At 38.7% G+C, this 72089-nt stretch overlaps 1 protein-coding gene across 1 annotated transcript; it reads right to left on the bottom strand.

Annotated features, from left to right (window-relative positions):
• Window positions 1-5625: 5625 nt before the first annotated feature.
• On the bottom strand, window positions 5626-45922 carry LRIG3 (leucine rich repeats and immunoglobulin like domains 3). The gene is made up of 13 exons (XM_032221742.1): window positions 45794-45922; window positions 44637-44780; window positions 33865-34008; window positions 33514-33657; window positions 32999-33142; window positions 29512-29583; window positions 29087-29158; window positions 28136-28299; window positions 11896-12216; window positions 10687-10968; window positions 10029-10481; window positions 9664-9825; window positions 5626-6220 (listed from the first exon to the last, which is right to left on the bottom strand). Exons 1-13 carry the CDS (start codon window positions 45910-45912, stop codon window positions 6021-6023), a joined length of 2421 nt encoding a protein of 806 aa, XP_032077633.1. The 5' UTR covers window positions 45913-45922; the 3' UTR covers window positions 5626-6020.
• Window positions 45923-72089: the final 26167 nt, after the last annotated feature.

A 72089-nucleotide genomic window follows, 5' to 3' on the forward strand; every position in this document is an offset into this window, starting at 1 on the left:
AACAACTGGTTTATTCATTAACAAACTTTCATGTGTAATAGTACTCTTGCAAAAGTGACATTGTGTACTGTTTTATGATATAATGATTATATACAATTTTGAAAGCAGTTAACTATAGTGACTTCACATAAAGCACCTATATGGAGGAAAACCTATGTCACTCTTTGGCATGCTTACAAAATTAATTTATTATTATTCACAGGAATAATAATAATAATTCACAGGAACATACTTATTCCCTTAAAATAAATATTTAAAACTGATTGCTTTAATCAACCATATACTGGTTAAAGTATCCTGGCATTAATGTACAGATTTCACCAGACAAATTTGAAATCTTCCTGATTTTTTTTAAACCGTTGTATTTGTCTAAACTAAATGCTTCATCACAAACATGGTAATTCATGGGACTTCCCAGCTCAGAACATGTTTTCCAAACAGGAGGCAGTTGTATGGAAAGTTGTGCATACAACAGCGGTGGGTTGCAGGGAGTACGCCCCAGTATGGGCCTACCAGTGCCTGCCGGGAGCACTGGGTACTGTTCCGGTACAGTGCTCCTGAGGGTTCACCTGCCTGCCCACCATCCTTACTTGTATTTGAGCTCTTCAGTGCTTCCGTGCACAGGCATGGACTGTACGGCGCCTGTGCGATGCTCCACCGAGCAGCAGGAACATCATGGAGGTGTCACAGAGTGTTGTAGGAGGTAAGGATGCATGCGCACACTGCACATGTTCATGTGACCACCAGGCCCCATTGCAACTGGATGCAGAACCCACCACTGGCATACAAGTTTCATCCTTGGAATCTGTCAGAGTTTTGGCAGCGTGACTAGTATTATAAGATAAACCCAGGAGCATAACACAGCACAAAGGCACACAGAACATTAAGACATTTAATAGTGGTTTATGTACAAAATATATACAAACATATACATATAGAGATAAATCCCTTACAAACACAAAGAGAGAAATGAAATACACAATGAAAGAGAGAAACACATTCTAATATAAGGTGTCGTAGAAGGGAAAAAATAATTTAAAAATCTACTAAAAAAATGGAACAATGAAAGGCCACTCTGTTTTGCGTCTGTCCATGCTACTTATCCACAGTGGCTCTGAAAAGTTGTAGGATGTTTATATAGCAGTATAGCATTGAAGATAATATAAATGTTTCTCTATTGTTTGTGTGCTATCTCTCTCTCTTTTTGCTAGCTGAACTCTCAGTGTTTACTTTGATTTAGATTGAGTAGGACTGTGCTGGATGCCAATTAAATTTCCAAGAAATAATTTTATAGCAAAAGGGTTATAGGTCCACCAAGGAGTCCACTTTGAATAAGTAGAAGAACCTTCTTCTTCCCCCACACAAATTAACTCACTCATGAAACATTTCAATGTATTTCAAGCATTTGGTTAAACATAAAATGGAACCCCCCATGCTGTGGAATATTTATTGGGATACCAAACAGTCTAATTGAGGATTTATTTCTTGTTTCATGCTTTAAAAAAATACTATCATTTTTGAAATGATAGTGATATCAGGACCATTTTTAGCTACCATGAAGTAACATGTCTGTCCTCTTACAATGCCTATGAAAATCGAGACACTGTTTGAAAAGTTTCCAGAAGATCCTCAAGCCAGAATAGTTTTAAAGACAAGGTATAGATTAAAGTCCAAAGTAGTCTTGTTGGAAAAAATGTCCTTTTGGGTTCAGTTTACTCTTTTCTTTCTTTGAACAATTTAAAACTCTTGTCTTTTTTTTTGGATTGGAGACATTTTACAGTTACAATTACCTTGAGGGCCCACAAAGACTTAGACACACATATACACAAGGACAAGGAGAAAATGGGAGGGAAAAAACAGAACTCTTAAGTTTACACACCCTAGTCATTCCCACACAAATCTCAGTTAAATTAAGGAAGGCACAAATCTTAACCAACAAACAATGTGTTGCATAGAAGACACAGAGGAAGAGACAAACAACAGACAAGAAAAAGCAAACTCGCCAACATTTTCCCTTTTCTTTTAAGTACCTTTATTTAGCCAAATTGGTTTTCCTGTGTCATCCCTCAGCAAAGCCCATTTTCTACACAGTTTCTTTGCTTTCTTTTTATTTATGCAGGTTAAGACAGGCATGTGCCTGTCCCAGGCTTCAAGGAAATCTCCAAGGGAAGTTCCTGTCACCATGAGCTACTGCTTCCCATGGCTCTTTAAATGTAAGGCTCACTTTGGCTTAGCTGGGTGAATGACCATCATTTTCGGAAAGAAAAAGATTCTGGGAAGGACTTCGATTCCCTCATAAAGTATGGGGCCTTCCTTGTAGGGAATTCTGCCTTAGGTTTTTGGATCCAAAAAGGGGATCCGAGAGGACCTGCTGCACTCTGCAGTGAGACCTGGTACACTATTTACACACAATGGGTCTTTGCTTTTGGGCTTTCATGGGACAAAAAACAACAACAATTTTTTTTCTTCCTAGCTGGTTACATTCTCTCATTCACTTTTTCATCCAGGCTCTCTTGGTAAAACATACAGAGGAAGCAAGATCCAGTTCTGATTGGGAGAAGGATCCCCTCACTCACACACATGCAGGCATACACATATTTCCCAAGCTTTTCCATGCTTTAAAATGAAAATTTAGAAAATTGTAATTTAGTGCCAAATTGTTGGAAGAAATGTCCTTCTGGGTTCAGTTCCAAGTGGGGAAAAAGACACGGAGGCTGCTTGGAAAAATGGTTTAATGGTAAACATGATCACATGGCTTGAGCTCCTGAACAGAAAAGGGGGATCACATGCTTCAAGATGTTGGATGAAGAAGAAAAAAGAGGCAGAGATGCTGAAAGTCCTTGGTTTTATGCCCCCTCTTGGGCCTCACCCAGAGCTTCCTGTTCTTGTGTAAGAAATGCATTCTGATCAGAGGTGGGTTCTTCCCGGTATGGTACGGTACACCAGAAGAGGTAGTGAAAATCTGGTGGAACGGACCAGTAGTAATGGTAGCCTGGCCATACCCCCAAACCAGTTCTCCTGCCAGAAGCTTTTTTTTTTTAAGCCTTTTTTCCCCACCGGTTCATGTATGATTGCTCATCATCTCAAAGAAAGTCTTTGATAATTTACCCTGTGGGAGTTTAATCCCCTTGATGGATGTTCTATCCAGAGCTGATATAGTCACTCCATTCCAATCCCCTAAAATATGCCAGTTTTCATATGAAAAGGGCATTAGCTGGTCCATCATTAAAAAATTTGCCCTTATCACCATTTGTCCTATACAATGCCCAGTCCTGTTCCTGCTGCCTCTCTACCTGCCTGTTCCCTGTTGCTTCCATCCATCACATCGGAGTTGGATCCATCGCATCGGAGTGGTGCTGATTCTGCCTGCTGGTAAGTGACCCGGGTTTTTTTCTTTTATTTTTTTAATGTATTTTAAAATAATATTTTATTTATTGTGCATAGAATTTTTTAAAAAGTTTTACTTAAAAGTATTGAGTGTAGAATATTTTAAAATGGTTTACTTCAATTTATTGTGTGTGGATTCTTTTTTTTAATTGTCTTAGACTATTTAAAAAAAGATTCTATCCAAAATAAATTAAAATAAACCAGATAATTGAGTTGGATTTGGCCAGGCTTCAATGCATGAAAGAGGGAGAAGCAGAGAAATCCCCCCCAGCAGCTCCAAAAGCCCCCCTCCGCCCCAGAAGTGAGGGAAAAGGAAGCTTTGCCAGCAAAACCAAGCCTTTCACATGCTTCCGCTGCAGAAAGGAAGGCCATCGCGCCATGAATTGCAGCGTAAAAATGGCTCAGACCGCTCCACCCCATTATTGGTGGGATGAAACCCACAAATGGAACATATAGCTAGAAGGATTTAAATTATTTAAAAGAAATAGGCCAAATAAAAGAGGTGGGGTTGTACTATATATAAGAAATAGCTACATCTCTACAGAAATAGAACACAACAATGATGAGAACTATCTTGAATGCATTTGGGTCAATATTAAAGGTTGGGGGGGGAAATGACATTGCCATAGGTCTATACTACAGGCCACCCAACCAAGCAGAGGAAGTAGATGAACTTTTTGCTAGTCAGCTAACTAAGATATGTAGGAAGCTCACCATAATAGTAATGGGGGATTTTAACTACTCTGACATCAACTAGGAAACAAACTCTGCACCAAGTGGAAGATCCAACAGGTTCCTAACCAACCTAGCAGACAATTTTGTTTCCCAAAAAGTAGAGAAGGGAACAAGGAGATCAGCCATATTGGACTTAATTCTCACTAACAGAGAGGAAATGATAGAAGGTGTTGAAGCCACAGGAACCCTGGAGGCAAGTGACCATTCAATATTGGAATTCAACATTATGCAAACACAAGTAGTAGAGTCTTGGACTTTAAGAGAGCTAATGTCAGATCCCTAAAAGTGATACTGCCATTCAATTGGGAGGACGGGAGCCTCGGAGTTAAATCATTAGCTACATCTGAAACAACTGAGTTTTACAACTTTACAACTGGTTTCCTGTCACCGGGAGACTGAAGGTCCCAACATCTCTGGTGGGATGTTTATGATAGCCATGTGGGATATATAACTTTCATGTCTAACTAGAGATAGCCATGGAAACGTGTGCTTTATTGACTCCCAGGGCAGAAGAGTTAAGGAAGCATCTTCACACTTGTGTATTGGTCAGAATCTGCATTCGGACAAAGGGGAGGGGTCATTATCAGCTTAATCCCATTTGCATGGCCTAAAGATTTTCAGATGCTGCTTTGCTTCTAATGGTTTCCATCCTGCTTGATTAAAGTTTCCTTTTGAAATAATCTGTTTCCAACAGATTCCTAAGAAACCTAACAGACAACTTTGTTTCCCAAACAGTAGAGAAGGGAACAAGGGGATCAGCCATATTAGACTTAATTCTCACTAACAGAGAGGAAATGATAGAAGGTGTTGAAGCCACAGGAACCCTGGGGGCAAGTGACCATGCAATATTGGAATTCAACATTATGCAAATACAAGTAGTAGAACAAAGTGAAACTAGAGTCTTGGACTTTAAGAGAGCTAATTTCAATAAACTTAGAGAGAGCTTGGTAAGAATTCCATGGATGAGAATCCTCAAGGGGAAAACAACTCAAAAGCTTGGGAAATTTTGAAAAATGAGATTACAAAAGTCCAGTCCAGCACAATACCAATGAAGAAGAAAAATAACAGCTCCCAAAAGAAACCAGCATGGCTGCATAACGAACTCTCTGACAAATTGAAAGAGAAAAAAGATAAGTATAAAAAGTGGAAAGAGGGGACATAACTAAGGCAGGATATGAGCAAATAGCCCGAGCCTGTAAAGATGAAGTGAGGAAAGCTAAGGCTCACAATGAGGAAAGGCTTGCCACAAAAGTAAAAAATAACAAAAAAAGCTTCTTCAAATGTTAAAAACAAGAAAAAAGTTAAGGAAACAGTTGATCCATTGCTTGGAGAAAGTGGCAAGAAGGTGACAAGCAACAGGGAGAAAGCAGAACTATTTAACTCATTTTTTTGCATCTCTCTTTACACAAAGGGATAAAACAGTCCAACCTATCAAAAACAGAACCACAAACATCAGATTAGGAACACGTTGAAATAGGGAAGAAAATGGTAAGTGAGCACCTGTCTACCTTAGACGAGTTCAAATCAGGACCAGATGGATTACACCCCAGGATTCTGAAGGGTTAGGGTGGACGAGAAAACCATTAAAACATACCCATGAAAGTGGTGCTTGGTATAACAGAAGAGAGTTCTTGATTTCTCTTAAATCCACATGTGTCTACATTTAGATGTGAGCTTCTTATTACATTCTCTTCACTTGGGGGATAAATAGAAGGAACCAACTTATTACTTGGCATGTGTATTCTAGAGATACTGAGGTATTGATCAAAAGGATCTTCAGGTGAATGGATATATGGGTCTTTTTTCTTTAAGCAGCTTGAATTATAAAGGTCCACGTTTGCTATTCTTTGCTCTGAATTGCTGCCTTAAAAAAACCAACAGGAAAAAAAATTACAATTTTACTGAAGACTGTTAAAACTAAAAAAGATGGAAACATGCATGTAATATAAATTACCTGTATGGTATGTTTCAAACATTTCTGGGCTACATAAATTTTCTTTTAAATGCAGGCTTCCTGAAGTTCCCAGGTAATGGCATAAGAATGGATCTGTTACACCTTGCAAGTCATTTTCACTACAACTATCTGTATGACAACGTCCTTTGAAAGGGAGATGGCATCTACCAGTCTCCTTTGATTTCAGATTTTTTTTTTCAAATCAAAACATCTTTCTAGAGATATTCCTCAAGTTATGAATGTTCACTTAGCGAATGTTCAAAGTTATGACATCCCTGTCAAAAATACTTACGACCAGGTCCCAATGTTATATATTGCCGCACCACAGCGATCAACTTCTTGTGAAAAAAAAAGTAAGTTCTCATAAAGTTGGACAGGCTGATTTTACTCTTTTTTTTTTAATCACCACAAACTTGCCTTGTGGAATTGCTTGGTCTCTCCTGCTCTGCATTGGAGAAAGTGACAGCTTTAGAGGAGCACTGAACCTGCCTAGATTTCACAAATCTTTGGCAGATTCTTCTATCATTTTCCTGCACATTTGTTCCTAGTGGTGGTGGGGTGGGAAGGAAAGGCCCAAGCAGCCTGGGACCCCAAGAGAAGAAGAAGGTGGGATCACTCAGTGGTTGGGAGATGGCTTTTGGTGTCTGGATGTAGTGGTCTTGTCCCTGCACTAGGCCTCCCATGGTCTTCCCCACTCCAGAGGTACCCATGCGCTTTTAATGACCCATACATTTGATTAACGAATGCATTGGAGAGAGGAGGGATGGGGCTCATTCATTTAATGAGTTCCAATTAACAACTCCTCGTACGTAATTGGCAGGCTCCATTACATTCATAACTCAAAAATTACCTGCATAGAGAAACCTAACCAAATACAAAGCAGCTTGAGTATGCCGAGTTACAGCTTCGTTTACCAGTCACAATCTTAGAGGCTTCCAAATTTTTAGTAAAACACTCTCTCCATTCATTTATATTTTCTGACCACAAATTAAACATTCTATTGATGGATATCAAATTGATTCTGCTGGGGAAAATCATTAAATTCCTGCAAACTATCCTAACTATCCAAGGCAGCTCTTCAAAAAAATCTGAGGAATCCCTATTATGAGGGAAAAATATCATTATGCAAAAGAGTGTTTTATGTGACAAAAATCTAAAGTTATATTATGCTGAAATTCTAGCTCAAAACCTGAAATAAACCAGATTCGAGGTAGTGCCTGGAACACAGCTGAAATATTCTTTCTCCAGATGTGTGCATATAGAGGGGGGAACCTATCTTTTCTTTTTTACAGGGATTTTAGCTAGGGATAGACAAACTATTGACATGAAATATATCCTCTTTCTGTCCATGATGTGCTTCATAAGATCATAACTGAGAACGCTGGTTTAAGTTTCGGGTTAGGTTAAATCTTTAGAGAATATCTTGGAATATAAGCTCTGTTTCTTCTTTCACAACTGTGAAAAAAACAGAACTTTTCTGTCAACAGTAAGGCCTTAGCTAGTATTGCAGATAAAAATAACGCGCAGCAACCTGTTTTTAGCATTGGTGTCAACTCAGGAGGCTTTCCTGACCTGCTCCCGAATTGCCATAGGCAAGGTATGAAAAGACCAGGAAGACTCCCTGGGTTGCTGCAACAGGTGGCAGAGCCAAGACCATGGGAGGAAATCACAATGGACTTTATAGTTGAGCTGCCAAAGAGCAGGGAGGGGGCGGGGAACACAGTGATTTGGACTGTGACTGACCTATTCTCCAAGCAGGCACACCATACTCTGAAGTGGATTACCCTCAGCCCACCAGCGAGTCAAACTCTTCCTGAAGCACATCCACCACCTGCATGGAGTACCATGCAGAATCATCTCAGAGGAGTCCAATTCACGGCTACGTTCTGAAGGGAGTTCTTGTGGTCCATTGGGTCATCCCAGGGCCTTAACTTGGCTTTTCATATGAGTGCCAATAGCAGGGCGGAGAGGCTTAACACCATGGTAGAACAGTACCTGAGGTGCTATGTGAACTAACAACAGTCCAATTGGGTGGACCTTCTGCCATTCACAGAAGTTGCTTACAATAATGTTGTTCACAGTAGCATGGGATTAACCCCTTTCAAGGTTGTAAGCAATATGGACTTAGTCCCAATGCCAGAATACCCAAGGAAACCCTGCTCCTGAGTCAGTATGACTAACTGGCTGTCAACACTAAAGCCGACATGGGAAAATATCAAGAAAGTGCCAGCTAAAGCAGCACAGTCCTATAAGCAACAGGCAGACAAACAATGAGCCTCACAACACTTGTTCCAAGTGGGGGAAGAAGGTCTACCTATCCACAAAATACCCAGGCTAAAGCTTCCTAGCAAGAAGCTGGGATCTAAGTTCATGGGGCCACTCCCCACAGTAAAGATTATCAACTTGGTCCCAGTGCAACTGAAGCTGCCCCAACTGCTGGGGAGAATACATTCAGTATTCCACAGCAGCTTCTTAAAACATGTGGTTGGATCGACCCTGAGACCACAACCCCATGAGCCCCCAGATCCAGTAGTCATAGGGGGCCAAACCCATTATGAGGTGCAACACATCCACGACTCTAGGTAGCACAGGGGCCAACTCCAATACTTAATCAAGTGGAGGGAGATATCCTCTATCAGAGGCGTCCTGGGTAAAGAGCAGAAACATCCAAGCTGACTGCTTCATAGCCCGATTCCATGAAAAAAAAACCAACCAAACCTGGGTGTGGGAATCACACCCTTAAATGATACACCTGTACTCAAAATGTTTTTGCTTTGCATAGGTTGCCTTCAGGAAATGAGGGAAGCCGAATGTCAACTCACGAAGCTTTCCTGACCTGCTCGAGTTGCTATAGGCAAGAGGATGGGAATCGCGCCTCACAGCTGCACCAAGGAATTAACATCTCAGTCAAAACAAGAAACAGCCTAGTCGGCTGGAGTCAAACACACGGAGACCTGTAATGGCTGGAGGGAGTGACCTCTATGATCCATGAAATTGTTTTGCTGGGGAATGTGACTGATGACACACTCTGGGACGTGGGGGAAACAGGGTCAGAGGCAAGGCGCGAATTGAGTGACGTCAGAGCTGGCTTCACTTAGGTCGTGCTGAAATGCTCCTAATAAACAACTGGATTTTTCTTGCTAAATGGCTTGAGACTCTTAATTTTATGAGGGCATTGGTCAGAACCCTGACATATGGATTTTTGTTGAAAAACATGGGTCTAGGTGAAAACTAAAAATGAAGTAATATGCAGACTAACAAGAATGTTCAAATCATTCTTCAGCTGGAAAAAATGTTCTTCAGCTGGAAAAAAACATACCTATCAAGAAGATATACAGAACAGCACTACTGTAAAACAAGAAACATCTGGATATATAATATTAGGAGATCTTTGGGCCAATAATAGTTAGAAGGCAATCCTTCATCAAAACAGTTGATGAGAAATTTAGAAATAGTAAAATAAAACTATTATTGTCCAATTTATTTGGTTAAAGAACAACAGTGGTGGGATCTTAAGCTGCAATTCTGCAGCACATTACATTGGAATGAATCCCCACGTGAATTGCATACAGCTGTTAAATCCTTACCATTGCTTTCTCTCTGTTGAAAGAAATATCCACCCATGGGGGATGACTGTACAAAGTGATGCTGGCTTCCATTCTCTGATGACTCATATCCATCTTGTCTTTCAGCTAAAGTTCCTTGGGATGACAGATAGCTTGGAATATCTGCAGGTATGTTTGTCTCATCTGTGATAATCAATGTACATGCACAAAACTATTAGTGGATGAATTCTTTGAAGTATTTTACATGAACTACAGAAGGATGAGTTTCAAAAATTATTTATGTTTTGGAATTTGAGTCAAAATACACAAATATTTCTGCAAGGAAAATTTCAGGAGGGTAACCACAAACATCTTTGAGAGTCTGTTCCAAGTTCTAGTTTACTCACCTGTGTTTGTGACGCTACAATCTTCGTTTTTCCTTCTCGTGTGGTATATGATGACCACCCACACAAGGGATGTGCCAACCACACAGCACACCACAGCTATGATCACTACTCCCAAAGTAGCCCATCCATCATCATCGAGAGACAGGGCAGCATTTTGAGGAGAATCACAGGTAGGAGTAGGAATCACACTCAGGCGAATGTTGCCTCTCTCGGTTCCAAGTGTGTTAGACATTTCACATGTGTATTTCCCAGCATCTTCAAAGTCTGCGTCTACAATAATAAGCAACTGCTTTTCTGCAGCAAAGAAATGCCTTTCTGTCACTGCTAAAGTGCCATCATCTTTAATCCAATTCAGCCGAGGAGATGGGCTGCCTCCAGCAATACACTGCAAGACTGCTGTTTCACCTTTCATCACAGTTCGATCCAGTAAGGGCCTCAAAAAGGAGGGTGTTTCTGAAAATGGATAAAGTCAGTAAACTCATAAAAGTTATCAGGCTAGAATCTTAATCATAGATTGCACAATTATGTGCAAATGTACTGAAATAATAGATCAAGTCTAATAAAGAAACACTATGTGTATCAAGCTGTATTTATCAAAAACAAAATGGTGAGCTACCAAATTACCAGTGTTCAGCTTAGAGGGACATGATATTCTTACCTAATACTGTTAATGTTGCATTTGCAGAAATACTGCCTGCAGTATTCTGAGCTGTGCAGCTGTAAAGACCTATATCCTCAATTTTGACATTCACAATAAAAAACACATCATCCACAGGCATCACATGCATGCGTCTCTTGCGTGCTGCAGGGAAGTCAGTACCACCATCTTTCTGCCAAGCAATCTGGGGCATAGGATGACCAACAGCAGCACACTCTAGCCGTGCTGTTGTCCCTGCACGGATTGTAAGATCCATGGGCATCTTGGTAAACAATGGAAGCACTATAAGAAAGAACAAATCTATGTATCAAGAATGATTCCAATGAAGATTTCTCATGAATTGTTTCAGGGGAGGTCACAACTGATTCCCAATTCCCAAAAGAATGGAATAAAAAGTCTTCTTTTCTCAGGCCATTTTTCTGTATTTTGCTTTTGTATTTGTGGCTTTGAGTCAGTCTTGATTCCTGGTAATTGCCACAAGAAGTACACACAACTTTCTTGGCAATGTTTTTGGAAGTGGTTTGCCCTTGCTGAGGGAGCATGACTGGCCCAAAGTCATCTAGCTGGCTTCATGCCTAAGGTAGGACTGAAACTAGCAGTTTCTAGTTTTTAGCCTAATGTCAGGTACTACACCGGAACTTAGCTTTATAAATTTGCTGATCTTTAATGCTTTATTTATCGTTTTTAATATTTATTGTGAATTTTTTAGAGAACACTGATGCTGGAAGATAAATAAACAACAAAAACAAACTAACATAGGTTTAAAAATGAAAATAGGCAAACAAATACATATTAGGTAGCATCCCTAGAGAGACGATTTTACTGAGAGGATGTCATCTGAGAATCTTCTTGTTGCCACCTGTTTTTTCTTAAATTCATAGGGTTCCTTGAGAAGACCCACCAGAGTAGGTCAAGCAGATCTAACAATTACAATGTTTTTATATAACTGCACTCTCAGTTATAAAAAAGCCTCATTTAATTCTGTCATGAGAGCAGAAGCATAAGAGCTCAGAAAGAAATAGTGTTAAAAACCTTGGTCCTCGTTATCAATTGAGCAACTATATTCTAAATAGTTATTTCCAGATAAAGAAACTCCAGCTAGAATAGCCAGTATTGGGAATGCTGGGAGCTATAATATGAGGAGCTCTAGTTATTTTAAAGGTCCCGCCCCGGAAGCCCGTAATATGTAAGTATATTTTAAATGCTTACTGTTCACTGTAAGTTTAGCCTTGACAGAGTACGATGAGCCAAAGTGATTGGATATGACACACTGGTATTTTCCTTCATTACTGAATTCAACATTGTGCAGCCTAAGGATGGTGGTGTACTCTATCACTTCACCATCTTGTGCCCTAAGATGGGCATAATTCTCCATTTCAGCATCACTTATTAATTCATTATCCTTTTTCCATGCGAAAGTCATTGGGGAATCACTGCTGCTGGCAGCTGAACATATAAAACTTAAATTGGAGCCTCTGATTGCTGACTGAGTTTCAGGTTGGACAGTTATCTGTGGCTTTGGAAAATCATCTATTTAAAAAGAGAGAGGGGAAAAAAAGAATAGCATTGAATAAGACCACACAATTTCTTGTCCATCAGAAAAAGTGAGAGATCAGACTTGATACAGTCAATTTTATGTAGCACATATCTTTTAAAAACCAATTCTTTTACTAATCTTTGTCTAAATCAATTCTATAATTTGGTTAGGAATTGCTGATCTAAAAAATGTCAAATTTTTGTACATATTCTGCTCAGAAATATGATCCATTAAGTTCACAAACCTTCTTTGTATACTTATATACAAAGACATTCTGTATGGTTTAAAAGAAATTAGTTACATTTTCCATAGCATGCTCAATCACATAGCTACTTATTGAAAAGCTGGCTGCCCACTAACCTAAAAGCATAGAGAAGGGGAAGCTGCATTGATACAGAGAGAAAGACTAGTTGGTCATCTCCCATTTAGATTATTACAATATGGTCTACATGGAGCTACCCTTGACAAGTATTTGGAAGCACACATAATTCTGAAGGCCCTAGGGTGGCTCATACCACTGTTACATGAACTGCCAAAGTATTTTTGCTGATGGGGTCCAGGGGAAGAGCCATTTATGCTGCAGCCCTCATCCTTTGGAACATCTTATTGCCAGAGATCTGTCCCCTCTCTTCTGGCCTTAAAACCTGGCTATGCCAGTTAGTATGGGACCATGAAGCTGTAAGCTGAAGTGGTTGGTGCAGTGGCAGAGAAAGTACTAACACTGCTCAGCAACAAACCTGTGGTCCTTTGTTCTTATTCCTTCGTTGACTTTGCAGTTAAAAATCATCTTGTCCACAAACTTGCCAGCCTCCCCAAGGGCATGAACGACCGATTCATGACACTGCATCTCCCACTACTGAGAGGAAAGCAAGCCACACTGATCAGCGCCTATGCATCCACAATGTTGAACCCGGATGAAGCAAAGGACAAGTTTTATGAAGATATCGATGCCCTACTTTCATCTGTGAAGCGCTCTGACAGGCTGATTCTATTTGGCGATTTCAACACGAGAGTAGGCATCATTGGAAAAAATGGAATTGGCAAATGTAACAGGAATGGCCTATTTTTTTTTAAGTTTTTTTATTTTTTATTTTCAAAACAAACACAACACAAAATCTTCCTTTTTTACATACTTAGAAAGTGTATCAGTTGGTTACAAAAGACTTTCGTGCATCTCTTCCACAGTCATCAAACATAATTCATATTAACTCAAGTATTTTAACTCAGATATTTATGCATGTTACCATCATCATACCTCCATTTTCATTTGACTATAGTTTATTTAAACGTCCTTCATCATAAAATATACCAAGATTTAATATATAACCACATACTGGCATTTCATTTACTATTTCTAAAATCCTCCATTGACATTAAATCCTTATGTCCTATTCTAGCTAAACATCCATAATATTTATGCGACTTCAGCCATGGAAAAGAAAAACGGCATAGTAGTATACTTAAGAAAAGACATTAAAGCTGAGCTAATTGAAGCAGATCCCTTTGGAAGATATATTGCATTAGATTTAATCTTAGAAGGGAAAAAGACATTACTTTTGGGAATTTATGCTCCTAATCAACAACAAGATGGATTTTATAGAAATCTCCATGCTAAATTAGTTCAGTGGGACTTTGAGTCTTGTATAATATTGGGTGACTGGAATGGCGTGATCGACACCAAAAGAGATAAGAAGACATCTCGCCCGAACACCAAATTCCGAGCTAAGTTACCCAAACACTTTTTTGACATGCTGGACGACTTTGAATTGCGAGACGCTTGGCACGAGAGGCATGCAGAAGAATATGACTTTACCTTTTTTTCCAACAGACATCAATCTCTTTCAAGGATTGATTTTATACTAATTACAAATGATTTACTTTGCAGGGTGAAGAAGACAAAGATTATGGCGAGAGTTCTTTCAGATCATAATCCAGTCTGGATGGAATTGGGAAGGGTAGCCCAGGCAAGAAGGTCCTGGAGGTTGAATGAAAACTTATTTAGATATGAAAAGTATGTTAATGACTGTAAAAAATTGCTATCGGAATATTTTGTTCTTAATATGAATAAGGGTACATCTATGGAATATGTATGGGATGCAAGCAAAGCGTATATGAGAGGAGTATTAATGAATATAAACAAAATACATAGACACAAACAAGGGCAAAAACGAAAAGAATTGGAAGAGGAAATTAAAGGGAAAGAGTCAGAATTAACATTGAATCCAGGAGATACAAAGATTAAGGAAACAATTTCTATACTAAAATCTCAGTTTGATATGCTGATCTCTGACCAGGTAGCCACCAGTTTATTATATGCTAAACATAATACTTTCTGCAACGCAAATAAACCCGGTAGGTGGTTGGCTTATCAGATTAGAAAAAAAAGGAAAGCTCGAAATGTATCCAAATTGTGTTACAGAGGGAAGGAAGTGTTTCAACAGGAAGAGATCCAAAAGGTATTTCGGGAATTTTTTACAGAGTTGTATAAAGGGGATAAAATTAAGGACATAGACATAGACAAATACCTAGATAAAGAGAAAATCCCCCTAGTTAGAGAAGAACATAGGCATAAGCTGAATCAACCAATAACCTCTGGGGAAATTCTGCAGGCAATTAAACAATTAAAGTTAGGGAAAGCACCAGGCACAGATGGTTTAACAGCTGTTTATTATAAAAATTTACAGTTAGAAATGGTAGAACCCCTCAGAGAACTATTCAATAAAATTCAATCGGGAGGGAAAGTGCCCCCTTCGTGGAAGACTGCGTTCATATCGTTGATACCCAAAGAAGACCAAGACCTTACCCAGCCAAAAAATTATAGACCTATTTCATTACTCAATGTAGATTATAAAATATTTACTAAAATATTAGCAAATAGGCTAATGGTGGTAATTCAACAATTGATACATACCGATCAAACTGGTTTTATACAGGGCAGACAGATGAAGAACAACGTTAGATTAATTATTAACGCTTTAGAATACCTGGGAAAGAACAATCAAATCCCGGCCGCATTCATATTTTTGGATGCGGAGAAAGCCTTTGATCGAGTTAATTGGCAATTCCTGCTGAAGACATTGCAAAAAATGCAGATAGGAGATGGCTTTTTACGGTCAATTGGTGCAATATATCAGCAGCAAACAGCCCAGATCATTGTCAATGGAAGTCTGACAGACTCCTTTCAAATTGAAAAAGGTACAAGACAGGGCTGTCCTCTGTCCCCATTATTGTTTATTATAACTTTGGAAATACTGCTGAATAAGATACGGGGCTTGGGCGGTCTAAAAGGGATTAAGATTAGACAGCAAGAATACAGAGTCCGCGCATTTGCGGATGATCTGGTCATAATATTGGAACAACCGCAGGAATCTAGTAGGGTCTTATTGAACACGATCAATCAATATGGTCAAGTCTCGGGATTTAAAATAAATCTAGGAAAAACCAAAATATTAACTATAAATATGACTATCAAACAGAAGGAAGAACTGGGGGCGATGCTAAGATGTGAGGTAGTTAAAAAAGTTAAATATCTTGGAGTTAATATTTTAATCTCAAATGGGAAATTATATAAGCATAATTATGAATCACTTTGGCATAGTATACAGTTGGAGTTGAAAAGGTGGGAGAAACTGCATTTGTCCTTGCTGGGTAGAATAGGGGCAGTAAAAATGAACATTTTACCAAAATTTTTATTTCTTTTTCAAATGTTACCAATACTTAAAAGAGATGCGAATCTTTCAGAATGGCAGAAGGGTATCAACAAATTTGTGTGGGCAGGAAAGAAGCCGAGGGTAAAGATGAAAATAATGCAAGATGCACGTGAAAGAGGAGGATTGAAATTACCTAACTTAAAATTACACTACGATGCAGTGGCATTATCTGCAATTAGTGACTGGACCCATCTAACTAATGACAGAATTTTGAATATCGAGGGATATGACTTGTTATATGGTTGGCATGCTTACCTGTTATTTAACAAAAAAATGGATAAGAAATTTAAAAATCATATCTTAAGAAATGCTTTATTGCGGGTTTGGAAAAAATATCAACATAAATTAAATGATAAATTGCCCATGTGGGCAATTCCTAGACATGCAATTGAAAATATGAACGTAGAACAAAAACACGATAGAACCACCTATAGACAACTTCTTATTTCAGAAAGAGGGGTGTTGCAACTAAAATCTTTAGAGGTACTTAAAGAAGAGAAGGTAGTTCAAACGTGGTTTCAGTATGGTCAACTACAGGCTAGGTGGAAAACAGATCAAAAAATTGGCTTTGTAAAAGTTGAGGATAATTTGTTTAAACAAATAAGAGATCAAAGCTCAATGCATATAAAGAGGATATATAATGTACTAATACAGATGGATTCTGAAACGGAACTGATTAAGGATTGTATGATAAAATGGGCTCAGAATATTGAGGAACCAATAATGCTTGAAACATGGGAAAGAATCTGGGTAAGAAATGTGAAATTTACACAAGCACAAAACTTGAGAGAAAATTTTTATAAGATGTTTTATAGATGGCACCTAGATCCTAAAAAGCTTGCCTCTATGTATCCAAATGTTCAACCTAAATGTTGGAGATGTGGTTCTTTTGATGCTACATATTTCCATATATGGTGGACATGTCGTAATGTCAAGGCATTTTGGATAAAAATATGGTGGATCCTGCAAAACATCTTCAAAAGAAGGATAAAATTCACCCCCCAGTTGTTTTTACTGGGTATATGTATTGACTTTACAGCACTAGAGACTAATTTGGTTCTGTACTTAATAACGGCAGCAAGACTCTTGGTGGCGCAGTATTGGAAGAAGAAAGATTTACCTACAATTCAAGAATGGACTTTGAAAGTTATGAACTTAGCCGAAATGGCCAAAATTTCAGCATATCTCAAAGAACATTCAAACGAGAGATATAAACGAGACTGGAAAAAATGGATTGATTACATAAAAAGTAAATATGGGACTAAGAAACTCCAGATAGCTTATGCTTAGTATCAGTAACAATTTAAATTGTTTAAAATTTGGGTAACAGTAAGAAGCTGAGTTCAATGTAGAGATATTTTAGACTGTGATTGTCCAAAAGTTATACCACGTATGGTCTTTGGGAAGTCGGGGGGAGGGAAGGGAGGTGGGGATTTAGGGGGAGGGGGGAGGGGGGAAATACAATATGTGTTAAATTCCATGATTGCATTTGTATACTGTGGCTTTTTAATGTTAGTGCGAAAACAGAACAAACCGAATATACTGGAAGGTAATAGAAATATACCGAAGGAAAGAGTCGAGTGAAAGAAGAAGGAGGGTGGAGAGGGTGAGAGAGAGGAGGAGGAGAAGGGAGGGAGGGAATGGATTAGAGGGAGTGATAGGGTTAGGGTTAGAAAGAAGGGGAGGGGAAGTAGGCGTAGAGGGGTGTGTGAGAAGGAAGAATGAAAGTTGGAGGGGGTTGAAAGAGTGTGTATGGTGGGCCAAGGTGGTATATTGGGTTTGTATTATAAGGGGCATTTTCTATATAAGTGAGGGCCGTGTTTATTATTCAATGTTATATGCCCTGATTAAGCACAGTAAATATGTGATTGTATAGAATGAAAAACATAATAAAAAATATATATATATATATATATATATATATATATATATATATATATATATATATATATATATATATATATATATATATATATAAAAAACTGTGGTCCTTTGTTCTTATTCCTTTGTTGACTTTGCAGTTAAAAATCATCTTGTCCACAAACTTGCCAGCCTCCCCAAGGGCATGAACGACCGATTCATGACACTGCATCTCCCACTACTGAGAGGAAAGCAAGCCACACTGATCAGCGCCTATGCATCCACAATGTTGAACCCGGATGAAGCAAAGGACAAGTTTTATGAAGATATCGATGCCCTACTTTCATCCGTGAAGCGCTCTGACAGGCTGATTCTATTTGGCGATTTCAACGCGAGAGTAGGCATCATTGGAAAAAATGGAATTGGCAAATGTAACAGGAATGGCCTATTTTTTTTTTAAGTTTTTTTATTTTTTATTTTCAAAACAAACACAACACAAAATCTTCCTTTTTACATACTTAGAAAGTGTATCAGTTGGTTACAAAAGACTTTCGTGCATCTCTTCCACAGTCATCAAACATAATTCATATTAACTCAAGTATTTTAACTCAGATATTTATGCATGTTACCATCATCATACCTCCATTTTCATCTGACTATAGTTATTTAAACGTCCTTCATCATAAAATATACCAAGATTTAATATATAACCACATACTGGCATTTCATTTACTATTTCTAAAATCCTCCATTGACACTAAATCCTTATGTCCTATTCTAGCTAAACATCCATAATATTTAATAACGAAGTTTTCTATCCTTCTTTACAAATCACTGTTTATAATTTACATCTCATTTCCTTATATTGTACACACACACACACACACACACACACACACACACACACACTATTATTATCATTATCCCTCCTTTATTTGACTATATCCTACATCACATCATTCCCCCCCCCCCCAGTAATCAAGACTTAACTGAATCTAACTTAATTCTTTTTTTATTACTATTAACCTTTATATATAATCCAAAAGGGTTTCTAATCTTCCTTTCAGGGGTACCATTTAATATTCCTATCCAGTTATTACTTATCATAACACTACACATTGTATACATTATTATCATTATCAATTATTTATTTAACTATATCTATTATCACTAAATTTCGCTAAGTTTAGCTAGTTTTAAATTATATTCTTCCATCTAGCAACCTGTATCTTTCCAGTAACAAAACAGTGTCATATCTTCTGCCATTTGTTGCGTCAGTCCTCTAGTCATCTCCTTAATCAGCTTTGTATGGACTCCTCTTAGCAACTCTTTGCTTATAAGATCTCTCATGTAATTTTGATGCCCTTCTTCTGTTTCCTTAATCAGCTTATCTTTGATTGTTGGTGGTGTTATCAAAACTATTGCTAATAAGATTTCTCTCTTTAAATCCATAAATTCTTTTATTTTTTCCTTTTCTGTATCTTCCCATCTGGGGTAGGTTTCCCCTCCATTTAATTCCTCTTTCAGTATTCCACTCTTTCCGTTTTCAGAAACAAACCAATCACCATAAATATCAACAATTTTAATTTCTTTATATTCATTTTCCTCTTCGGTTTTTTGGATTTTAACCGCCACTTTTTCCATTTGATGAACATCTTCAACTTCTCCATCATATTTTACTGTTAGATGCACTAAGTAATCCAACTTCTTCTCTATCCTCTCACTTGTATTTGATAATTTCTGTATTTCTGAGAATATCTTTTACAAATTTAAAACTTCTTTCTGGTGTTGAAATTGCCCCATGATTTCCAGCTGACAAACACTGCTACTCTAGCTTAGAAGGTTTTAACAGAATTAAGCATCACAATAACATTTCACCTTTCTCTGGTTAAAAATCTACTTCAAAGGAACATCTGTGTGCTTTTCTTCTTCTTCTTATCACTCTCTATAAACAAGCTGTGAGTCCTTGAAGTGCCAAGCCAGAATAATCAGTGAAAAAAGTATTTCGTTTCCAATACACAAACCTCTAGCCTCCGAATAGCAGCGTTACAATGTTACCATTTCTTTGTTTCTTTTTGTATCTTTTTGTATTTCAAGTTTTTAAAAAAGGTCTGATTCTTAAATGAGTTAGAAAAACACCCACAGTAATGAAAGAGGAGAGTTTTAGTCCATAGATTACAGACAATAGTCAAAGAAAAAAAATAGAAGAAGGAAACTTAATCTGTTCGTTTTAAAAGGCTTGCATAAATTCCATCCGTAAAAATAGCATTTAAAAAGTAAGATAACCCACTGTTCAAAACCAGTCCAAATTTAATTCTGCCACTTCCTTCTTCTGTTCTCCAATTGAAATTAATTTTAAGGGTTTTTTTTATATGCAGTCAGTTTTTTTTTAATAAATGTTTTTTTAATTTTAATTAAAACAAGTACAGCATCTTTCTTTACATCTGTAAAAAATGTATCAATCGATTACAGACAAGCTTTGGTACATCTCCTCCACGGTCAACAAACATAACTCATATTAACTCAAGCATTATCATATATCCATTTTCATTTGACTGTAATTATTATTTAAAGATATTAATAAAAGTAATAATTTTGAACAATACCTGCCCACACCAGTGGGAAAAGAAAAAATCAAAAAGAAAAGGCATAAAAGAAAAAGAATAAAGCAAAAAAGGACAAAAACAACAAAGAACAAGGCAGGAAAAAAAACGAAACACAGGTATCTATCATAAAAAAGAAGTATATCAACTGGTTACAACATGCTTTGGTGCTTCTCTTCCATTAACTCATATTAATTCAAATATCTTAACTCAAATGTTTACCATATTAACATCATTATACCTCCAGTTTTAATTACCTATAGGTTATTTAAACATCTTTCATCCTTAGCTATGCCAAAGAATTAATCCATAACACATGCTGACATTTCATTTACTTACTTGTAAAATCCTCTATTAATATCAAATCCTCATATCCTATTTTAGCTGAACATCCATAATATTTAATCATATCATATATCACAACATTTTCCCAGTATTGATTAACATTTGATTATATGTATTTTATTTAGTTTTTATAATAGTGATAATTATTGTAATTAATACTCTTTATGTATAATCCAAAAATGTTTTCTCATATCCAATTATTATTTATCATATCGACTCCACATTATATACATTGCTATCAATATCAATTATTATTCAGCTATATCTGTTACAAAAAGAGCAATTAGATTTAGCTAGTTTTCAATTGTATTCTTCAATCTATCAGCCAATTCCACATTATATACATTACCATCAATATCAATTATTATTCAGCTATATCTATTACAAGATAAAGTAATCAGATTTAGCTAATTTTAAATTGTATTCTTCCATCTGTCAGCATGTGTCCCTCCAATAGCAAAATTTTCTCAAATCAATTGCCATTCGTTGGATAAATTTACCAAATGTTTTTATAAGCAAGTCCAAACAAAGATATCTTCGCACCTTTTGACTCTGAATGTCAGTGATGAAATAATAATGTTGTCCCGGGCTTGTAAAACTTTTCAAGTTGACTTTAATTCTCAAGGGTGGAGTTTCTATTTCTTCTGCACTCTGTCTCTTTAAATGAATCTTCTTTATAGCTCCCCCCCTCCTTTCTTCCTCTGAGATAGCCCAGACGCCATTTCTCACATTTTCCATTTGTATTTCAGGAACATTCAAACATTCAACGATCTCAGTTTTTCCTTCATATTTTAAAATCAGATAATCCAATTTTCTTTCCAATCTCTGAAAAGAGTCAAAAAGCTCTCGACATGTGGAAAAAAGAATCTGGAGTGGGATCTTAGAAGTATTTTCCGACGCCATGATGTGTCGCAGTTAAAAATTGCAAGTAAAAACACGCTGGAAACTGTGCAATCTTATCTGATCGTAAACACAGCCAAGTAATAAAAATGTCAGATCGTGAAGGGCTAATTAGTAGAAAATTGACTTTACGATCCACTTAGAAAGAGTTAGTGGGGAGGGTTGCCGAAGAGTTCCTTGAAGCGTTTAAGAAATAAAGTAGCCACCAGCCATAAATCCATTAAAACAAGACCAATTCGCCGCTAGATTCTTCTATTCTTTGGTTTCAATTAGCTTAAGCTTTTAGTGCGGACAGTCTCTCTTGAATAATAAAATCAGCTTACCAGATGACATCACTTCTGCCATTCTTAGGGGCAACCTGCAGTTTCAGTTAGCACGGAGCTAATCCAGAAAGGAATTGGCACGAGGGGTTAATACCCCCCCCCCAGAGACTTTGCGAACGTCTCTGAGGTCACTGGGTCTCCCCTCACCTTTCACTGTCGTCTCCGGGACAGCTAGGGTTCAAAGAACCCGTCCAAAAATCCTTCGGTATAGAGGAATTTCAGGAATAGCCTGAAACTCCATCTTCTCACTGCTAAGCCCCGCCTTCTTCTTATATGCAGTCAGTTTTAAAACAGTAAAAATTCCTTATCAGCTGAAAACACTTTCTCTTTCCATATCCTTCTGTTTTGGAGCAGCCCCGACTTCATCAGCCATTTGGCTGGATTTTTTGTCACCGGCTTGAAGAGCTTCTCTTGGATCAATCAGAGACTTTGCGATGTCCCTGAGGTCAGCAAAATGTACTGTATATACTCGAGTATAAGCCTAGTTTTTCAGCCCACTTTTTGGGCTGAAAAAAGCCGCCTCGGCTTATACTCGAGTCAGTGAAAAATTTGCCCGAAATGGAGGAGAAAAAGGGGCGGGGCCATGCCGCTGGGTGACACTCGTGAATGGCCCAGTGCCCCTGTGAGTTTCCCCTCCCTCTGTGTCAGTTTGCCGCGCAGCGCGCACCGCACCATCCCCCCTCCTCACGTTCTAATGTAATGCAGGGCTGTCTTACGATTCCCCTTCCTCCCCCTCCTGCCGCTCTGCAACGATGTCCCACCTCCTCCTTGTTATGGCAAGCAGCCACATAGCGATGTCCCACCTCCTCTGGTACAGTGATCCAATGATAGGAATCACTGTGCCGTGTGTCATAGGAGGCGGGACATCGCTCCCGCGGCTGCACGGGACATCATCATCACAGCGGGACATCAGCATCATGAGGTGAGTGAAGTATTTCATTGAATACACCGCTAGTTTACTGTTTTTCTTTGAAATAAATATTCAAAAACATTATTGGTATCTATTTTTATTTTTGAAATTTACCGGTAGCTGCTGCATTTCCCACCCTAGGCTTATACTCGAGTCAATAACTTTTCCAGTTTTTTGTGGTAAAATTAGGTGCCTCGGCTTATATTCGGGTCGGCCTATACTCGAGTATATACGGTATTCTTCCTGTTCACCGTCTCTACGTGACGGTTTAGGTCCGTTTGGACCACCCAGAGGTAAAAGTGTCGACTACGATCTCAGAGCATTGAGATTACACGTCGTGTCGTCGCGACTTTAGCTCCTCCCTCTCAGCAATGGCCTATTATTACTGAAGACATGTGTGGCTCACGATCTGATCACCAATCAATACCATCTTTCACCTGCCCACTCGCAAAAAGACATCCTGGATGCACCCATGCTCTAAGCACTGACATCTTATGTCATCATGCAGAGGAAAGACAAACAGAATGTAAGGGTGATCAAGGCCATACTGAGCGCTGACTATTGGACTGACCATAGACTCATCATCTCCAAATTAAGCTTTTACATCAAGCCAAAGAGACGTCCACAGGGAAACAAAATTCTGATGAAATGCCAGTAAGCTGAGGAACACAGCTTCCCTAGCAGAAGATCTTGACAACCAACTCTCAGAGCTGTAATTAGAGGGAAATGCTGAAAAGGTCTGGGAACGCTTTCAGGATATTGTGCACTCTTCTGCATTAAAGGTTCTTAGACCCTCACACAGGAAACAGGAGGACTGGTTGGATGAAAATGATGAAGAGATCAAGGTCCTACTTGCTGAAAAGCATTGCTTTCACCGTGCTTATCAGAATGACCCGTCATCAACAGCTAAGAAAAATGCCTACAACAATACTTGCACAATACTCACACGGTCTGTACAGAGCAAGCTTCGCAAGATGCAGAACTCCTGACTCCAAAGCAGATGAAATTCAGAAGTTTGCTGATAGAAATGATGCTAAACCGTCCTACGAAGCCCTCAGCTACTATGGACCTCAGCCCTCAGGGAGCTTCCTCTACTGGACTCAGATGGTGCAACTCTCATCACTGAGAAGACTCTGATTCTACAATGATGGTCTGAGCACTTCCAATCCATATTGAACTGCCCATCAACAACGAGGCGATCAATATAATACCCCAGGTGGATAACAATCACAGCCTGGATGCCCAATCATCAAAGACTGAAACCATACAAGCCATCAGCCAGTTGTCCAGTGGCAAGGTCCCAGGTTCTGATGCGATCCCAGCAGAGGTCTATAAGATGGCTGTGCAGTGCTTGTTGACAAACTCACTCAGCTGTTCCAGTCTTTCTGGAATCAAGGATCCATTCCTCAGGAATTGAAAGATGCATCTATCATACACCTCGACAAGAGGAAAGGGAATTGACAAGCCTGTAACAATCATAGAGGAATATCACTGCTTTCCATCGCAGGCAAGATCCTTGCATGAGTGTTGCTGAACCACCTGACTGGCCACCTGGAACAGGGGTTACTACCTGAGACACAGTGTGGTTTCCGCAAAGAGTGTGGCACTGTGGACATGATCTTTTGCAGCCCAACAGCTCCAAGAGAAGTGTCAGGAGCAGAATCGTGAATTGTACACCACCTTCGTGGATCTCACTAAGGCTTTTGACACTGTCAGTTGTGAAGGTCTGTGGCGCATCATGTTAAAATTTGGGTGCCCTGATAGATAGGACTGTATACAGGAGGCATGCTAAGCAATTGAAGCACTTCCACATGATCTGCTTCCGTAGAATTCTGAGGATCTGTAATTTTAATCCACTTTTATATCTTTGTTTTATTACATTGTAGGCAAGCCAGTTACCAAGAATGGCTAGATGCAGTTAATATAGTAAATGCATTTAATAATAGGCAAGATTTCTGTCTATAGGTGAGGAACAACAAAGAAAACTGCTTAGGAATTCAGGATGACTTTCTTGATTTTTGGAGTATTTGGAGTATATATTTGTTCAGTGCTTTCTTAGCTTCAAACAGTCACTGAACAAATGATTGTTAAGCAAGGATTATCTGTAAGTGGAATTTACTATAATTCTGAAAAGACGTGTAGTAACTTTCAGATTTTCTTAATCATTACTTATCACTTGAAAGATATGGCTAGGTGGCAATTCTAATAAATATATAATTATTGTGTGTATGTGCTAAACATACCTGTAGGCAACTCTTAGTACAAGGAGAGTAATCCTTCCATACCATTTTTTTAAAACTGTAAGGATAGTGACAGGCACTCAGGTATACTGGCCCATGTAGAAGCAAATGATGGCTTCTGTTTTATATCTGTTTTATCAGTCATATTCAAGGATAGCACGCAAATTCATTGATAAATCAATTACAGTGTTTTTATTTAGCTAGCATGGCATGTTTCAATACTGATTTCTAGTTCTAGTTCTTAATTTTCTGTGTAGCTGTGATTTGTACAAGTTACATCCATTTTGAATTATAAGGGTAAGAAAACGCGTAAGTATTTTTCATCTTTGTTAAAATGAGTATTTTTTTTTCTCAGCTATCCCCCCCTTAAAAATCCCTGACCTGGCATGTTAAATGTATATTTAAAACTACATATGCATCATTATTTACATCATGTTTAGAAAGGCATGTGGCATTTTTCCTGCTCAGCAATCATAATAATGAATGCAAGAATGAGTATTTGAATTAAGGTTATTCAACTGCAAGACGTAAAAACTGAGGAGCACACTTTCCTTGATTGCAACTGTATGTCCCAGAGATTTTCTGTTGAAACATTGAAATGATAACTGGCATATGAAGATCAAAAACATGTTTATTCAATTCTTTACACTTGGTTAGCCTAGTAAAGAAAATTGAACTCCTGAAACATATGGCACAGTAATATTAATTCAAATAATAACTCTTCTAATGGCACACTAGAAATTTATTTTAAAACTATTAAGAAGCCAGGTGCTGCAGATACTATTAGCAAGTATCTTATTATATATAAGGCATGAAGTGCTGCAACTGGATGCTTGGCAGTTGGTTACCTCTACTTTAATTCAACTGAAAGTTATATTATATATAAATTACTCTGCCTCTTCTCTGAATAGTGTTTTAAACTGTTGGGACTTGGATAGAACAGTAAAACAAACATGAGAAATCACACTTAAATCTGGTGCATAGGTAGTAAAACCATTATTTCACTTTCTTTATTAACTTGATCTCTTGTTTTAATGAAAACAATGGATGGATATATTCACAAGTGGTTTGCTGGTTGTGAGCGCGTGTGCGCCAGCTTTGCTCACATCCACCCCTTTGGGAGTCAAATGGAGCTTCAAAGAAGCAGGTAATCAACTTAGGCAGCTCCGGTGAGTAAAGCAGGGGTGGTGCAAAACTCAGCTGGGCAGTGATGGCAGAGGGAACGAGCCAGAAAGTTAGTTATAAATGGACAGCTTGGCACAAGGGCAGGTAGGTGGGCCCGGCCAGTGATCAAAGCTAAGCATTTGCCCGAACCCTCGCTACCACGCAGCAACCCACCACTGGATACATTAAAAAAAAGTTACAGCTTTGCTTTTGTTTTATCTCTTGATTCAAATACTATTTTTCTTATAAAAACTAGAACATATATGAGGAATTCCAGCTTCTGAGTCCAATATGCTTGGCACTGATTTTCTAATGGAGTACAAACTCACTTGGAAATGAACTGGATAAATATGGAGAGAACAAAATTAACTATGAGATTTAAGAGGTGAAGATTCTTCTGGACTGGGGCACTAATAACACTTTCACAGAGCAATCATAATCAAGAAAGGTCTCCCTTTTTTGCTTGAAAACACCAGAATCACTTGTTTGAATTACAATATGCTAGACCAAGGTGAAACTTAACCCAATAAAACAAGGATATTTTAAAATTTCATTTACCCTCACAAATTCTGTCCCTTTTTAATGTGTTTTTCTTTCAGGCTTCCTTTCCAGTTTCCTGATATTTCTATATTATAGAAATATCAGCCCTCCTATCTGGACTGGAACAGTTAGTTAGATAATATTGCAAACATAAAGTGTTTTTCTTGCAATTTTTCAATTGTGAGTATGTACCCTTTCCATTTAGAAATGTAATCTGCGAGATCTAGGGAACCAGTAGTCCTTCTGTCTTGTTAAACTTTCAGAAACCCTAGTTAGCAAATCCAGTGATAATTGTTGTTGAAAGTTGTAGCGTATCAACATTTGGATAATCTTAAATTTCCCATTGTAACTGAAATAGTCCTATGAGATTTAGGCAATAAGAGGTGAAGCTACAGCTCTGAAAAATACCAAGCCAGAAGATGGGCAGTGCCATGCTAAATGGAAACAAATATAGCATATACAATAGTAAGAAAAGAAAGAATGTGCTTGCCCCAATTCCATAAGTATAGTCAGATATAAAGATTTCTTTTAAGGGGAAAATGGACAGGGATTCTGGAGCCCTATTCAGGATTCTCAAGCATTTCTAGATTTGGGAAGATGTGCTGTTTTATTGTCCTATTGTTTTCTCCCTGATAATGAATTGTTGTATCAAACTATCCTACTGTAAGGGCAAGTCAAAGATAGTAATAAAGATATTTAATTTGGTTTGTGAGGAAGAGGAGGAAGATTGGGTCTTAATCTATTACTTAATCACAAAGATATTTCTCATCTGAAAAAGTCATACTATTTACATTTCAGAACACTAAACATGCACCAATTTAAACATATTAAACTACATTTCTTACCTAACAAATATATGCATTTTATGGCCCTAGCATATGGCATATATTAGTCACCTTCATTCACTTTGTTAGAAATATGCACACATGATCAATAATATCATATGATTCCTACTGTGAAATCGCATACTGTAATATATGCAGTTCAGGGGTGGGTTGCTGCCAGAGTTACTGCCGGCACATGCAGTCACTAAAATCCGGCGGCAAGAGAACCAGTTCGGGGGTGTGGCAGGCTTGGGTCATTGCCGGTTCTGCGAGCCCGGCCTGAGTTCCACTACTGGTTCAGCTGAACCAGCAGCAACCCACCTCTGATACAGTTCATAATATATGAAGAGTTAGAAGAAAAAGAATATCCTACACACACATATAAAGAGAATTAATTATAAAACATTAAAGATAAATCTTGTTAACTTCTTTTTAAATTAACCACCAAATTTTACAATCCTGACAAGAGTTAAAAAGGACAATTTAAACGTACCACATACAAAACCTTCTAGACTGACAGTAAAAACATTTCTTCCTTTTAATGCCTGAGGATGGGCACATGTGGCATTCACAAAAGTCTGGAATTTATTGTCTATTAGCCAGTCAGGTAGCCATTTCAGCTGGCAATCGCACAAAAGGCTTGATGTGTTTATATGTCTGGAAAACAAACAGGAAACACATTAGAAACCCCTCCCCCCCAAAAAAGACCTCTACATCTGAAGGGAACAATATTAAAAACAACCCTGAAGATAAGCAAACAACAAACTGGTGCCCAACATCTTGCTCCATCATAACATATCAAGACAGTAACAAGTAACTCTCACATGAAGGTCTTTCTACCAAGGTGCCAAATAACCAGATTTGCATTCTTCAATAATGTATGCTGTTGTGCAGAGTCTCAAATTCAAAGTGATAAAAGTTATTGAGAGCCTGTTCAGTCTTCAAAACATTGTTGCTTGAATTCCATTAAAAACACTTTTTTCATGGTTTCAGAACAAATCCATTTTCCTTTTTTGGTTCTTTTTAGTCATGTTGAGATCTGATATCAGGGTTATTTTCCACCATGTGAGAACTAGGTCCCACAGTTCTTTTCACAACTGAACAGCCTCCTCTGCTCTATTTCACTGTGTCTTAATAAATGGAAAGACTCCTCCAAATTAACCTGAATGTGGTAATAACTTCATGAAAACATCCATGTGGTTTTTTTGGGGGGAAGGGAAAATAATACAGATGTGGCTCATCACTGCCTCCTTCTGAGAGTTGTTCTAACTGTCTGGTTCCCATCATTCACCTTGTGATTTTCTGAAGTAAGTGTTAAGTCTAGATCTATTTTTTAAAAAGTTTAGCATAGATCTCATAAATACTTGAATCTTAGATAAACTCAACTATTATTGGGTATTTTGAACTAAGTGAAAGCTGTGTTGGAGGAAAGACAGATACTTACAATTCTTTAAGATTCTTCATTTGTAAAAATGTGCTTCCTTGAATTGACATGATTGCATTATTACTTAGATCTCTATAGGACAAAAGAATAATGCAGATCAACTTAGGGCAAATTCTATTCCAAAAGGAAAAAAAATGTATCTCACTGTAATTACAAACAACAATTTAGCAACATTTCTGGATAAAAAATAACACTGGGTAGGAGAATTCTTTTGATGAATTAAAAAAAGATATTTCAATTTTTTTAAAACTATAAATGTATCTGAATTTTTAAGAAATACAGCTAGTCCTCAACTTACAACAGTTCATTTAGTGACTGTTCAAAGTTACAATGGCACTGAAAAAAGTAACTTATGACCATTTTCACATTTATGACCATTGCAGCATTTTAGTAACTTTATTTAAGGATAATTTTCAAGTACTTACAGGTGTTCAAGTGCATCCAGACCAGAAAATGCTTTCTTAGTAATAGATCTAATTTTGTTCCCTTGGAGTAGCCTGGAAATTGAATATGTAACAGATGCAATAAAATAAGTATATCTGGAAATTTTGAGAATTCCTTTGGAGCCATTTTTTATCATGTTGCAATTCTTTGCCTTTTAAGCTTCTTCCTGCCACAGTGATTCCATTTCCTAAATAGGTGCTTTTATTTTGGTTTAATAACTAGACAGATGACATTTTAAAAATGTTTTTGAACATAATTTGGGATAGCAATTATTTTAGGAATTCACACAACTCATCCCTTTTTTCCACCTGGAGTTTGAACAAAATATCTGCATTCTAATGAAACTTGGATAATAGTTTGCTCAATAAAATGTCTCTGCACACAACTAATGTAAGTAATGTAATTACTTAAATATCTATAATGAATAAAAATAAGACATTTTGTAGTACTACATGTGACACTAAGAAATTATTATTTTTATGTACTGCTTTTATTGGTTGCTTTATAAGGTTTTCAAGACAAGCAATGAAAGCAAGATCAATTTAAAATCAAAAACATATCCCAAATAACAGCATACTATGAAATAGAAATATGTAGAGTAGAGATTAAAACAGATTTAGTCATTATAAGCAAGACCAGAAACGCCACAAAATCAACAGCAAGAAGCTGAACTATATTTCAAATTCTTTTCATATTTTTGCATTAGAAAGATAGTATGTCAAGGAAGAAACTGTTAAATTAAGATGATTATATAATTAAACATGAGTAACTTGGGCTACAAAGTCTCATAACATATTATCTCCATTTTCCCATCTCCACCTTAGCTAGTTTCACACTCCTGATCTCTGTCTCTGTCCACTATATAAGAAATAAAATACATGAGCTGGGTAAGAAAATTCCAGTTAAGCTTTATGGTGCAAACATTGAAAGTACTGTAAAGATAGTGTCAAAGAGAAAACATAAAGGTAGTGAGCAAGCAGGTGGCATCAAAGTTAAATTCACATTGCAGACAGCTGACAGCAGATCTAATATCAACTAGTACTATCAAATTTCCCTACATCTGGCTCTCAGTGTTTTATCACTTTTTCTGTGGTGGTTGTTGAATCTATGGGCTTTTGTGGAACAGTAATAATAATAGCCATCACTGCCACAAGAATAATAATTATATTAATAATGATGATAATTATAATTTGCAAGAACCTGTGTCCTTTATAAAGCTTCATATTCAAGACCATGGAATAAATATTTATCATTACTCAAATAGAAAGAAGGAAGTTATATTTATAGCCATCTAAGTTTGTCAAGTCCAGAGAAAGCACCATTCATATCTTCGATTGTCCATGAGATTTCATTATTTTTAAGGTCTCTGTAATGGGTAGGAAAGGATTTTAAATCAGTTTTCAAAACATGAAAAAAGGTAGACATATATTTGAAATCACAACTTTAATTTGTGTAACTCTTAGTTTATAATCTGTTTATGTGTGTTTGTGTGCTTCTGAATCAATATCGGCTCTTGGCAACTACTTAGAGAGGTTACTGCAGTTTTCTTGGCAAAGAAATAATTTCCATTACCTTCTTCCTAGATCTGAGAGACAATAACCCTCAAAATAACCCAGCTGATTTTGTGACAAAGAGGGGGGACTAGAAGCAATGTCTTCTGATTTCTAGCCTGACACCTTAACTACTACACCAAGTGACTCTCTGTCTGTAGTTTAGATCACGTTAATACTTGTTCTGTGGAGAAAAAAAAGATTTCATACACTATTCAGTTCACTAAGTATTGATCATACTTTTTCAATGGTAGTTCCATCTGCAAGTTATAAACTAAAATTATATTTTATGGTATCCTACTGACTTTAATGCTTTTACCAAATATACAGGGCTTTTATGGATCATAAAAATATTTTGGCTTTCTCATTAGAGGAGCTGCTATGCCAGTAGCAAATGAGGGGAGTTAAAAAGGCAAGCAGGCTAACTGTAACAGAGACTTAACAGATTGATTATTATATATGAATGGTACCAAAGACCAGACTCTTCTTACACGTCAAACTAGTTATTACAGATGACACAAAGAGAGTTCAAGAGATTAAAATCATTGTCTGATTTACATGTCATAATATGAGTTGGAGTATAGCTCTCCCCATCAATGGAACATATAAACATCAGTGCATGTGGGCAACAATAAAAAATAAATGGATGAGTGCTTCTATATCAATAGCAACAATAAGTGATGTTTCTTGCGGTTCCCATTCTTTTCCATTATTATTTTTTAGCAGTAGACTTATATACCGCTTCATAGGGCTTTCAGCCCTCTCTAAGCGGTTTACAGAGTCAGCATATTGCCCCCAACAATCCGGGTCCTCATTTTACCCACCTCGGAAGGATGGAAGGCTGAGTCAACCCTGAGCCGGTGAGATTTGAACCGCTGAACTGCTGATCTAGCAGTAGCCTGCAGTGCTGCATTTAACCACTGTGCCACCTCGGATTATGCAGATTACAACGCCATTTTTGAAATCTTTTCAGGGTAAAACCACAGCTAAGAGTTGGCAACAATGCTCCTATGAATATCATAACATATATGACCCCAAACATGCAAAGTCTGAAAATCCAAAATTATTGTGAGAAATTTTATATCCAAATATATTTTATTCTTTATACTGTTTCCATCTTACTTAAACATAATCCACAATGATCTGAGAATCATTTCTGACATTAAATATTTTTATGTATATGAAATCTCTAAATCTCCCAATATTTTGTGTTCCTTCCCAAAATCTTGCTGTTGGGAGTTTCACATACACCGCCTAGTGATGGCACTGTTTGCATGTTTTGCATTATAAGTCCTTATTTCTACAACAATCTGTCTAGGTTTTTAACACATAATTTAAAATGGAAATTCATGAAAGAGTAAGCAATATGTTTTTTTTAGTTTTGGTGATTTTAAAAAGTTCTTGGTCCTAAGTCAATTTGTATTAAGAAAACTGCACCTATTACTGAGTTTTCCTTCATAAGTTTCTCAGACCCATTACAAAATGACAACATTTTTTAATTTATTATTTTATACGGAGTAGTCCAGTGTTTCTTAACCTTGGCGACTTTAAGATGTATGCACCTCAACTCCCAAAATTCAAATGCTGGCTGGGGAATTCTGGAAGTTGAAATCTACACAATAGTTGAGAAACACTGGAGTAGTCTTTAGTTCTCATAATTTTCTTTATATAATGCAGAATTGTGAGCCTCTCAGAGACATTTACTGAGATGGGTGGCTACAGAAACTAGATAGATGGAGGGATGGATGGATGGATGGATGGATGGATGGATGGATGGATGGATGGATGGATGGATGGATGGATGGATGGATGGATAGATAGATAGATAGATAGATAGATAGATAGATAGATAGATAGATAGATAGATAGATAGATAGATAGATAGATAGATCTTTAAATAAGTTTTCTTGAAACTTACAGAGTTTGTAAACTGGACAGTCCCCGGAAGGCACAATCTGCAATGTAGCTGACTTTGTTGTTCCCGATATCCAGCCTTACCAGTAGGCTTAAACCAACAAAGTTTGAATCGTCTAGTTTTGCTAAATTATTGTAAGTTAAATCACTGCAAATTTAAAAAATGGGGAAGAATATTGTTTTAAATCAGCATAAGCAAAACATTCAAGTTGAGAATATAACTTCTTAATTAGTTTCAGAATAATTTATTTTTAATTCAAGTTTGTGGCTTATTTTCCATGACATGTAATATTATTGCAGAATTAGTTTCTCTTATTTGAAATTACAATACAAAGTCCAACTGCTACTGGTACAAAGAAACATAATTGGCTTCAGGTTCTTACAATAAAGCATCAATGAGTTCAATGAATTCATAAAAGCAAATGTACTGCCATCATGTGAAGTTGTTCTTTCAGTCATACTTTGGCCTGCACCCTACTTTTAAAATAGAGGAGAGCTAAACGCACAAACACTACTTACAGCTCACTGAGTTTTTGGCAAAACTCCCAGGCATCAGGTCTGATCCTGCTGATTGCATTTTGGCTGAGATGAAGCTGCTGTAACATCAACAAGCCATAAAGCCAGCCTTTGGAAATTTCTGTTAGGTTGTTATGATCCAGCTGTCTAAGAATACAAAATGAAAAACCAATTTATAGCTGTAAGTTTTAACCATTTAAAAGATATCAAGTATCATTCTCATAAAAACAAGCTAGAAAAAAATTATCATTTTGCATTTTGTACATAAATATTTTGTGAACAAAATATCTTCAAACAAAATTAATTGTAATACTCAGAATGGTACTTTCTTGAAAACTGAAAATATGCACTTACAGAATTTCCATGTTACTTAATCCCCAAAAAGCTCCATCCATGAGCCAAACAAGCCCATTTTTCTGTATTTTTAATGATTTCAAAGAAGGCAGTCCTTGAAAAGTAAGTCCATCTATTTTTTTAATTCTGCTACGGCTCATCTCTCTGAAGGGAGAAAAATTTCTATGTTATTGTAGGTAAATTGTAGTTTCTAAACACTGGGTGTGTGGCCCTAGGTCTTTATATGTTTAACAGAAGTACAAAACATTCTTTTTCAACCAGACTTCTCTTAACAAAATATATTGAATTCTAAGGCATGACAGGGCCAATAATTTTGAATATCTTTCAAGCCTTTTTTTAAAAAAATTGAAAATTAACTTGCCAGGAATTCAGGGGGTTGTTAACATTTTAGGAAGTTATTTGCTATACATGGGTGTGTGCATCTGTGTGTATTTGGTGCTACTTCTGATATTTTCTTATGGAACATTTAAAATGTTAGTTAGATTTGCTGTATATGAAATCTTTTTTGGCACCTTAATTTTTTAAACTATGTTCTACATGAATCTTTTGTTACTTCTTTTTTTTAAAAAAAAGGTTTTTTAAATTTTTTTAACCCAGACAAAAACAAACAAAAACATAAACATATACAACCTTCTGCCATTTCATATAGTGTGTCATTTGTTTACAAAATTTTGTGTGTCCTTTCCATGGTCACCACTTATAATTATATATCAAATCACAAATTGTTCATTAGATAAACATAAGTACCTTATTGTTATATATCAATTCTTCAACTATAATTATTATTCCTTAATTTTAAATAGAATATTCTAAATATTGAATTCATGCATACATCATTCCATTACATCATTCTAATCTGTTTAACAATGCTAAGCCCTTTTAGTATTGCATATATCATTCTATTATTCTTAAAATATAAAAAATTCTTCAATATTTTCCGTTACCATGATTTTTATCTAACCATTGATAAAACAAATCCCAAACCTTATAAAATTGTTCATCTTCTTGTTCTCTAATTTCAAATGTCAATTTACTCATTTCCGTACATTCCATTATTTTTTGGATAATTTCCTCCTGTGTTGGTATTTTCTCATTTTTCCAATTTTTTGCAAATACAATTCTAGCTGCTGTTAATACATTAACAATCAAATATTTCAAATCTTTGTTGTATATTTCTGGTATAAATCCCAATAAAAAAGTCTCTGGTTTAAAGTCTATGCATTTTTTTGTCATTTTCTCCAACCACATGTGGATCTTAGTCTAATATCTTTTAGCTTCTATGCAAGTCCACTACATATGGTAATATGAACCCGGTATCTGATGACATTTCCAACACTTTTCTGATTTGTTCTTGAACATTCTTGCTATTCTCGTTGGGGGTAGATGCCACCTGTAAAACATCTTATACAAATTTTCTTTATATGCTGTTGACATTGTCATTTTGTAGTTTTGAGACCACAGTTTCTGCCACTTCTCTAGTTCCCATGCCCAATTTTTTCCCCCAGGCTATCATAGATCCTTTAACCTGTTCTTCTTCTAACTTAACCTCTAGCAAGTTTTTGAATTACCTTTTCATCAGTACCCATCAAAATTTTATCTAACTCCATCATTTTATCATAAAAACCTTCCTCTTTACAATCCTTGTCATATCTACCTTGTATTTGCATATATGAAAACCAATTCATCTTTATACTTTCCTTTTCCAATTCTTGAATAGATTTAAGTTCACCCTTTGCATTCAATATTTCACCATATCTGTTTGTTCCTTTTTGTATATTATTGCGTATGAAAAAGCTTCAATCGTTGATAGCCAGTCTGGAATTTTTAAATAATATTGTCTTTTAACCTTCTCCCAATTTAATAGCAAGGCCTCCCGTAGGTAATATCTTCTAAAATACCCCTGTGTTTTAGTTTCCTTGTACCATAAAAAGGCATGCCATCCCAGCAATAGATCATGTCCTTCAAGAGTCAGTAATCTGGTATTCCTTAGTGTTATCCATTCTTTAACCCACATCAAACTTGCAGTCTGATAGTATAGTTCCCAATTGGGCAGGTCCAATCCTCCTCTTGTTCTTGCATCTTGTAACAATTTTAATTTTATTCTTGCTTCCCCCCCCCCCCCCGCCATATGTACTTCAACACTATTTTATTTAAGTCATTGAAAAATTCCTTCCCTAGTCTAATTGGAATAGTCTTGGACAGATGTAAGATTCTGGGTAGAATGTTCATTTTAATTGTAGATATTCTCCCTATCATCGATAATTGTAAATTTTCCCATTTCTTCAAGCAATCTGTTGTTTAAGTTTATAGTAGTTGTTATCTTTGAGAGCACTGCATCTTGCTGTTAAATATATCCCCAAATATGTAACCTTATTCGTAACTTGCATCTCCAAAGTTTCCGCCAACTCTTCCTTTTGTCCTGTTGGTATATTCTTTGTCAAGATCTTAGTTTCATCTTTATTTATTTTCAATCCTGCTACTTTCCCATATTCTTCTATTCTTTCTATCAATTTAGGTGCTGTTTCAAATGGATCCTCTAGGATGAAGACCAAGTCATCTGTGAATACTTGTAGCTTGTATTTTTCCTTTTTAATTTTCATTCCTTTTATTTCTTTTCCTTCTCTGACATTTTTATTTAAAACTTCTAATGTTGAAAGAAAAAGTAATGGTGATAATGGGCAGCCTTATCTCGTTCCTTTCTTTATTTCAATAGGCTCTGTCATTATCTTTGCTGTTTGTTTATAATATATAGTTTGTATGGCTTGAATAAATTTCTCACCAAAACCCATCTGTTCCAGTTGTAACAACATAAAACACCAATTCATGTTGTTAAATGCCTTCTGAGCATCCAAGAATATCAATGCCAATTATTTTTCAGGATGTGCCTCATAATATTCCAGAGTGTCTAAAATTATCCTCATATTATCTTTAATTTGTCTCTTTGGCAGAAACCCATTTTGATCAGAGTGACTAAAACTACTTAAGTATTTTTAAGTCATTCTGCCAATATTGAAGCAAACAACTTATAGTCTGAGTTTAACAGGGAAATTGGTCTGTAGTTCTTGATTTGTAGTAAATCGGCCTCCTCTTTTGGTAAAAGTGTAATATATGCTTCAGACCATGATTTAGGTATTGTCCTCTCTAACATCACCTTCTAATAATGGAAGAGAAAATGATTCCTGCAGGGTCTTATAAAATTCTGCTGGTAGCCCATCCAGGCCCGGGGCCTTTCCATTCTTTTGTTTTTTTAAGTGCTTCGGTTATCTCCATCATGGTTATTTTGCCTTCTAACATTATTGCAGTTTCTTTGGGTATCTGTTGTAAGTTGGCTTCCTGTAAATAGTTTCACTCCTGCCTCTTCTATATTCTCTTGGTCATACAGTTTACCGTAGTAATCTTGTATAAATTTTTTTCTTCTCTTCATTCCCATAACAGGTTTGCCCTTGTTCATCCATTAACTGCAGTATCTTCTTTGAGTCTCTCTCTTTTCTCAATTTGTATGCCAACCATCTGCCTAGTTTATTAGCATTTTCAAAATAATTCTGCTTAGCATCCCTAATTTTTTGGTCTAATTCCTCCTTTTCCATTAACTCAATTTTGTGTTTAATCACATCCATTCTTACTTTAATATCCTTCTTTTTTGGGAAATTCTGGAGTTCTTTCTCAAAACCCTTATATTCATTGTCAAGTCCTTTAAGTGTTTGTCTTTTCCTTATATTTCTCTTCCTTGTATAGTCAATTATTAGGCCTCTACTATAGGCCTTCATTGTGTCCCAGAGGTTCTGCATTGATGTCTCCTCTTTCCTATTTTCTTTAAAGAAAGCCAATTCCTTTTGAATTTTCTGTACAAAGTCTTTCTCTTTTAATATGGTATTATTTAGTGTCCACCTACATCTTTTTCTTTGTCCTCTCCATTTAATTGTCATTGATTGGATTGTGATCTGCCCAAGTACTTGTTTCAATCTCAATTAAATCACTACCCAAATCATATCGATTCTGGAATAAGATAAATGTCTGTTTGAGTAAAAAGTATATTGTTTTTTAGTAGGGTTTCTCTCTCTCCAAACATCTTTTAAACCCATCTCATCAATCATTTTAAAAAAGGATTTAGGGAGTATCTTTCTATTTAACTTTTTTTGTTTTTTGTGAGTTATAGTCCATGTTCTTATCTACAATTCCATTGAAGTCTCCCATCATGCAAATATTTGATCCAAATCTATTATTTTCCTGTGTAGTTTTCTGTAAAATTCATCTTGTTTATTGTTAGGTGCATAGATTACTATTAGTAGCATTTTCTTATTATTGTCCATAATTTCCACCATCAAAATTCTTCTATCGTAACCTGTATAGATTTGTTCCAGTGGGATTACATCTTTAATATAAAGAATCACTCCTCTTTTCTTACAGTTTGCCAATGAAGTAAATATTTTCCCCAGCTTTGGTTGCCTTAATAAAGGTACATGTTGCTTTTGAATATGCACTTCTTGTAGACAAATTATATCCAATTTTAATTTCCCTAATTTGTGAAATATTTTCTTTCTTTTATTTGCTGAATTGAGTCCATTTATATTAATTGAAATCTTTTTCTTCTCTTCCATGTTTATGTTTCATACAGAGGATTTATTGCTTTAGTGGTTCTAGGTTCCCATGGTTCTCTAATGTACATACCACTTACAGCTCTTTCTTCTATCTCAATCCCGCCAGCAGCTCCTCCTTCTTTTTCAGTTGAGGCTGAAGACACCGCTCGTAGTTCTGTCACTGATTCCTTATGTCCAGTCTCCTTGGCCTTCCCTCTGAGATATTCTCCGAAGAATGCTTCTGCTTTTTCAGTTGAATGTATTCTGTATTTTTGTCCTTGCCATACAAACATTAAACCTTCTGGTAGCAACAGTCTGTAATTAACACCTTTTTGAGTAGAATTTTAGTCAAAAATTAGTATTCTCTTCTCAATTCTCTCACTTTTCTTGGTATTTGCTTTAAAACTACGATCTCCTTACCTTTGTACTCCAGTGTTCTATCTCTTGCTTTTTGAAGTATTTGCATCCTAATTGCTTTCTTGGTAAATCTTACATGAACTTCCCTTGGCAGTTGATTTCTTGCTGCATATCTTGTATAAACTTGAAATGTTTCATCTATAGCATCAGCCATCTTCTCTTGGGTTAGGTCAAGGACATTTGTTAGAATTTCTATCATTATTTGTAACAAGTTTTCACCTTTTTCTTCTATATTTTGAAATCTTAAAAAGAATTCTGACCTTTCAATCTCCCAATTCAGTATTCCAATATTATCCTTTTCCACCAGGCTTAGTCTGTTAGCAATCTCTCCAATTTTCTTCTATCTTTGGTCACCTTTTTCTTCAATTTTTTGTAGCATGCTCTTTCATGCATTGAAGCCTGGCTAAATCCAACCCCACGTCTGCAGCGTTCTCATACCAAACTGTTAAACAGCGGGGAAGATGTCTGTTTATGCACTGTTGGTATACTTTTTCATTCAATCCCTCAGCAAACTGATCCAGAAAAGCCTCTTCTGACCACCCCCTCATATAAGCTGACAATTCTTGAAATTCCTGCACATAATCTGGCACAGTTTTGTTTCCCTGCTTAAGAGCCGTAAATTTCAGGTGGCCGTGTCGTTTGATCAAAGGGTAATCGAACCTCCTTCTCATGGCTGCCATAAATTCATCAAAATTCCTCAGGAGAGTGGAATTGCATTTGTGTAGGCTGACCATCCATTCGACTGCTTTCTTCTCTAAGGCCATTAACACCATTCTCACTTTAATTTCATCTGTCTCCAAATCAGGTCCTTAGATTTCCATATGATTCCAGACCTGAATTATAAACAGTCCAAGAATTTTGGGGTCTCCATCATATCTTATGGTTAAGGGAGGGACCTTTGCCATCCGGCGTCACCTCCCCCCCCCCAGCCCTTTGAATGACTCTAGCTGCAGGGGGGGAGGCTGGTTCTGGGTTTTCTTGCACACAACCCCCCTCGGCCTCTTCACTCTCCCTTAAGCTACGCATTGAGAACCTTTGTTCCAACTCCTCTGTTGGCTCTCTTTCCATTGCCCTCTCTTGGCTTTGACGTTCAGTCCATGCCTCTTCGAGGAGTCTCATGGCATGGGAAATCTTGTAATCTTCTTCTCCAGTGCCACTCCAATCAGCTGCTGGTTTTTCTTTGGTCTCCTTCTTGTAACTCCAGCATCTAATTCCTCAGGGTCCTCTTTCTGTCCCACACCCCAAGTCCATCTGGGACGGACGGCAGGTTCATCCACTCTCAGTTAGGCCAGTCTTTCCATTAAAGATGGTGCCGCCACTGCCCCCTCTTCTTCCTCCTGGTCGCTTACACGCAAAGACATTTCTTTTTTTCTTGTGAGGGCACCCCCCTCGGTAGTTGTTAGCTCTGGGATGGGTGCGAATGAGACTCAGCTTAATGTCAGCATTGACTTCATTTAGTAATCAGGAAAGAAACCACTTGACTCTGTTTGAATTGAAATCAATTGTACTTTTACTAATTATAAACGAACAGTTGCAAAGCAAAGCTGAGTCTGGTTAATTAGGCGTGAAAGCGAATAATATCATGTAGAATTCAATCCCCTCCCCTTGGCACCCCCGTTCATAGTCCACTTATAATGCACCCAACTGTCAGGTGGGAGATAACTTCAAAAGGATGGAATGCTGGACAGTTGGCCTTGGCGGGAAACTCCCTTCCTCCACATGCGCAGTAAGGTGGTCAGATCAGCGTCTAGAAACTTCCTCCAGCACATCATGATTCCCCTCCCAGATACCATGCCCCCCCTCCCCGTTTCAATGACAGCCGAAGCAGCAGCAAAGCAGAGGCTGACACTATCTTCATATTTCATCACCACTTGTTGAATATTATCAATTTTTTCATCAGTTTTAACTGCTTTTTGTTCCATATTTTCTGTTCGTTGTTCTATACTTTCAATTCTTTTTTCCATGTTTTCTGTCCTCTTTTCAATGGTGTCTGTTTTTGCTTGTAGGTTCTGAATTCCTTGCATAATCATCTCCAAGGTAACTGCCTTCTCTCTCTTTTTCTTTTCCTGTTGCAACATTGTCTGTATTGATCTTTGTCTTCCTGCTGGTGAGGAGGAAGGTGTTGTTGTTGCAGAGCCAGTGGTTATTATTCTTTTACTCATCTCCAATTTCTTCTAATTGTAATCCACTTGATATAAAAATCAATTATAATCCAAAATGACCATGGGTTAGTCAAAGGTAGAGAAAAAAAATCAATTATAATCCAAAATGACTGGTTGATCCAAAATAGAAAGAAAAAAGAATCAATTATAATCCAAAGTGCCCATGGAATAGTCAAAGGTAAAAAGAAAAAAAGTCAATTTTAGTCCAAAGTGACCATGGGGTGGTCAGAGATAAAAAGGGAAAAAAGTCAGTTATAATCCAATGTGACCATAGGGTGGTCAAAGGTAAAAAGAAGAAAGTAGAAAAATCAGTTATAATCCAAAGTGACTATAGAATGGTCCAAGGTAGAAAAAAGATAAAAATAATCTACTATCAAAGATGTAAGAAGAAAAAAGAAATAACCTAAAAAATAGAATAAAAATCTTCAATCTTTTCTATGCCCATAATCCAATTGAAAAAGCCAAAAATTGAAAACAACCAGATAAGGGACCCAACTTCACAACCAAAAGAAGTAAACACTGCCACCAGTAGAAAAAAAGAGAAAGAAAAGTAGTTTCAAGGCTTCTTGCAAGACAAAAGTTCTCTAAGCAAAGATAAATAATTTCAAAAACTTTAATAGAATGAAAGCCTTACAAGATTACTGCAGGCTTGCTCTTGCAGTTATTATCTATTCTCTCCAGGCAGAATTTCAAGGACTGAAGATTTCAGAGTAAGCACCTATATAAATAACTCCTCTCCTATCAGTCCTGACTGAGCTAGTAACCTTGGAGAGGAACCTTTTTCAAAACATTCATTCACAGAAAAAATAGCATCAAAATTACAAAACCTCTAGGTGGCAGTGTCGCTTATCCAAAACTTTTCCTCTCTGTATTACGTTCTCTGCGTTGTTAGAAAAAAATGAAAAGCCAAATGTGGAAAAAGAAATAGTGCAATGTACTTAAAACAGCTAAATATTAAAAGAGTTCTTAACCAATAAAACTTAGTTATCAAACAGTCCAAAAGATAAAAGACAAAAATAAACAGAAAAGAAAAGCCAGCCCATTTAACACAGTGCTAGCTATAAAGACCAGTCAAGCTTCTGACGATAAAAAGGAAAAAATGTTTTTAAAAACTTTCACTTTGACTGTAGCTGTATATTCGCCACTTACTTTCTCTCATCAGTCATTTATTTTAAATTAGTTCTCTTCATTTAGGATGTTCTCATAAATCAGCAAAAAAAGTAGAAATCTCACCAAGGACGACACACTCTCTCCTGCACTTTCACTTCCAAAGCTGTCAGCCGTTTCAACAGCCTTAATGGCTGATTCCTAGCCACTGACAAAAGGGGTATTCCTGGGTCGCCAGAGACTTTGCGGGTGCCTCTGGGATCGACAGGATATGCCCCTTCCTATCACCGTCTCTTCAGGACAGTTTAGGTCCAACTGGACTGTCCTGCGGCTGGAATTTTGGCGGTGTTCTCAGAGCCCCGAGAGCCCCATTGTATCACAGCGACGTCAGCTTCCTGTCCTTTTCTGTCACTTCTATGATTGTTATTCCTTTTACTCATGCCAACTCTAGAGCAGTTTTTCTTTACCCCACATCTCAAATCTTCTATAATTTATAATTGCATTAATCAATTATTACAAGCAATAAAGAGTAATTCAGAAAGTGCATCTAAATTTACTGTGATGCAGTCTCTCTTTAAGTTTTTGCAGTGACTCTTACGAACCCCCTCAAATACAGCAGCTTTATGAGGTGGGTTGGGCTGAGGGAGTGCAACTAGCTCAAGGCCACCCAGCTTTCATGGCTAATGTGAGATTGGAGCCTATGGTCTTCTGCTTTCTAGTTCATGCCTTAAGGATCAGAAACTTTTTTAAGCCGTAGGAACCACTGAGCAATTCCACAGATAAAAGATAAAAATTAAACTACAAGGTTTTATGAAAATGTTCGTGCTAAATTATTTTTTATATAGATACATGATCTGCTGGTTCAATAACTACTTATTATTCTTATATGGTTATTTCATCATACTAGTTTTATGCAGCTTAGAAGCTTTCCTTTAATTGGCATTGATTTGCCAAATTGTCCTTTAATTTTTACAATTAGCTTATCTGTGGGTTGATTATCCATTTTTCATGGAATTTTGATAAAAATAGAAAAAATAGCTTTTCCTAGGCTGGGCTTATAACAAAAATCTATGGTACTTTAACAAAGAAATACTGTAATATAGTAGTGAATGAACCCGTCTGTGAAGCTGAGTCCAATTTTTGGGGTACATCTTGGGGTACACCTAAAATTCTTGGATTATTGAGTACACACAGTCAGTACAATACCTTGTGAAATCATGTAAATCTTGAAAGATTTCATTCTCTCATAGTTTTTAGAAATTAAAGAAAATATTGAAACCTTTTGATTTCTACCATGTAATCAATGCATGCCATAGTGCCTTTCAGCACTGTGTTATGTACATCTGGTCATTATTCTTGAAAATCTGGTTCTCCCATTTCATACTTTGAATTCCACTAGACACTGAATCAAGAAGTTGGGTTTTATTAATGATAGAAACATAAGCTCAGTTCTTCTGAAACAGTCACTTATATATTTCCAGGCATTATTATCATACTTTCAGTGACTTATGATGTGTCCTACTCAGATTATTTCTCATCCATCTGTGAATGTGTCCCAATTGAAACCCACTACTTCTGTTTATTAACTTTTTTATTCTGTACTACACAGTTACCTCTTATCTCTTTGAGAGGCAAGTATTTCTTTGTATTTTCTAATATTTGACACTTCTCTACTAATTTTCTCACATTGCAGTTTACACATTCAATATTTTAATCAGTTTCTCGCTTTACTTTTCTAAACAAAAGTAATTAGTCATCAAGGAGGTTACTTTAGCCTGAGAATGGGATGGTGAATGATGAGGGTTCAGCCATGTGGGGAAAACAAGTACTGTATTTTTCCAAGTATAACACACACTCCCCCCCCCCAAAAAAAAAGATGCTGAAAATTTGGGTGCATCTTATACTCTAAATGTAGCTTTTTCAAAGCTTTTTTCAACCGCTAACGAATGAAGTGATCTTTGGTGCTTTGCCTGCTTTTCTCGGTGCTTCTCTCAGACGTGTGCTTTAGAAGCTGGTTTTTATCCCCAACCAGGGAATAAAAAGCATGCATGTGTGCACTCAAAATCAGCAAACGTATGTGCTGAGGCTGACTAGATTAAGGATGCTAGCCAGATGAATACCTGGTAGGCAGAATTTCCCCCATATTTTCCTCCCCCCAAAATTACTCCAGTGCATCTTATACTCTGAAAAATATGGTAACTTCTTTCTTTGGTGCAGCCAGCCTTTTACAATGTACCCTGTCAATATTGCTAGTGATTTACTAAAAATGAGAGAAAAAAATCTAAAGAAAATGTCTTATTTTCCTTCTATACAACACTATAAACCACAACAGCATTACAAGTATCTTATTCTAGGCAATGCAAACAAAATAAATTAATATAAACTTTCAGAAAGTGAGGCCAGAATTGTCTTCTTGTTGCATCTAAATCTGTCCTGAGTTTATGTGATTGCTAATAGGGCTAATGCAAAAATCACTGAAAGGAATAAGGCAGTTGGAGGATGTACTCACAGATGTTGGAGATGGGGAAGTTTAAACATCTTCTGCGGAATGATTGAAATGCGATTTTTGTTCAGCTTCAAGACTTGAAGTTTGTTAGCCAAGTTGTCAAAAATACCTGGTTCCAGTGAAACTATCCAATTGTTGCTAATGTGGCTGGGAAAGAAGGTCAGAATAACATATCTAAAAATGTTTAAATTCTGTACTCAAATCCTAATCATCTGCTGTTTTACTCATCAATCTTCATTTTAAAAGACCTTGTCCTATCAGGGGATAGGTATCATTTTGAAAAGTTCTTAAAAGTCAGAGAATCCCCCCCATTGATTCCAAAGAATTATAATTTACAATTTACATTAATCTTGAAATGACAGTAATTTAAAAATATTCAACTCAATTTTAAATACTTTAAAAATATTACATCGAAAAATGTGATTCTTTTTCACAGTAGCCTCAAATACCTATTATTTTATTATTTAAATATTGACTCAATTTACAGAACAATAAGAATACTTGGTCAGATAGTTGCCTCTGCCTTTAAAAAAAGGATCGTAATTAGGATGAAAAGGATTAATGAATGAATCAGTTGAAACAGTCAACAAAGTCCAGTGAATTTTCATTTGATTAAAGTGATGGTTCTCTCTTGAGATTCTGACTGCTGTCCTATACAAGTTGTAATAGACATTCATGACTCTAAATTGTAGGAATTACATTCACCATTACTTAGTTTGAAGCTATGAGAACAGACTTCTATGCAAATATAACATCCACTGTGCATAGGGTGAGGATAACATGAACAGAAAACAAAATCTGCACAAGGCACTATCCCCCCCCCCCAAATATCTTAATAATAGAGTTGTGTGAATATGTGTGAATATTTTGAATTTGATATTCAATCAAATCTAGCCAGGAGGTGGACAGCATGATTAACAATTAACAAGTTCCAAAAGTGCACTAGTCTGTGTGGGCATTTTTAACCTATTTTCTTTAAGGCCAGATTAGCAAAAAAGAAAAAGAAAAAAAAAAGCCCAGTAGGGAATCCATACCCACAGAGCTTTTTGTGAAGCACTATGAACCTCTTCGGATGCCAGAGTTCCCTGATTACATTAATGGGATGAAAAGTTTTTTTTAAAGAAAATTTTGGATGAAATGAAAGCTTGAACTTAACTTACAGGTTCTTGAGCACCAGTGGAGGAAATGACCCCATCTCAAGCACAGAAATATTGTTGTTGCTGAGATCTAAAGTTTCGAGGGATTGAAATAATTTCAGTTCTTCAGGCAGAATGTTCATGATCTTGTTATTTATCCTGAATTAAAAATTAGCAATCACATTAAGAACAACTTCTGGACCACTGACAAGTTTTGTATTTCCCAATAGTTTAGTTAAATCATATACATAGGCATGCATAGTATCAACATCATATATTGTTTAGGAAATATTTAAAATTACTAAGTACCAAATAAAGATCTAAAAGTTTTGAAATGGAAGAAAGGAAAGGGAAGAATGCAAGCAAAATAACTATCATAAAATAATTTTGAACTCTGAATCAGAGTTCACTAAAAATAGACTTAAAAGCAATAAAATTAAAGCCATTTTATAAGCAGCAAGTGCTGCATATGAGCAGAAAAGAGAATCTACCTGTTTCCGGCCACAATATATTAACATAATACAGTTAAACAAAAATTAGAGAAAGTGAGAGGGAAGAAAACATTTTCTTCTAATAAAAACAGGAAAGAAAAGAACAAGAAGTAAAAAAATAAAAAGAAATTGCAAGTATTATGGTAATCAAAGAAATAAGACTTCTCTTGTTTGAATAAGTTACCCAATGATGAAGCAAGTCAAAAATGTAAAAGGCCCTTACAAAAATATGAAATAGTACAAGAAAGACCAAATCAAATTAAAACTCAAGGTAGAACAAATGACAGACAAAAGGGCTATGAGGAAAGAGGAAGGATGACCAAAAGATGAATGTAAATAACATTGTGATATGTAAGGAGAAAATCAAGGAGGAAACCTAAAAAAGAAACTTTATCTAATAGACAAGAGGAAATTATTTATCCCATAATATAAAGATCAGTATACATAGTTGAATTAAATTCAGTTGATATCATATGCTAAATATGATATGAATTTGTGAGAAATCAATAAGAGTATCAGCATAATTGCAATGAGAAACAATCAACAGAAGAAAACAGGCTTATACCATTTACATGATATACAAATATTGGAACAGTATTGCTACAGTATTTGCAGATATCATATTCTAAATTAAATTCAATTATTTGGGGAAAACAAATGAGTTAGAATATCCTGAGGATTACTCCATCAAAGGAAATTATCTTCATTTCTGAACTTTCAATTCAGAGTACTGATATTAGATATCTGATTAACTATTATTGAAATATGCTATCCTTCTTCAGACAGAACTATATTAAAAACAAAAGCTGTATCATTCTCCTCTGCTTGCAACCCTATAAAATGACAACTGCTGAGACAAAAGGAACTTAAAGAGCAGAAACTTAACATGCATATTAGATTCTCTGCAGAACAGAGGAAGAAGCTTGCCCTTCTTTAGCTGTTTAAAAATTGTATCATTTGAAATATTCTGAATACATCAATTTAGAACTCATTTAGAACAAGCTGTTCCTAGTTAAAATAAGATGTCTGGCAAGCATAGCGTCTAAAAAGCATTAAAGGAAGTTGAAGACTGTTGTTAATTACCACTCAGAATTTTTTTTTGAAACACACATAAACACAAAACAGAAGTTGTGGATTAACTGGTCACAGTAGATAAGAAAACAAGAAATGCTGCTTTTTTATGCTCAGATATTGTTCTTAATCAACATCAGCTTTCAGTCTTGCTTAGGTCTAGTACTTATCCATTAACTTTAATTATTGGCTAGAAAGATTTACTTAACAAAGTATCTTTAAAAAATAACAATGCGTAAGTTAGATTTATTAGCAATCAAGACAAGCAGAGATCACATATTTATCCTGCCTTAATAAATTGATTACTAACAAGCCACTAAAACTGCAAATGACTAAGTGCAAAATAAAATTTTCCTTGATGTAAAATTAAAACCTTTACCAGCAATTTCCTGAACTTTATGGCTCCTGATTTGCAATGTGAAAAACATTCAGTTAAGCTAACAGAACACACACTTCAGTTTTTGGGTCATCACTGTTTCATAGAACAGGTTTTTCCCACAACTAGATGATAAGGTTGCTTGTATCATGAGGTTTAGCTGTTCTGTAATGACTGCAAGTAGTCCCACCCTCAAATTAGATTAATAGCCTAGCAAATTACTTGAGGCAGTCTGTTTTACAGACAACCTCCATTAGAGTTTTATGTAGGACTGCAAGGAGAGAGTAACAGGTGAGACATTAATTATTTAATTGTATCTCAATGTAGTCCAGACACACACTAATAACTAAGACATACAACATTTTGTTGTATCTGAAAAGGGGCCTGACTTCTCAGGAAAACATTCCTTTATGGGGCAGATTGATGTACCGGTAGTTAGGTTTCCAGATCTCAGGCACATTGTTTGAGTGCAATTAAGTGCTCAGTCATAGCCACTGCTACAAGGATCCACACATAAAAATCAGAACTGCTGTATTTTTTGATGGTTCATTAGTCATTAACATCTCTTACATTAAACAGTGATAGCCAAGCTGATCCATAAGACTCCCCACACACCTCAAATTCTTCATTACAGCAATATTGTTGTATTAAGGTCAACCAAAATAGTGCATACTTCTGAATTCTCCAGTTATTAATGCAGCAAAAAGTTACAAAAAGAGGGAAGAAGAAAAATCAAAATTGCAGTAATGTATTTGAGTCACAAACTCTGCAAACTCAATCTCAAAACTGTGAGCAAACCAAGCAAACCAAGGACATTATGTAGTAATAAGAATTGTTGAAATCAGATTACTTTTACATTCTGAATGTCATCAATCCCCAACATTTTTGGTTTAAGTTTCAATTGCCCCATCCCTATTAAAGCAATTGTAAATAAGACATTACTTACATAACTTTATTTTAATTTGAACTATTTGGGTTTATTTAGACTAACCTCCAAAAGGGAAGGGAAGTTTCAGAATAGAGTGAGCTGGAAGGGATCTTGGAAGTTTTCTAGTCCAACCCCCTGCCCAAGCAGGAGACTCTACCCCATTTCTGACAGATGGCAGTCCAGTGTCTTCTTGAAAGCTTCCAGTGATGAAGCTCCCACAACTTCTGATGGCAAGCTGTTCTATTGGTTGATTGTTCTCACTGTCAGAAAATGTCTCCTTATTTCAAGGTTGAATCTCTCCTTGGTCATTTTCCATCCATTACTCCTTGTCTGGACTTCAGGTGCTTTAGAAAATAGCTTGACCCTCTCCTCTCTGAAGCAGCCCCAAAAATATTGGAACACTGCTATCATGTCTTCCCTTGTCCTTCTCTTCACTAGACTAGCCATGCCCAGTGTCAGATCCCTAAAAGTGATAATGCCATTCAATTGGGAGGAGGGGAGCCTCGGAGTAAAATCACTAGCGTATCTGTAACAACTTAGTTTTACAACTTTACAATTGGTTTCCTGTCACTGGAAGACTGAAGGTCCCAACATCTCTGGAGGAATGTTTATGATAGCCATGTGGGATATCTTACTTTAATGTCTAACTAGAAATAGCCATGGGAACGTGTGTTTTATTGACTCCCAGGGCAGAAGAGTTAAGGAAACATCTTCACACTTGTGTATTGTTTAGAATCTGCATTTGGACAAAGAGGAGGGGTCATTATCAGCTTCATCCCATTTACATTGCCTAAAGGGTTTCAGATGCTGCTGTGCTTCTAATAGTTTTCATCCTGACTGATTAAAGGTTCCTTTTGAAATAATCTGTTTCAAGAGTCTTTACTTTCTCAAGTTAGGAGAGGAGCCATTACACCCAGTTCCTGTAATTGTTCTTCATATGTTTTAATCACCTAATCATCCTGGTTGCTCATCTCTGCACTTTTTCTACACTCTCAACTCTAGAGTTATTTGTTCATTATTTGTGTAAGGCCCGGCCTCTCCTCCTTATTCAAGAAAGTAAAGATTCTCAAAACTTGGCATTTCAAAAGGAACCTTTTATTGAACAGGAGTGAAAGCATGGTGAAATCAAAGTCATACAGCCCTTAGGCCATACAGTTAGAACAAAAGAAATTAAAAACCTTTCCCAACAGTCCAATGTGGATTCAGCCAATCCGCTGGAATGAAGATGTTATTGTACTGGCCGCTCTGGGAAAGTAATAAGGAAACTTTCTCAGGGTTATCTTCTGCCAGCTTTTGAGCAATGCAACCCACATGGCCCTCCCTTAAGGTGACCAGACGTCCCGCTTTTGGCGGGACACCCCCGCTTTTTAATGCACTTTCCCGCGTCCCGCACGCTTTTTTAAAAAGCACACTTTTTTGGCGCTCGCAGCTCCCGCCCATCAGCTGCTAGCTTGCTGGGCTGGCTCATCGTTCTGTTCTCTATCCTACCTACCTACAAATTTAAGCCAGCCCAGCCTGCCGCTCACTGATTGGATTGGCCTGGACTCCAGCCAATCAGTGAGCTGGCTGGGATGGGAAATTTTCAGCACGCCACGTGCTGAAAATTTTCCATCCCAACCAGCTCACTGATTGGCTGGACTCCGCTTAGCTGAGCACGCCTGCGCGAGTCTCCATTTCCTTTCGTCTTTTGGGGTTGCAGCTGCGCTTACTCACTGGTGAGTAATCTAATCTATTCTATCTAATAATCAGAGAATTTTCCGCTTGCCGCGGCAGGAGGAAAGGGTGGGGGCAGCGGCAGCCGCCCGCAGAGAACTTCCTCTCGCTTCCGGGGCTCCCGCCGCCCAGCAGAAGCCCCTGAACCGCGTGGAAGGCCGGGCGGCTGCCGCTGCCCCCCCACCCTTCCGCGGAGTCCGTTCGTGTTTGGGATCGCTGCCTCCGAGAGGGTGGGGGCAGCTGCAGCCGCCCGCAGAGAAGTTCCTCTCGCTTCTGGGGCTCCCGCCGCCCGGCAGAAGCCCCTGAACCGTGTGGAAGGCCGGGCGGCTGCCGCTGCCCCCCCACCCTTCCGCGGAGTCCGTTCATATTTGGGATCGCCGCCTCCGAGAGGGTGGGGGCAGCTGCAGCCGCCCGCAGAGAAGTTCCTCTCGCTTCCGGGGCTCCCGCCGCCCGGCAGAAGCCCCTGAACCGCGTGGAGGTTCTCTGCGGGCGGCTGCCGCTGCCCCCCCACCCTCTCCTCCTGCCGCGGAGTCCGTTCGTGATCTCTGCAGCGAAAATGCCACCGCCACCCCCTCCGGCTCTTCCCACCCAGACACCTGCCGCCCAGGAGCTGCCCGAAAACCTTCCTGCCCACCACCGGCTGCACCGCAGCTGACTCGCCCTGAGTGGGCTGGAAGGCTTTGGGCATCCAAAGAAGAGGCGCGAGCGGATGGCAGTGGGGTCGCCGCCCGGGAGCCGCCAGAAGCCTTCCCTTCCTGCCCAACACGCTTGTTTTGATGAGCGCGGGGCGACTGACGAATCAGCTGAGTGATCTATTTCCCGGCTGCTTGGTTTGCTCTCTTTCTTGAGGCGGTGAGAAGCGGGGGGGGGAGGAATCTCCAGATGAGGTGAAGACGTGTTTTCTCTTTAAAATTATTTTTTGAATAATTCTGTAAGATTTCTTTTTCTACTTGGAAGTTGGGAGGGCGGGATGTGTGTGTGTGTGTGTGAGAGAGAGATAGAACATGGAACATACATAGAATAACCAGAGCTGGAAGGGGTCTTGTCCTTGGAAGTCTTCTACTCCAATCCTCCGCTCCCTGCTCAGGCAGGAAACGCTATACCATTTTTGATCAATGGCTGTTCAGTTTATTCTTTAAAACTTCCAGTATCGGAGCACTCACAACTTCCGGAGAAAAGCTGTTGCTCTGGTTAATCGTTGTCGCTGTGGGAAGTTTCTTCTTACTTTTAAATTGGATCCAGTTTGACTGCATCTGAATACTTTCAAAGAATGCAAAGAATTTCCTTTAACAAGGAGCTGGCTGTGTGTGTGTGTGGTGTGTGTGTGTGTGTGTGTGTTTTGAATGGAGACCTCATGGTTTCGATTGCCAAGTTTCAATTGCTGCGAGCAGATGGCAGTGGGGTCGCCGCCGGGAGCCCCCAGAAGCCTTCCCTTCCTGCCCAACACGCTTGTTGCTTCGGGAGAGGTTGGAATGTTTGCTCTGTTTCTCGAGGCGGTGAGAAGCGGGGGGGGGGGGGGGAGGAGAAGGAATCTCCGGATGAGGTGAAGACGTGTTTTCTCTTTAAAATTATTTTTTGAATAATTCTGTAAGATTTCTTTTTCTACTTGGAAGTTGGGAGGGCGGGATGTGTGTGTGTGTGTGTGTGAGATAGAACATGGAACATAGAATATGCATATAATTCATAGTACTCCATGGATTATTTTAATTATGATTCTAAATTAGTGGAATTTGCTGCTCTCCATTTCAATATCTGTAGGTATCAGCTGTACTCTCTTTTTTTTAAATGGCTCTCACTTGAGATTCACATTGTAAACTGGTTTCCTTTAATAAATAAAATCCATTTTCTTGTACATTATTTCTGCTGTCCTGGAACTTTTTCAGTTTCATTTAAATAGGGATGTACTTGTAACAATAGGGTAGAAAACAGTACTGATTTCTGAAGGAAAATTAGATAGAACTGAGGATGCAAAAAATCTGATCAATCTTCATTTTTGGTCTGAAAATTACAAGTGGTTTTATGTGCTTCTGTTCTAACTAAAGGATGCACTCACAGTTGTGATTCTGTGAACTAGTTGCAGCTTGTTTCTGTACCATTCTGTGCCATGTGCTTTCCAAGTTTCAAAGCCTTGGATTTTTGCATTTAATCACTTTCTGATTCAGATTCCTAGGCTTTCGCTTGCATTAAAACATTAATGTTGATTTATAAGATCAGTAAACTGGATATTCTACTTTACAGTTATTGTAAATGCCATTTATTAGACATACAAGCCACAACAACTTCTAACACTCATAAGTATGAACCAGTTGCCAAGCATCTGAATTTTGATCACATAATCATGGGGATGCTACAAAGGTCATAAGTGTGAAAAATAGTCATAAGTCATTTTCAGTGCCATTGTAACTTTGAGCAGTCACTAAATGAACTATTGAAAGCTAAGGACCACTTGTAATCTATTTACACTCATGTAATTTAAATATTGCCATAGCTAAGATTATGCCAGGATATTCTACACAGCAAGACATTCTTTAAAGCTTGCAGTCATTTTATGGGCATTTTAACTTGCTGTGGTATAATTTTAGAATACATCTGAATGTAGGTAGTAAGCAATCTTTTCCCAAACAATGGAAGGGACAGAACTGGCCATCCTGCATTGGAAAACAAAACTTGCTGCTAGAAACAGTTGATATTGGCAATCCACTTGGAACATATCTTATTTGGCAAGTAAACTTTTACTTGTTAAAATTTGTTGCTTAGTTGTTTGATTGATTTCTCCTGGAAACGGTATTATATAAAAGAGGCATTTGCTCTTTTCTTTGCCATTATAAACCTTGTTTTGGGAATGGGAGATTATCATAGCCCTCACTCCTATGATTGAAAAAGAAGTAATTATGAAAATAAAGTATACATACTCAGTACTTCATTGAAGATGGTCACATGACCTTTTTTTAATTTGCAATATTTGGCACATAGACTTCTTTCCTGGAAAATGTATTCCTCAAATTGAGGTAGTACTCTTTGGGCCCTGCTTCAAGTTTTTCTTCCTCCTTTTCTAAACTGCTGAAACACAGGGTGATTTAATTTTGAAAATATTGTTCAGATACTCGGCACAAATGGTAGTGATGGTATTAATCATAATAGCCATGGACAAGGAGAATATAGTACAAAAAGATGAAATATAGTACAAAAAAGACCACCTCCATAGTTTAATATTCCAATCAAACCACCTCATATCTTTACGTAATAAGGGAAAAGACAGTAACTTGCTTCTTGAAAAGAAAATTATATCAGCTGTTCTCCAAGCTTTCTTAAACACAATTGCAGTTATCATTTGGTTTAAGCCAAGAAGCATGTTGCTTGGAATTATATCAATCCAGAACCAGTGAAATTAAATCAGTGTTAAATTAAAAATGTATTTACGGGTAATTAATTATAGAAAGATACAAATGTTGCAAACTCATCCACTTACATGGATCGCCTCATATCCATTATATCATATATCTTTTGTTATTGTCTTTCCTGTTTTTCAGTGGCATTCCATAAGAAAAAGTTTCCCCACCATGATTTGTGACATCTATACCATACTATATTCCACATCCATGTATTAATTTAAGGAGGAGGGGATTGATATGCTAACAAACACATATTGTCTCCACATGGTTTCACATCTTATTTATAGATTGATGTGTTTATTGTAGTTTTGAAAGAGTGTGTATTTTTTACTCAATCAGAACCTGCTGGACATAGGATCAAAATGTATTGCTATTACCTAATTTTTGGGTATGATTCAGCAGTTAGAATAGTTTGCAAAGGTACAAGAAGTTCTGTATGTCATCCTCACACATGCAAGTTACACAGCAGTTATTCACTTAAGAACTGTGGCAAGAAAGGTGGTATAGTGACCAAAGTTACAATGGCATTGAAAAAAGTGACTGATGACCATTTTTCACACTTAGCGACCGTTGCGACCATTTTTCACACTTAGCGACCGTTGCAGCATCCTCATGGTCACGTGATCAAAATTTTGTTTGGCAACAGATTCGTATTTATGCTGGTTTCAGTGTCCTGGGGTGACCTTTTGACAAAAAAATTTTTTTTAATCAAGCCCCCCCCCCCCGGTCAAGGGCGTCCCTCTTTTCCAATCTGAAAATCTGGTCACCTTACCCTCCCTCCCTTAAATTTCCCAAAAGGTGAGAAAATGCCAGAGTGCCTAGGCGCCAGGCTAAAGGTTATAAACCAATATACAGGATATATAGAGGAGAAAGCAATGAAGTATAAAAGTATAAACGTATATAAAGTATAATAAAGTATAAACGTAAGCAGTCTCGCCCTTCCCCTGAAGAATGGCAGATTTACAGATCTGGCATACTGCCCTCCTTAGAAAAAAGGATAGTTCATCTGGAAATAGACCAGAAAGCATATTATACAATCTGTAATCAAGAAGGCTTGTTTGGGTATTTCAGATGGAATTATATTAATAGTGTAGAGACTTGAACATGTTTTTAGCTACCCATTAGTTTTAAGATTGAGGAAGTTGTTTCCATGCTACCAGATATTGCGTGGAACTGTGGTGATTGCAAGAGTCAAGTATTTCCTTAATTTGAAAATGTTCTTCTTCTTCCACCATAATGCGGACCAGAGGTGCGGGCAAAGATGGTCTGAGGTTGGAGGTAATATCAGGTTTGAGTAAGCTACACTGAAATACAGGATGAACTTGCCTAAGTGTTTTGCATAGGAGTAATTCTACTACGACAGGATTTATCATTCTAGTAATGGGGAAAGATCCTATGAGTTTGGACCCCAACTTCTTTGAGGGTTGTGGTGGTAGCAAACATTTTGTTGATAAATAGATTCTGTCACCAACTTTGAATAGTTTGGCCTCAGCCCTCTTTTTGTCTGCTTGAGCTTTGAATGCTGCCCTAGCATCTTATAGAGCTAACTTTACAACTGGCCACGTGGTTTGCAAGTTGTGCATCCACTACTTAAGGGAGGGATGTCTGGTTCCTCAATGGATAATTCCAGCATGGGGGTGAATTCTTGGCCAATGGCCACTTGGAATCCTGTGCTGGTGTGTACTGAATTATTGTATGCCACTTCAGCAAAAGGAAAAAGGTCTGTCCAATTGCCCTGTTGGTAATTTATAAAACATTTTAAATATTGTTCCAGCACCCCATTAGACTGTTCAACCCTCCCATTCGTCTGGGGGTGTGGGAGGAGCTTAAGCCCTGGGCGGAGCTTAATAGATTCAGAAAAACACACCAAAATTCTGAAGTGAACCGATCTGAAATAATTCTTTAGAGAGTTCCATGGAGGCGGTAAATGTGTACCAGGAACATTTTTGCCAGTGCTTTGGCTGTTTTTTGTGCAGGGGATAAAATGGGCCTGTTTGGAGAACAGGTCCGTTACTACCCAGATAACAGTATTTCCTGCGCTTTCTGGCAGTTCAGCAATAAAATCCATTGAGATCTCTCTCCAGGGTGCTGAAGGTTTAGCTATGATTTGCAAAAGTCCAGGGGATTTCCCCTGCCATCTCTTTGCTGCAGCACAGACAGGGCAGCTGGTAACATAGCGTTCTATTTCCTTTTTTAGCAAGAGCCACCAAAATTGTCTTTTGATGAGATGTAGCGTTTTTATAAATCCAAAGTGTCCTGCCAGTCCGGAATCATGGCACAGTTTCATAAGGTCCAGTCTTTGGCTTGCAGGCACATACAGTTTTCCTTCCACCCAAGCTAAGTTGTCTTTGATGAGGCAGTTATTTTTATGGGTTTTGAACCATTTGTTGTTGACAAGGGCTTTTTAAAATCTTTGGGTAATGGCATTGTCAGTTGGCAGGTTTTGCCTGGCTTGGGCTCTTTACTCACTTTAGCCAGTTGTGGGGTCTGGAGCAGTGGCTTTATTATTTCAGCTTTTGTGCTATTGTATTGGGGCTTTCTTGAAGGAATGTCAGATAAAAAACTCCCCCCCCCCCCCCAGGAGATTCTTAAGTGTGAAGTCAAACTGCTTAAAGTATTGCCCCCAGCATACCTGTTTGGGAGAAGTTTTTGTGGGTTTTTGAGGGCTTCTAAGTTTTTGTGATCATCCAGACTTCAAAGGGGATTTTATTTCTCTCCAGTGTCTCCAAGTGAGGAGAGCCAGGCATACGGTGTAAGCTTCTTTCTCCCAGATAGCCCATCTTTGCTCGTTTTTTGGAGTAAGATGGTCCCTACTGCCACATCACTGGCATCCTCATGTATGATAAAAGGTTTCTCAGGGTATGGGTGTTTTAATACTGGCTTGGCTGAGAAAAATTGTTTGAGCTTTTCAGATGCTGCTTGGTATTCCGTTGTCCAATTAAGTGGTTGCCTTGGTCTAGGTTTGTCCTCCCCTTTAGTTTTTAGGTGGTTAGTAATGGGCAGGGCAATTTTTGCAAATGCCAGGATGAATTGGCGGTAAAAGTTTGCAAAACCCAGGAAACTTTGCAGTTGTTTGCGTGTGTGGGGTGGTTCCCAGTCGCCTTGTAATCCAAATGGGAGTACTTTAAATTGGTAGCAGCCTAATGGGGTATTGAAGGCAGTTTTCCATTCAATCCCTTCCTTTATTCCCTATGCAGTAATATGCCTCTTGTAAGTCCAGTTTGCAGAAAAAAATTCCCTTTAGAGAGGTGTGCTAGCATGTCCTTCAAGAGGGGGAGGGGATATGTGTTTCCTATGCTCACAGTGTTGAGATTCCTATAGTCTACGCAGAAGCACAAAGTACCATCTTTTTTTTTTCGTGGAACAGACCTGGGGCTGCGATTTTTGGTCGGGTAGGTTCGATTAATCCCCTCGCCAAATTTTTGTCAATGTATGTTCTCAGTTCCTCAAGTTCTTGGGAGGACATACATTTTGCCTTTGGAAGTTTGGCCCCTGGTAGAATTTCAGTGGCACAGTATGTGGCATGGTGGTGGTGGTGGAGTTCATCAGAGAATTCTTCACTGAAGACCTTGGCAGGTCCCTGTATTCCCTTAGAATGCCCTGGGTCGGCATGGCTTGGCCAGGCATTGCCGTTTCTTCACTCTTCCCCCTTTCAGCTTCCTTTTCTCATTCGTCTGCAAACAATACTTACTTTGGGAATTTTAAGGTCCCTTGCTTCCAATTTACTTTAGGGTTTCATTTCCTCAGCCACGTGAGTCCTAGAACTAGTGGCCATTCCATTCCAGAGGCTACTATAAATGTCAGAGTCTCATTATGGTCCCCCATGTTTATTTGCAATGGCTGTGGCAAAATGGGCATTGATTCTTACCTGATACACCCTTTCTCCGGACAGTGGAGATAGCAGCCAGGATGGGTTGTCTCTGTCAGCTGACCAATAGGACTGAGTCTACAGCTGTGACATCACTGGTACCACTGGTGATTCCTCCCAACTTTAATGAAGGTAGATCTGAAGACTGATACATTGTGTTAATCACGATATTTGATAACACACTTATTGAGGTCCCTATGGGTCCTGGAATCAGAAGAGTCAAGATGTTCCTGGATCGGTTTGATCCAGAGAATGGCAGCTCTGCTGAAAAAAGAAGCAAAAGTGGATGATCTGACTGCCCAGGGTGAAGCCTGGTGCCTTTTGACAAGCGTTTGTTCGAAACGCTTATCTTCAGGCTTCAAAACTTCCTCTGGGGCCCTTGTCAGAGCCGAGGGGGAAGACAGGGCCACCAAGGGGGGGATCTACAGATAGGGTTTCCAGAAGCTTAGACAGTTCTGGTCCCACATTGTAGAGCCTCTTGTTCAAAGAATTGGGAAGGGCCCCCGATCCAGGGATCCCTATTGCCTTTGGATCAAGTCTAGAAAAAGTTTAGTATAGAGAATAATTTTCTTTTCTACTGTGTGTTCCAAGAATAAAGGATCCAGTGGATCCCCAAACCAGGATCTGAGACCTGAGGAGGGGGGTTAATCCCACCTTGGCAATTTTTTTAGGCTTGAGGAGAGATTTAAACACAGCTGGTTTAAATAAGCCAACAAAGGTAGGTTGGTCAGCAGTTCTTCCTCCACCCTCACAGAGGCTTGGTGAGAATGGGAAGGGACTGACTGAGATGAAGGGCTTTTAATGGTCTGGGACTGTCTTGGACATAGTACAACTGGAAGTGGTGGTTCAGCAGCATATTTCTGGAGGCCTGCAGCGATGCCCTGCTTAATGGCCTCAGATATTATGGAGGCCATATCAAATCCCACTGTTGGAAGGAAGACTTGTACAGCCAGAGGAGTTCCAGTCTCAGGAGATACTTGGATAGGTTGGAGAACCGGAGAAGGAGCCACAGGCCCTGAGCTGAGCTGACCAGGTGATTCCTGGGATTCCTCCTCACTATCTGAGGAGAGATCAGTAGTCCTGGGACTTCCATTGGCAAAGGCCCCAGCTGGAAGGAGGGAGGGCTGGCTGGGCACTCTGAAGTGGCCTGGGCTTGCTGTTTGGCTGCTAAACACTGAGCCTTAGCAAATTCCTTGTCCAGCTGGCGTTGGCGATTATCCTCTGCCTTTTGGGCTGCCTTAGAAATCTTTGGGGGCCTGCCCTTGGTGCGAGGTTTAGGAGCTTCCCTCTTCCTGGATTGTAATCCAGAGGGACCAGCAACAGGGCTAACCCGAGGGGAAACCTGAGGGCTGGCTGGGTCCACCTCCCCTCTTATCAGATAAGCCATAATTGATGATTCAGGGCTCTCACACTGATCACTGCTCTCATGCGATCGTTGGTGGCTTAAAATGGCCACTGGAGGTTTTTGCATCAAACAAAATGGCCACCGGAGCTTTGAAGGACCTTAAAATGGCTACCGGAGTTGTTTTTGGCACCGAACTTGCAGCGAACTGTCAAGGGAGCCTTGTAGCCAGACACCAAAAGGACAGAAGCCGTTGGGTTACCACCTGCGGTCTTGTTCGACGATGCCACACCACGGGGTGCTTTCAAGCATAGTTGTGGCACCCGCGGATCGCAGAGGCTTCAAAGCAGCAGCAGCAATTGATCAGAAGAGGTTTGAAGAAGCAGCAGTCAATTTAGAAAAAACATTGCAGGAATTTGGAGTTCCAATGGGCAGGAACGAAGCCAATTAGAGCCAATTAAAGAAGTGATATAACCTAGCTAGAAATTAATCTCAAATTATTTTTTGGAGGAGAGTTGTAAAACGCCTCCAGTTCTGATCAGACTGAGTCTAAAGCTGGAAGGAGTCACCACTGGTACCAGTGATGTCACAGCTTTAGATTCAGTCCTATTGGTCAGCAGACAGACACAACCCATCCTGGCTGATGTCTCCACCAATGGGGAGAAATGGCGAGTCCACCCCCCTGATATTGTTATGTGAAGCTGGAAGAAAGTGATAGGTTTTTTAAAAAATTTTCTCAGATGGATCCCAGTTTTCCTACTAGGATTGGACTTATTAGGCATTGGGTGCACCCCGAGTCCACTAGTGGTGAGATTTTCTCTCTCTTTCCTCAGCTGAGTATGAAAAGTCTTAGGGGTAGGATGAGTGGTCCAATTGGGTCGCTTACAAGCAGGTCATCTTCTGGATCGCTTTCTGATGGGCTCGGGACCCCCTGCTGGAGTGCCGGAGTTTCTTCCCCCGGGGTTGAAGGGGCATGAAACTTCACAACCTCTTGAATTAAGGCAGTCTCCTTTCCTCAGGGGCTTGATTTGGCGGGCCTCCCTCCAGATTAGTATTCAAGCTTTCTGGCGGGAGTCTTTGAATGGCATTCTGCTGCATGGTGCACCTTCTTTCCACACTTAAAACAAGCCGATTGTCTTGGTGCTAGGGCAGTCTGCGGTTTGAATGGCTCTCTTTTCCCCTGGGGTGGGAATCTTTTCCAGACTCGTCCTGCTAGGTATTGGTTCCTGGTCATGTCAATCTTGGCTTCCTCCACCATAAGGTACCATTCGTGTAAATGGTTAGGGGCCCCTCAGGCTAAGCAGGTGATGTATAAGTTGTCATTCAGCCTGTCTTTGAACAAGCTCACCAAGATGTCTTCTGTCCAATCCATTCAGTACACGAGGTCTCCTTGGTGTATTCAGCTACTGGCTAGCGACCTTGCTTCATGACTCTGATGTGATCACAGGCTTTGTGGTCAGCTAGTGGGTCATCAAACTGACATCATAGGGCCATCATGAAGCGTTCAAAAGTCTGCAGCTCAAGGGCATCAGCATTATGGTTACCATCTATCGGGCAACTGCCCCTTCAAAGATTAGGGTCACTACATGAACTTGCGCCCCTTTGGTTGAGAATGCTCCTTTCAGACATATTCCTACATGTATGTGAAGATGTGGGCTAACTTCTGGGGGTCCCCATCATACTTTACACCAGGGGGGAGTTTTTCCCTCCAGCTGGGGTCCCTTGGGTTGGCTGGGAACATTCACCTGGGCTGGTGCTGCGTGGGGCAGTTTCCCTGGCATGGCTGCAGCCCCGGCAGCAGCTTTGAAAACTGCTACAGGGTCTGGGGTAACAGCTCTGGCTTCATTGGTGGCTAGTGCTCATTCTGCCTGTTTCCGCTGGCAGGCCCTGCTCACCTAGGACGTTGAGATTTTCTAAGGCTTCCATCATGAACCGGGTGATGTGTCTCTTCAGCTGTCTACCGCCAGCAGTTCTTTGATCATTTCTTCCTGATCAAACAGGGCCTCTAGTTCCATTTCCACTTTGATTTCTGGCTAAAACTGGTGAGGATAACTTCTTTGGTTCTCCCATCCCAGTTTTCCTTCTTCCCCATGCCTATGGACCACCGGGGGTTTCATGGAGCTTTCCAGGACAGTTTCAATGTCTTTGAATGGGACAGATGGGTCCAGAATCCAGTGGGATAGTCGTTGAGGTCTCTCCCCAGCATTCTTTCTCCCCTTGCTCGCTCCTTTGTTTGGACATGGTTTGCAGGATCCTCTTGGTAGAGGAAGAATTTCTTCCCCGGGTTGATCACGTTTACAGAGCCTGCTTTATGTAGGGCCCAGCCTCTCCCTTATTCAAAAAGGTAAAGACTCTTGAAACTTGGCATTTCAAAAGGAAACTTTTATTGAACAATAGCAATAGCAATTAGATTTATATACCGCTTCATAGGGCTTTCAGCCCTCTCTAAGCGGTTTACAGAGTCAGCATATTGCCCCCAACAACAATCTGGGTCCTCATTTTACCCACCTCGGAAGGATGGAAGGCTGAGTCAACCCTGAGCCGGTGAGATTTGAACAGCCGAACTGCCGAACTAGCAGTCAGCTGAAGTGGCCTGCAGTACTGCACTCTACCCACTGCACCACCTCGGCTCTCAGGAACAGGAGTAAAAGCAAAGCGAAATCCAAGTCATATAGCCCTCAGGCCATACAGTTAGAATTAAAGGAATTTAAAACGCCTCCCAACAGTCTAGCCAATCCGCTGGAGTGAAGATGTTATTGTACCAGCCGTTCTGAGAAAGTGATAAGGGAACTTTCTCAGGGTCATCCTCTGCCGCTTTTGAATGATACAACCTACATGGCCCTCCCGCCCCTTACATTCCCCAAAAGATGAGAAAATGCCAGAGTGCCTAGGCACCAGGCTAAAGGTTATAAATCAGTAGGATACAGGATATATAGGGGAGAAAGCAATAAAGTATAGAAGTATACAAAGTATAAGTATAAGCTTAAGCAGAGTCCTCCCCCCCTTCCCCTGACGAATGGCAGATTTATGGATCTGACAATTTGGTTCGATTTTGATATAGCTTTCTTCCATAGGTTGGAGTTTGGCTAGAGTTGCCTCTACATCCCTTACTTTTTCCTCTAGTAATTCATATACTTTACATTTAATACAAGTATAATCCAGGTGTTCTTTGGGCATAAGCAAATGCATAGAACATATATTGCATACCACAATAATATCAGTCAACTGTTCCATGAGTTTCCTTCTTTTTGCTGGTTCTTTTATGGGTAAAAACAATTTTGTGTCTTTTATTTCTATCCTTTTTTCTGCCTTTCTGTGCTTGTTTTTCTACCTTGATATTTATTTAAGTTACTTATTTACTGTTATGTTAGTTTTATTTATCATTTCCTTCCTATATATTTTTAAAAATTTTGAGCTCCAATTTCTCCCTACCTTATTATTTAAGATTTGCCTTATTATTTGATTCATCCTTATTAATTCCGTTCTTCCTTGATTCCAGTGTTCCACTCTTATCCGTATTTGCCTCTTTATTTATCTTTTATTTTCTGTCCTGTATTTATTTTTATTCTCTCTTATTTCTATTCTCCCTGCCTGTTGGAACCTCTGGCATAATTTGTTACCCTCACTTCCGTTGTTCACTGCTCCTGTCTCTTGTTTTCTCTGCTAGCTCTGTTCTTTCAGTGCTCATGTCTTTTCGGCCTCATCTCTGCTCTAGTCAGCTCTTTTGGCCTGCCACTCCACTTTTGGTCAGCTCAGCTCCACTGTCTCGTCTGGTCTGCTCAGTGTGCCACTCAACTCCACCATCTCTTCCCCCATTGCTCTCTGTGCTGTTCTCAGGCTCTAGCTAGCTGCACTGCCCCTTGCTGCTGGCTCTCCTCCCTGCTCTGCTGCCACTGCTTTTTGTTCTGCAGCCATGTGACTTCCATTTGCTGGTTCATTGCACTGGTACACTGCTTCCACCAGCAAACAGGATCTCCTGGATGGTCCACAGCAAGCCCTCCTTACTTCTCTTCTTCTCATCCCTGCTCCACTCTCTCAGCAGCTCACCTCTTTGTTCTCTGCTGGTCATTCACTGCCTACAGCCTGCTGGTGTCATGGCCCCTCAGAACCGGAGCTGGGGTCAATGGAGGAAGAGGGCATGGCTTAATTGGCTCCAGAAGAATGACTAGAGGAGCAGGATGAGGCAGCCACGGGTCCCTTGGGCCTGGGAAAGATTGCCAGCTAGGAAGAATGGTGCAGGATGACTGAGAGAGGGGGAAAGAGAGGGCAGACAGTGGATCAGAGGAGCAACGGGGCTTCGGTGATAAGCAAGGACTGCCCACTCCTGATTCCTGAGCATGGAGAGTGGAGATAAGGCAGGTGCAGCACAGGCTGACCCAATGACTCGGGAGGAGAGCACCCCATCCCACTTCACAAGGCTTACTGGGGACTGAGATTTAAGGAGGTGCCATTGGGAGGGGCATTTGTCAGGAACAAACACTGATTTTTTGGAGCCTTGCATGCTGTTGCCGACATCTGGATTTTGCTAACTTTGTTTACTGGACTTCTTGCATTGTTTGCTGCATTGGTAACTTTGTTTGCTGGACTACTCACAGCCAGAGGCTGTTGGAAGTGCGTGTGAGAACTTTAGCTCCAGGACTTGCAGGAAACATGGAGATGTTTGGGGAAATTTGGAGCAATACAGGGGAGTTAGAACTGTTCTTTGGCTGTATTTTCCGTGCCTTGCACTGGGTCATCAAAAATTGCCTCTCGAGCTTCCGGTGAGCTTCCGGTGTTCGTGCAGCCTGAAGAGCAGCTCTTTTGAGTAGCTGCAGCCCCGAGATCGCGTTACACTGTTTGGACAGCATATATCAGCCGTCTGACAGATTGATAACCCTTTCCTTGGATGAAGAGGAAAGGGAAGAGCTGCTGAACTTGGGGAGAGCTCCATTAACACCCCCCCCCCAGGAGATAATTCTGGGGTGTGGAAGGTGTGAGACCCCTGCAACTCAGCAAACTCTGCACCTGGGACTTTTTCTGCTTTTCCGCAGAAACCAAGGCTCACAATCATCCCTGCACAATGTTTGATTTACATCTGAGCCAAAAGCAGGCAGAGCAAATACCGGAGAATTTACAACTGTAGGTATATTTAAACTTTAACTCCATTTTCTAAAAATTCCTTCTATTAAAACTAACGAGACAGAAGATAAAATGGCGCCGGAGTCTTGAAGGCGGGGCTGAATCGCAATTTAACAAACTACTACAGAGCTTAAGATCTTAAAACAGCATTGATTTATTAGCAAGCTACAAGAGTAATAATTGGAATAAGAGGTTTGTTTGGACTTAATTTGGTGGAAGATAAGCTTAATTGAAGGTTAGAAATGGCCTCAAAACAACAACGGCCTCGAAGAATGCTGGAAGCTCTCCAGCCCCGACAGATAAATTACAGTCATTATTATTCCCCCCCCTCCTCCAGCTGGAGAAGTTTTAACCCAAGAGGTGCTGCAAAGAGTCTTAAATGATGCTCTAAAATACCAGGCAGCTGCTTTAAAACTTAAAATACAGGAAAAATTTTCTGCTTCCTTCAAGGAGGTCTCGGAGGAGATTTTGGAGATTAAAAAGTTAATCCAGATTCGCAACCAAGAGATTAGAGAAGATATTGTGGAAGCCTTTAAAGGCTTATCTGGCTATGTATCTTTACTGGATGATAAAGTGGAAGAAATTAACGAGTCTAATGTTAATTTAGCAAATAAAATGGAGGAAGTCCAAGACAAGGTTCACGATGCAGAAACTGAAATTACAATGCTACAATATAGGCAGATAGAACTTACTTTGAGAATAAGAGGCCTTAAAGAGAATAATCAAGAAAACCTGAAGGAGATTCTTTCACAAGCCTTTGATCAATTAGTAGGTCAATCAAGAATGGACTATGATTGGCAAATAGACAAAATATACCACATTAACTGATGGATTGCCAGACAGAAACAACTTCCAAGAGACATTGTAGTCTATTTTGCCACAAGGAATATGAGAAACCTGATACTACAAGAGTCCTATAAAACAAGTTGCAGATCGCGGGCCAGGAGGTGATAGTATTGAAGGAAATCCCACCCAAAATGTTGAGATCCAGAAAAGACTATGCATTCCTAGTGGATGAACTTAAAAACCGCCAAATACAATACAGATGGGAGGCCCCAGCCGCATTAGTGGTCAACTACCTGGGACAAAGACACCGTCTTAACTCAGTTTGGAAGGCCAGAGATTTTTACAGCAACATATTAAAGGCTGGTTATCCCTCATCTCAAGGATCTAGAGAAAGGGAGAAAGCAGGAGAGGCCAGACAGCAAGATGCCCAAGGATCATTGGAGGTGGCCCAAGTTTTGAATCCCCTGGCGGAGTTAGAAGGAGTTAAGGAGCAAAGACAAACTCGAGCGGCTACCAGACGCAAGGAACAAGAACTAAAGATGCAACAAGCCCAGCAACAAGCCCAGACAATGGCCCAAGAAGCCATAAATATTAGCTCAGAAGCGGTGGGAGGAGCCAGGCCGAAAATCAAATCACAGGATTTCCAGGCGACTCTTAAAAAGCTTCAAGGAGCTAAAGATGACAATTAACTTTTTAACTTGGAATGTCAATGGTTTAAATTCACCACAGAAAAGGAAAAAAATAAACCATTATTTGAAACAATTCAAAAATGATGTAATTTGCTTGCAAGAAACACTTATTAGAACAAATCACCAGAAATATTTGATAAATGCAAGACTGGGACAACATTTCGTGGCTTCCGCCTCAGAGAAGAAAAATGGTATAGTTATATACCAAAGAAAGGACATAAAGGCTGAACTAATTGAAGCAGACTCTCAAGGAAGATATATTGCAATAGAACTATTATTAGAAGGGAAAAAATTACTCTTAATATATGCCCCTAATCAACAACAAGAAAAATTCTACAAGATGCTCCATACCAAGTTAATACAATGGGACTACAGATCCTGCATATTAATGGGTGATTGGAATGGAGTCTTGGATACCAAAAAGGATAAGAAGGGTCTTTTGCAAAATCTCCAAACACATGCGAAATTACCTAAGTCTTTCTTCAATATGATGGATGATTTTAAGCTAAGAGATATTTGGTGAGAAAGGAATGTTAAAGAACAGGACTTTACATTCTTTTCTGATAGACATCAATCTTTTTCTAGGATTGACTTTATACTAACTACAAACAATTTGCTTTCTAAGGTAAAGAAGACGAAGATATGTTCCAGAGCCTTAACAGATCATAATCCGGTCTGGATGGAATTGGAATATGGGAAGGAATCTAGAAGGTGTTGGAGGTTAAATGAAAATTTATTTAGATATGAGAAAAATGTCAATGAATGTAAAAAATTGCTGAGAGAATATTTTGTTTTTAATAAGAATAATGGTACATCTATGGAAAAGGTTTGGGATGCAAGCAAAGCGTATATGAGGAGTCCTAATAAATTTAAATAAGCTACATAGACATAGACAGGGGAAAAAAGAAAGGAACTAGAGGAAGAGATAAAGAAGAAAGAGCAGGAATTAATATCCAACCCAGGTGACAAGACAATTACCCTATTACGAGTGCAATTTAATATGTTGATGTCAGATCAGGTGGCTACTAATTTGTTATATGCCAAACATAATACTTTTTGCAATGCAAACAAACCAGGCAGATGGTTAGCATATATGACAAGGATAACAAAATCTCGTACCATACAAAAAATATATTACAAAGGTAAAGAAGTTCATCAACAGGATATGATCCAAAAGGCCTTTTTAGAATTTTACACAGGATTGTACATTGGTGACAAAATACAAGGCTTAGATATAGATAGATACTTGGAGAAAGAAAAAAATACCTATAGTTAAAGATGAGCAAAGGGAGAGATTGAACCAACTAATAACTTCGGAGGAAATCCTCCAGGCAATTAAACAGTTAAAAGCTGGGAAAGCACCTGGTACAGATGGTTTGACAGCAGTTTACTATAAAAAATTACAATTAGAAATGGTAGAACCCCTTAAGGAATTATTTAACAGAATCCAAATGGAAGGAAAGGTACCTCCATCTTGGAGAACAGCTTTTATATCCTTGATTCCCAAAGAAGATCAAGATCTCAGCCAGCCAAAAAATTATAGGCCTATATCATTACTCAACACAGATTACAAAGTTTTTGCCAAAATATTAACAAACAGGTTGATGTTAGCTATACACCAACTGATTCACAATGATCAAACTGGTTTTATACAAGGGAGACAAATGAGAAGTAATGTAAGACAAATTGTTAATATATTGGAGTATCTGGGAAAGAATAACCAAGTCCCCGCAGTGCTTATATTTCTGGACGCGGAGAAAGCATTTGATCGAGTGAACTGGCAATTTCTAATGAAAATAATGCAAAAGATGCAAATTGGAGAGCATTTTATGCAATCTATTAAGGCAATATACCAGGAACAAACAGCACAAATTAACAGAACCTTTTAAAATTGAAAAAAGGTACAAGACAGGGTTGCCCCCTATCGCCATTATTGTTTATTCTAACCCTGGAGTTATTGCTGAATAAAATATGGGGGTCAGATGATTTACAGGGAATTAAGATTAGGCATCACAAATATAGATTACAAGCATTTGCAGACGACTTGGTTGTAACTTTAACCCAACCAGGGAAATCTACTAAGGCCTTAATGAATATGATTAATCAATATGGTCAAGTATCTGGGTTTAAAATAAATCTAGGGAAAACAAACATGTTAGTTAAAAATGTGAACACAAACCAAAGAGAAGAATTAGAAAGAATAACAGGATGTGAGATAGTAAAAAAGGTTAAATATCTAGGAGTTTACATTACAACTTCAAATGGGAAATTATATAAGTATAATTATGAACCATTATGGCACAGAATACAGGTAGAGATGAAAAAATGGGAAAAACTACAACTGTCTTTGTTGGGAAGGATAGCAGCAGTAAAAATGAATGTTCTCCCTAAATTTTTATTTCTTTTCCAAATGATACCAATACTTTAAAAAGACGCTAATTTGCTTGAATGGCAGAAGGGTATTAATAAATTTGTCTGGGCAGGGAAGAATCCTAGAATAAAACTTAATGCAAGATGTACATGAGAGAGGAGGCTTGAAAATGCCAAATTTAAAATTATATTACAAAGCAGTAGTTTTATTAATAATTAGTGACTGGATCAACTCAACAGAGGATAGAATACTGAACATCGAAGGGCATGATTTGGTATACGTCTGGCATGCTTATCTGATATACGACAAGACGGTGGATAAGACTTTCAAAAGTCATATTTTAAGGAATGCTCTATTGCGTGTCTGGAAAAAATATCAATATAAATTAAATGATAAGATACCTATGTGGGCAATTCCCAGACATGCAATAGAGAATATAAGCATAGAACAAAAACAGGATGTAAGCACATACAGACAGCTTCTTACTATAGAAAGAGGTGTATTACAGCTAAAACCTCTGAATGTATTAAAAGAGGAAAAAGTAATACAAACATGGTTTCAGTATGGACAATTACAGGCCAGATGGAAAAAAGACCAGAAAATTGGTATTACGCAAAATGAGGACAATCTAGTAAAACAAATCAGGGATCAAAGTCAAATGCATATAAAAAGGTTATATAATATATTGATAGAAATAGATTCTGAAACAGAATTAGTTAAAGACTGCATGATAAAGTGGGGCACAAAATTTTGAAGAACCAATAATGATGGATACATGGGAAAAGATATGGGTAAGAAATTTAAAATTTACGCAAGCCCAAAATCTGAGAGAGAATTTTTACAAGATGTTTTATAAATGGCATTTAGTATCCCAAAAAATTGGCTTGTATATCCCAAAAAATTGGCTTGTATGTATCCGAATCTACAACCTAAATGCTGGAGATGTGATTGTGTTGATGCTATGTATTATCATATATGGTGGACTTGTATCCGAATGTACAGCCTAAATGTTGGAGGTGTGGTTCTCTCGATGCTACATATTATCATATATGGTGGACCTGCCAAAAGGTTAAGGCATTCTGGATAAAAATATGGTGGGTTATGCAAAATATTTTTAAAAGAAGGATAAAGTTTATTCCTCAGTTATTTTTACTAGGTATATGTACTGACTTTACAGTGGTAGAGACTAACTTGATTCTGCACCTAATAACTGCAACAAGACTGTTGGTGGCGCAATACTGGAAGAAGGAAGATTTGCCTACAATTCAAGAATGGACGTTAAAAGTAACAAACTTAGCAGAGATGGCTAAAATATCAGCATATCTCAAGGATCATTCAGACGAGAAATATAAGCTGGAATGGAGAAGATGGATTGATTATATTCAAAATAAATATGGGACTAAGAAACTCCAGATAGCTTATGACTGAATGAGCAAGGAATGATATAATTTGTTTAAAGTTAGCTTAACAAAGGGGGAGTTAAAGTACAAGTGAGGGATGATGCTAAAGTCTTGTTAGTTTATTTTGGGATATGGTTGTTAAAGACTTATACCCTATATTTGCTCTGGGCGGTTAGGGGGAGGGAGGTGGTTCTGGGTGGGGGAGGGGAGGTATATATTTGTAAAACCTTTTTAAAACTTTTAATAAAAAAAATGCCTCTCTGCCTCACAGCTGATTTTCCTCCCTATTCTGCAGCTGACCCCACACACTCGTCAGTTTGCCTCTTTATTCTCCGCTGGTTGGTTTTGCTGCTCCCAGTCTGGGACTTCTCTCTCTCCTAACTTCTCCAATCATCATCTCCTTTTCTTTTCTCCAGTCTTTTTTTCTTTTTCAAAGACTTATCTTTCTGTCTCAATCTTTCCTCCTGCCATTTTATCTTAGTTCAATAGCAACTTGTCTCCCCATAATGCAACAATACTTCCTCCATTGCCACCATCTTGGAACCATCTTGTTTGGATGTCCAAATCATCAGATTTGGACCACTGTTCCCTCTAAGGTGCGCGGCTGCACGGCCGTGCACGTGGCAAGAATACCCCACGCAGCAGTTTCTAATGCGCAGGGGCCTCAGACAATCTAGGGTTAGCACGGGCGCGGGGACGGCGGCAGGAGCTTACGCGGCACAGCTGGTCTCCTAGGACCTCCTAGGCGCCGGCTGCGCCACTCATTACCGTCAGTCGCCCCATGTTCAACAAAGCAAATGTGGGGAAGTCCTTTGCAGGCGGCTACAACTGGCCGCCCACAAAGGACCTCCCCAGACTTGTTTTGATGAGCACGGAGCAACTGACGGTAGTTTGTGCCGGCCACAGCCACTCAAACTAGCGTCAGTCGCCCTCGTGTTCAGCAAAGCAAGCCCGGGGAGGTGCTTTGTGGGCAGCCAATCCTAGCCACTTGCGCCTGATGCTGCGGCTGAAGTAAACCCCCAAAGCCCCTGCTGCCACCAGAATATCTGCTGCCTCCTCCTCCTCCAACAGCACAGCCAGATTTGCCGCCCGACGCTGCGGCTGAGGTGAAGCCGCCAAAGCTCCCACCAGCGGCCCCGCCCGTGGCAGTGATGCCTCCCCCTCCACGTGGAGCACCTGAGCTGGGCCCTGCGTTATCCCTCCCCACTCCTCCTCCGCAGTGCTTTTGAGGAGCCATGAGGCCGTGGGAGCCAGTAGGAAGGGGGCGGAGGGGGCGGGAGCAAGAAAAAAGGCCTCATGGCTTCTCAAAAGCACAGCAGAGGATGAGGCGGTCGCAGGGGTAAATGCGGTGCCCAGCTCAGATGCTCCGAGCGGAGGGGGTGCCAGCGGGAGCTTTGGCGCTTCACTTCAGCCGCAGCGCCGGGCAGCAAATGTGGTGGTGCTGTTGGAGGAGGAGGAGGAGGCGGCAACAGTTATTCTGGTGGGGGGGGCTCGTCGGCATCTTCAGCGGCAGCCCTCCCCCCAGTGAAAAAAATGAAGATGGAGCAGATCCACAGAGATGACATCGCCGCAACATGACTGGAGGAGGAATTCTGGGAGTTGAAGTCCACAAGTCTTAAAGCTGTCAGGTTTGAAGACCCCTGAGGTTTTTTTTCCTAAAGGGTTATGGGTGCAAGGATCTTGTAACTTGACAGCTTTAACACTTGCATACTTCAATGCCAGAGTTTCTGAGCCAACATGACTGGAGGAGGAATTCTGGGAGTTGAAGTCCACAAGTCTTAAAGCTGTCAGGTTTGAAGACCCCTGAGGTTTTTTTTCCTAAAGGGTTATGGGTGCAAGGATCTTGTAACTTGACAGCTTTAACACTTGCATACTTCAATGCCAGAGTTTCTGAGCCAACATGACTGGAGGAGGAATTCTGGGAGTTGAAGTCCACAAGTCTTAAAGCTGTCAGGTTTGAAGACCCCTGAGGTTTTTTTTCCTAAAGGGTTATGGGTGCAAGGATCTTGTAACTTGACAGCTTTAACACTTGCATACTTCAATGCCAGAGTTTCTGAGCCAACATGACTGGAGGAGGAATTCTGGGAGTTGAAGTCCACAAGTCTTAAAGCTGTCAGGTTTGAAGACCCCTGGGTTTTTTTTTTCTAAAGGGTTAGGGGTGCAAGGATCTTATAACAACAGCTTTAAGATTTGCGTGCTTCAAATGCCAGACTTTCTGAGCCAACATTTTGGTTGCTAAGCAGGAGCGTTGTTAAGTGATACTGATATTATATAACACTTTTAATTAAGCGGGTACCTTGAATAAACATAACTTTGAGTTTCAAATAATACTGATTTCGTTGTTGTCTTAGGTGACATCTGTGAAAAAACTTCAGGTGCTCAGGCATGAAAATGTGCCGCTCAAACACTATACTTTTCTGCTCACACTGAAAAAAAATTAGAGGGAACATTGATTTGGACATCTGTAGAATGGAAGAGGTCCTATTTAATTTAAATGAAAATAAGCCTGTTAAATTTGAACATCCAAACTGATTTGAACCAAATCTTTCACTCATATCAGATTCAGTGTATACCAATTACAATGATTAAAATACATACATACATGTCCATTTGTCAAACGTGCCTGAATTGGACAAAATTGATTTGGACATATTTGATTAAATGGATCTAATAAAACTGTCTATTCAATTTGTGAAATGAATCTGACATTCAGAATTGGTTCAAATCAATTGAGAGCTTCAAAAATTTACACAATAGCAGACATAAATCCAAAGA

This window comes from Thamnophis elegans, chromosome 7 (assembly GCF_009769535.1).
Source record: "Thamnophis elegans isolate rThaEle1 chromosome 7, rThaEle1.pri, whole genome shotgun sequence".
Lineage (NCBI taxonomy): Eukaryota > Metazoa > Chordata > Lepidosauria > Squamata > Colubridae > Thamnophis > Thamnophis elegans.

Bases quoted from the DNA above. Each gene is read 5' to 3' on its own strand.
- LRIG3 (XM_032221742.1), bottom strand. From the start codon at position 45,912: ATGAACATTCTGCCTGAAGAACTGAAATTATTTCAATCCCTCGAAACT. The intron at 33,658-33,864 runs GTAAGTGCATAT...TTGTATTCTTAG, and splicing joins TTAAGTAACATGGAAATTCT to ACAGCTGGATCATAACAACC. The intron at 29,159-29,511 runs GTAAGTACTTGA...TTTGTCCTATAG, and splicing joins CTGGATGCACTTGAACACCT to AGATCTAAGTAATAATGCAA.